Source organism: Bos indicus, chromosome 6 (assembly GCF_029378745.1).
Source record: "Bos indicus isolate NIAB-ARS_2022 breed Sahiwal x Tharparkar chromosome 6, NIAB-ARS_B.indTharparkar_mat_pri_1.0, whole genome shotgun sequence".
NCBI classification, from domain to species: Eukaryota; Metazoa; Chordata; class Mammalia; order Artiodactyla; family Bovidae; genus Bos; species Bos indicus.
Genome location: NC_091765.1, coordinates 85,315,356 through 85,376,303, shown reverse-complemented (window position 1 = coordinate 85,376,303; position 60,948 = coordinate 85,315,356). Strand labels below are relative to the sequence as shown.

The following is a 60,948-nucleotide window of genomic DNA, read 5'->3' as shown; positions in this document are numbered from 1 at the left end:
AGAGAATGAAAATGCTGGCTTAAAACTCAACATTCAAGAAACTAGGATCATGGCATCTGGTCCCATAACTTCATTGCAAACAGATGGGGGAAAAGTGGAAACAGTGTAGATTTTATTTTCTTGGGCTCCCAAATCAATGAAGATGGTGACTTCAGTCATGAAATTAAATGATGCTTGCTCTTTGAGTGTAAAGCTATGACAAACCTAGACAATGTATTAAAAAGTGAAGACATCACTTTGCTGATAAAGGTTCATATAGTCAAAGCTATGGTTGTCCCTGGAGAAGGTGATGGCACCCCACTCCAGTACTCTTGCCTGGAAAATCCCATGGATGGAGAAACCTGATGGGCTACAGTCCATGGGGTCGCTAGGAATCGGACACGACTGAACGACCTCACTTTCACTTTTCACTTTCATGCATTGGAGAAGGAAATGGCAACCCACTCCAGTGTTCTTGCCTGGAGAATCCCAGGGACAGGGGAGCCTGGTGGGCTGCCATCTATGGGGTCGCACAGAGTCAGACACGACTGAAGCGACTTAGCAGCAGCAGCATGGTTGTCCCAGTAGTCATGTATGAATGTGAGATTTGGAACATGAAGAAGGCTGAACACTGAAGAATGAAAGCTTTCTAACTCTAATGCTGGAGAAGACTTTTGAGAGTCTCTTGGACAGCAAAGAGATAAAACCAGTCAAACCTAAAGGAAATCAACCCTGAGTATTCATTGAAATGATTGATGCTGAAGGTGCAACTCCAATACTTTAGCCACTTGATGTGAAGAGTTTACTCTTTGGAAAAGACTGAGGGCAGGAGGAGTAGGGGGTGACAGAGGATGAGATGGTTGATTGACATCAGTGGCTCAGTAGACATGTGTTTGAGCAAAGTCCAGGAGATAGGGAAGGACAGTGAGGCCTAGTGTGCTGCAGTTCATGGGGTTGCAAGGAGTCAGACAGGACTGCTCAACTGAAAACCAGCATCACTTCACACCATTCAGAATGGCTATTATCAGAAAATCTACAAGCAATAAATGCTAGAGAGAGAATGAAGAAAAGGGAGCCCTCTTGCACTGTTGGTTGGAATGTAAGTTGATACGGACACTACGGAGAGCAATATACATATTCCTTAAAATACTAAAAATAGAATTACCATAAGATCAGCAATTCCACATTGATCATATATTCTAAGAAAAGCATATGTGAAAAAGATATATGCACCTCAAATGTCATTGCAGCACTATTTACTAATACAATACCCAGAACATAGAAGCAACCTAAATGCCCATCAGCAGATGAATGGATAAAGAAGGTGTGGTACATATATATAATGGAATATTACTCAACCACAAAAAGACATGTAACTGGATCATTTGTAGAAAGGTGGATTGACCTGGAGTATGTCATTTGGAGTAAAGTAATACAGAGGAAAAATAAATATCATTTATTAATGCATACATGTGGAATCTAAAAAATAAAATGGTACAGATTAATCTATTTGCAGGCCAGGGGTAGAGATGCAGACATAGAGAATAGACACGTGGACTTGGGAGGGGGATGAATTGGGAAATTGGGTTTGATTTATGTACCCTAACATGTGTAAAACAGATAAATAGTGGGAACCTGTTGTATAGTGTAGGGGGTTCAGCTCGGTTCTCTGCAGTCACTTAGATGGTGGGATGGGGGTTCACAAAGAGGTCCAAGAGGGAGGGTACATATGTATAAATATAGCTGGTTCACTTTGTTGTACAACAAAAACTAACACAACAATATAAAGCAACTATACACCAATAAAAATTTTGGAAAAGAAATAAAACTATCACTGTTTATGGAAAACATGATACTATGTATAGAACTCCTAAAGATGCTATGCAAAGCTACTAGATCTTAGGAATGAATTTGTTAAATAAACAAGATACAGAATTAACACATAGAAATTTGTTGTATTTCTATACACCAGCAATGAATAATCAGAAAGAAATTAAAGAAAAAATCCCATTATCATTTCATCAAAAAGAATAAAATATCTAGGAATAATCCTACCAAGGAAGCAAAAGACCTGTGCTCTGAACAGGATAAGACACTGATGAAATAAAGATGACACAATAAGATGGAAAGAATTGGAAGAATCGATATTATAAAAATTACTATAGTACTCAAGGTAATCTACAGATTCAATGCAATCCCTACCAAATTACCAAGCATGTTTTTCATAAACTAGAACAATTTTAAAAAATTATGCATACAGAAAAGTCCCTGAATGATCAAAGCAATTTTGAGAAAGAAAAACAGAGGTGGAGGAATAAGATGACTCCCTGACTTCAGGCTCTACTACAAAGCTACAGAATCAAGACAGTATGGTACTGAGGCATAGACCAATGAAACAGGATGGAAAGTTCAAAAATAACCCAACAGACCTATTGTTAATTAATCTATGACAAAGGAGCAAGACTACAATGGAGAACAGATTGGCTATTCAATAAGTGGCACTGGGAAAACTGGATAAATATATGTAAAGGAATGAAAGAACATTATTTGACATCATACAAAAACATAAACTCAAAATGTATTAAAGACCAATATAAGACTGAACACCAAAACATTCTCTGAATAAATTACAATGATATCTTTTTTTGATCTATTTCCAAGAGTAACGGAAATGAAAACAAAACTAACAAATGGGATCAAATTAAACTCAAAAGCTGTTGCACAGCAAAGCAGAACATAAGCAAAATGGGAAGGCAACCATTAGAGTGGGAGGAAATATTTGCAAATGAAGAAACTGACAAGGGATTAATCTCCAAAATATTGCAGCAGCACAGATAAACCTGGAGGTATCATATTAAGTGAATAAGGAATACAGAGAAAGACAACTATCACATTGTTTTATGTGCAATCTAAAAAAAAAAAAAAATACAAATGAACTTCAGTTCAGTTCAGTTCAGTTCAGTCGCTCAGTCATGTCCGACTCTTTGTGACCCCATGAATTGCAGCACACCAGGCCTCCCTGTCCATCACCAGCTCCCAGAGTTTACCCAAATTCATGGCCATCGAGTCGGTGATGCCATCTCATCCTCTGTTGTCCCTTTCTCCTCCTGCCCCCAATCCCTCCCAGCATCAGAATCTTTTCCAATGAGTCAACTCTTCACATGAGGTGGCCAAAGTATTGGAATTTCAGCTTTAGCATCAGTCCTTCCAAAGAACCCCCAGGACTGATCTCTTTTAGAATGGACTGGTTGGATCTCCTTACAGTCCAAGGGACTCTCATGAGTCTTCTCCAACACCAAAACTTGTTTACAAGCAAAAACAGACTAACATACTATAAAACAAACTTATGGTTAGAAAAGAGGTAAGGTGGGGGGAGCAATAAATTGGGAGTTGGGATTAGCATATACAAGCTACTGTTTAAAATAGATGAACCAACAAGGACTTACTATATGGCACAGGAAATTCTGCTCAATATTCTGTAGCAATGTAAATGCAAAAAGAATTTTAAAAAGAATTTAAAATATGTGTTTTATTTAAAATAGAAATTTTAAAAAGAATAAAAATAAAAAAACCATATATAAAATATATATACATATAACTGAATCACTTTGCTGTACACTTGAAACTAACACATTGCTAATCAACTATAATACAATATAAAATTAAAATTACAAATAAATCTCCCTGCCTTAACATCTCTTAAAGTATGCATATTTCTGGCAGTAAGTGATGATCCCTTCCATACCTACAATATCTGGCAGAGTTATCAGTAAAAGAAACACTACAGAGATCTTCCTGTTCAAATGAACATTCAAATAAAACAAAAAAATTTAAAAACTTTAGCCTTAAGAGAATATGCAATCACATAATGCTGGATTTTCTAGCATTACTTAGAAATTATTATGGATTTGTTTTTAAGCCTGAGTATATATTTCCTAACTCAGTGTATTGAGTTTTTTTTTTTTTTTCCCATCAAAGCAGTTGCTTTTCATTTTAATCCATAATACAAAGTACACACTTCAAAGTTCAGCCCAACCACTATAAATTGATTGGGATTGTTAAGGAGAGATCTTTGGATTGTGTTTCATGCATTTGGTTTAAACCCAGATTTAATTTGATCAAGTGTTAACCATGAAGACTGTGAAAGTCTTCTGCATCCTTTTCATGTTGCATCTATGTCTCCTTGACTCTGGAAGGACAGGCAAAGTTCTTGTATGGCCTGCGGATTTTAGTCACTGGATTAATTTACAAGTTATTCTAGAAGAGCTTCACCTTCGTGGGCATGAGATAACTGTCCTGGTACCTTCACAAAATCTTCTGATTGATCATACCAAGATTCCCTATCATGTGGAGATCCTCCAGCTTTCAGTAACTGAAGAAACTTTCATGGAAGAGCTCAATACCATTCTCTATGAAGCTACGTTTGAACTGTCAAAACTTTCATGGTGGGAAATGCAAATAAAACTGGCAAATATAGGCAGAAGATTTTTATTAACAAACAAAAGAGTGTGTGACAGTGCTATCACAAACAAGGAGTTACTCAGCAGGCTACAGGCAGCTAAGTTCGACGTCTGTATTTCTGACCCTTTAAGTTTTTGTGGGGAATTGGTGGCTGAACTCCTGAATATTCCATTTGTATACACTTTTCGATTTTTCTATGGGAATGTCATTGAAAGACTGTGTGCTGGGCTTCCTATGCCTTCTTCATATGTTCCTGGTGTCACATCAAGACTGACAGACAAGATGACTTTTATACAGAGGCTGGAGAACTGGTTACTGTATACAGTGAGTGACATGATATATTCATATTATATATTTCCAGAATGGGATGAGTATTACAGCAAGGTTTTAGGTAAGAGAAATATGTATATAATAAGTATTCTTATAGCCTATAAAAATGTAAATATTTATCTGACTGTATGAAAACTTACAAAATATATTTTAGAAGAAGATCCAAGCACCTGTGGCTACACTGTTTTGAATTTAAGAAATAATAACACTCTTTTTTTGGTTTTGTGTTATATGATTGAATACAGATAACATTCCCTCCTCCGGGGGATCTTCCCAGCCCAGATATTGAACCCAGGTTTCCTGCACTGCAGACTGATTCTTTAGCATCTGAGCCATCAGGGGAACCCCAAATATATATCCGAGAAGGAATATTCTCTATATTTATGTATGATTTCTTGGAGTGTCTGGAAAATCCAAATCTGACAGTGTGCTTAATTTCCATAAACCTGGACTACTTCTCTGAATTTTGTTTCTCGTCTTTCGCAGCCTGTTTTCTTTCTGATTAACTTGCTCTTCCTAAGACTTTATATTTATGTCCTGTGAAGGAATGGTTAATTGGTGGCCAGGTTTGCAATGAAACTAGAAAATAAATAATTTTCTAGCATGAAACTAGAAAATAAGTAATTTTCTAGCATGAAACTAGAAAATAAATAATGTGGTTTGGTTTCATCTGCTCTTGTCTTCTAAAGTGTAAAAAATTTTTTTTTTTTCCTAAAGGACCATGTTTCCAGATTTTGTAAATCATCTCGGTGTTTTGTTTCTGTTGTTCTATTTAAAATTGCATTAGAGGTGAACTAGTGACTTTTGACCCTGAGCACAAAGTTTTTCTCTACTCTGATTTGATCATACCAATGTTCCCGATAATGTGGAGATCCTCCAGCTTTCAGTAACTAAAAAAACTTTGGTGGAAGAGCTCACGAAAGTCCATTTACCCCTTCTTTCATTCCTTTTGAATAATTTATTTTTTATTATTTTATGTGATTATGTTAAATAAATTTTGCATAAGGTAAATTACTTTTGAGAAAGCAGTACTTTTTTACATCATTTAGTTGGTTTTTTTTAGGTGTTACTAACATGTAACATTGTATTAGTTTCAGTTGGTGACAAAAAATTAATCGAGTCAACTTAAGAAGGAAATGGAAAATTTTATTTGAGCCAATCTGAGGATTGTAACCCTGGAGAAAGTCTGTTAGGAAGATCTGAGGAATGTTCTGCACATTAGAAGTCAAAGCACTGTTATATAAATTTTTGAGGGAAAGGATTAAACATGAAAGAGTCATCCATTAAAGCAATACATTGCCAGTTTATGCAGTCTTAAAAAGTGAGTAGTGGGTCATTGTGACGCCTAAAGGGATTAGGAAAGGAATGTTACCTCCCAAGGAGTTAGTTACCTTGCTGGGGCCAGGAGGAAATTGGTTTTTTGTAGAGTAAACTTTCCTGTGTCTTCTATGGGGATCTAGTTAATACATAATGCAGAAGCACATTGCACACTAAAACGAGGAGTGCTGGGCACTGACTCAAGTGGCAGAGAAATTTTTATGCAAAATATTTCTTTCCCTGCCTTAAAATAATTTTGTTTCATCATATGTATACAACATAATGATAAGATATTTCTACATATTGTGAAATAATCACAATAACTGTAGATAATATCCATCACTACACATAGTTCTAAATGCGTTTTTATCTGAGAACTCAAAAGATCTACTTTCTTAGCACAATACAGTATTAGTAACTATAGTCACCATGCTGTAAATTACTAGATGACTTACTTTAGAACTGGAACTTTGTTCCATCTGACCACCTTCAACTACCTGTTGCGACCATGCTACAACCCTAGCATCTGGCAACCACCAATTTTTTCAATGTCAATAGTTTGTTTTAGTTTTGTTTTCTCTTAGATTCCACATATAAGTGATATATTTCCCTGTCTTACTTCACTTAACATAATATCCTCAAGGTCCATCCATGTTGAGGCAAATGGCAAGTTTTCCTTGTTTCTCATGACTTAATAATGTTCCATTCTATCTGTAATGATATTTTCTTTATCCATTCATGTATTTATAAACACTTAGATAATTTCCATGATTTTGGCTATTGTAAATACTGTAGCAATGAGCTTAAGAGTGCAATGATCTGGTGTTTTTTTTTTTTTTTCCTATTTTCATACCTATAAGTGGAATTTCTGGATCATATGGTAAAATCAAATAAAATCAAGTTAATTTAAAAATTTTAGGAACCTCCATAACATTTCCCTTATTGGCTCTACCAATTTACATTTGCACTAACAGTGTAAATTTGTTCATCTCTTTTCACTACCTCCTCACCAGCATTTGTCTCCTGTCATTTTGATGATAGCCCTCTTAACAGGAATGAGATGTTAATTCTTTGTGGTTTTGCTTTGAATTTTCTTGGTCACTAGTAATGTTGAGCACCATTTCAGATTCTTGTTGACTAACTGAATGTTTCTTCAGTTCCTCAGCTAACTTTCTAAAAGTTAATTATTTGTTTTTGTGCTATTGAATTGTGTGAGTTCCTTCTATATTTTAGGTGGCAGCACCTACACAGGCATATGGTTTGCAAATATTTTCTCTATTTTCATAGGCTCCTTTCTTATTTTGTTGATCATTTCTTTTTCTGTGCAGTGTGCAGAACCTTCTAATTGAACAGTTCCACTTGTTCATTTTTAATTTTTAATTTAATTTTGTTACTTATACTTTAGGTGTTACATTTTAAATTCACTGCCATGATGAGTGTCAAGAATTATTTCCCACTTGTTTTCCTTGAGGAATTTTATGGTTTTAGGTCTTATATTTAAGTCTTTCAACTGGATTGAACTGGTTTACTTCTGGTCCCAGCAGTCTGAAACTCAGTTTAGGGACATCTTTTCTAGTGATAGGGTATTACTCTATCCCTGATTCTTCCATAGTTCTTAGCAACTTAGAATAATCTGAGAAGAAGAATTAAATACTTGGTAAATAGAAGAAATGCATTTCTTTTACTTATATATGTTAAAATGCTACAAGATATAGATGCAATTGGCTATTCAGAATTTAAAATCATCATTATACAATGCATTCCAAGTATGTTTTTCAATTTTAAAAGTATAACTCATAATATATAATTTTTTTCATTAAAATATGTCATAGATATGTTCAAATAATTGATGAATAAACCAGAAAGACAGCATTAATTTCAAAAAATTGAGAAACTATTTATAAACCTCTTGGGGGATAAAGTAATTTTAGAATAAGAGCACTAGGTTAGATACAAAAATGGTCCAAAAAAATGCTGTAGGGCAATAAAATCATAATTTGGGAAATGATATTTTCTACCAGACAAAAATATGCCCGTTAACAATTAATTTCTTTTTTTTTTTTTAACAATTAATTTCAATGTGTTTTAACTCAAAAGTTAGAGAAAATTAAAAAACAAACAACAGCCTAAAGTGTGCACACATTTTCATAAAGATATGTGTTGAGTATGAAACTGGATATTGTAATCACCAGAGTCAAGCCCTTCATTTACTGAGATTTGCCTTGGTCTCTTATGCAGATAGATCTTCCTAGGAGTTCAAAATCCCTTATATGTTTCTGGTAAAAACCTTAGCACACTTAGGACATCAAGGAGAATATTCAACAAGCCATGTAGTAAGAAACAAGATAGCTATGGTTTCCTCCTATTGGTGACACAGAGCACATATTTCAAAAGGACACCAAAATTCTGGATAAGGTTTGGTATACAGCAGTAGATATATAGAATTCAGAGATGAAACTCTGGTTGAAACTAAGGAAGATGATTCAATTCAGGGTCACTAATTTGAGTTCTTATTCTGTAAATATTCACTTGGCTTCCAATTCAGTTCAAAGAAACCCTTTTTGTACTGTTTGTTAACTAAATATGTCAAAATGGCAAATATTTCACCACCAGATTATTGTGCAATACAATATCTTTACCAAAGAGGATGAAATCTTGTAAAATAAGAACTTTCCTTTACTGTAGCAAAGGAAACAATCACTTTAAGAGTTGTACTAAAAGTATTCAGGATGTAATTTTTTGTGACAGCACACTTGAAAACAGTAGGATAAAAAGGATAAAACACAAGTTGATTTTAAACATAGTCAGAGACTTTTTGGGCAATGAGGATGAGATAAATTGGAATTTCAGAAGGTGTGACTCTACTACAGAAGGCTGAGGATCATTGCCTAAGTTTCTTAAACTTACTAGAAGCACAGGCTTAGCTCAAGATGAAAGACTCCATTGACAGAGAGAAAGCAACAGGCTTTTGGTTTTGCTCCATACTTATATCTGTGCTTACTTCTTCATATTCTGACTCTTGTGTCCTCTTCAGGGTAAAAGGCCAATTGATACATAAGCTGGGTTGCAAAGGCTCAGTATTGGTCTTCAAGAATTTACTTAGAAAATTAGGTGGAGAAATATCTTCCATTTACCATATCAGATTGTTTTCCCTCTATTATCCTTCATTTTTATTCAGGAAAACCTACCACACTATGTGAGATTATGGGGAAAGCTGACATGTGGTTGTTTCGAAGTTACTGGGATTTTGAATTTCCTCAGCCCTATTTACCTAATACTGAATTTGTTGGAGGACTGCACTGCAAGCCTGCAAAGCCCCTACCTAAGGTAATTAAACATGCTTATTATTTTCCTATAGGAGTGTTTATCTCTTAAATGATTTCTAGTTAACTATTATTAAGATTTGATCTGCAAACTGAGAATACAGAATAGAATTTAATGGTCATTATTTTCTTTTTTTTTTTTTATTTTCATATTTATTTATTTTTTTTTAATAATTTTTAACATTTTTAAATTTCAGGTATACACATGCTCCCCATTTTCTTAGGCTATACACTACAGTCAAAAGGTGAATACCATTATTTTGGATTATGTATTATTATCTGATTGAAGTAGTGCTCAATATTTTCTTTTCTTGTTCAAAGTCCATTCACTATTCATGAAAATCTATTTTATATACAATTTAAAATATTTTCTAGTATCTCAAGAATACCATGCTATAATTGAAAATAAAGAGAACATTATATTTTAAGTCAAGTCATCTGTAAATATAGTGTAATGGGTAATTTTATGTATTAATTTCCCTGGCTAGGTACTCAGCTGTTTAGACAAACATTTTTCTGGAAGTTACTGAAAGGCTATTTTCAGATGACATTAACTTTTAAATATGTGAACCTTGAGTAAACAAATTACTCTTCATTATGTGGATAAGCCTCATCCTATTAGTTGAAGATGTGAATATAACAAAAGACTGAATTCTGCCAGTAGGTAGCCTTCAGACTTGAATTACAGCAGTGGCTCTTTTCTGAGTCTCCAGCCTAATGGGCTGTTCTGCACATTAAACTTGCCAGCCTCCATAACCATGTGAGAAATCCCTGAAAATAAATCTCTTACCTGGCTTTCCATTTTAAGTCTCACGTATTTTTTCTTGTCTTATTTAATTAACTTAGTTTTGCTAGTATTTAAATATAGGATGAAAAGATTTCTTTTTATTTCAGTATGATTGAATATGCTGTTTTTATTTTTAACTCAAAATTATATATTTCTACTATATTCCTATAATCCTCAGAGTATGTTTTATAGGTATTTCTGCATTACTTGTCTGGTCAGGAGTTACTTGGCTACCTCATTCCTGATTGTGTTTGTGGAAGCTTATATAAAAAACAAATATAACCAAAATAAAAGAAAATTGAAAGTTAGAAAACAGGGAAAATTTAATATACCAAAATCGTGTCATTGTGCTGACCATGATTCAGCAGAAAAATGAAAGATAATCTTATTATCTTCTAAGACTAAATATAAAGTGCAGCACCAGAACTATTTAGCTTAAAGGTAGAAATTTGCTCTGCCACCTACTGTTGTGTAGGCTTGGACAATTACTTAACCTTACTGAGATATGCAAATGTATACATATCTCATAAAATTACCATATATGTAAGCTAAATGATACATGTCAAGAGTTCAGCAAATGGCAGAAGATAACAGGCAGTCAATAATTTGCAAACACAAACATGCAGGCACAGAAACATACATACCTGAAATATGCTTTACTAAATGAGCCTTTAGTAAAAATAATTTTTAATTTGTTTAATAAGAAATTATTTCAGGTCATCTCTTTACAGTCAAATCATTAACATGTGAAAGTACAGAATTGTTCGAATTATTCAGACACATTGAGAAAAAAGTGTGACATCTATTATAACTGTAAGCTTTATATTACAAACACTGTTTTCTTCATAGGAATTAGAAGAGTTTGTTCAAAGCTCTGGAAAAGATGGAGTCGTGGTGTTTACTCTGGGGTCAATGATCAAAAACCTCTCAGAAGAAAAGTCTAATATGATTGCATCAGCCCTTGCCCAGATTCCACAGAAGGTCAGATAATATTTTTTTCAGGGACAGTTGTTTTAAAACTTCTATAAAAGTATAATTTTAAGGCATAGAAAAGGCTATTGATATTGGTAATGTCAATTTAAGTGAACTCTAAAGAAAAAGTATAAATGTTAAAAGGGGATATTTGATTGCTACCTTGCTTTAAAACTGGCATTATTCACAGGAAAATCTATTACAGTATTTTCCTTAAATAACGAGCTAAAACTTAATCATTTGCTATTGTTAAATGATCAGTCAGCTTTGTGTATATGTTTTAAGGCATCCATGTAATCTAACTTTTTTTTGGATGTTCTTATATTTTCTTTAAATCTGAAGCATATAAACAAGTTGCAAATAACATGACAGAGAATAAAGGAAAAGATAATGAAAATAATAGGCTCGATTCACAGAATGTCTTGGGACTATACTTCCTTATGATTTATTTTTTTGAACATGAGTCCTTGTTGAACCTGAAACCAAGAGCTTAGATTCTAAAAATAATCCTAAATATAAATATTCTTCTAATAATCCTAGAAAATTAATCCTAAAAATGATCCTAAATAGCAACCCTAAATAATGATTCTTTTTTAAATTTATTCATTTTTTAATTGAAGGATAATTGCTTTACAGAATTTTGCTGTTTTCTGTCAAACCTCAACATGAATCAGCCATAGGTATACATATGTTTCTTTCCTCTTGAACCTCCCTCCCATCTCCCTCCCCATCCTACTTCTCTGGTTGATACAGAGCCCCATCTTGAGTTCACTGAGACATACAGCAAATTCCCACTGGCTATCTATTTTACAGCCTTCCCTGATAGCTTACCTGGTAAAGAATCTGACTGCAAGACAGGAGACCCCGGCTGGATTCCTGGGTCGGGAATATCCTCTGGAGAAGGGATAGGCTACCCACTCCAGTATTCTTGGGCTTTCCTTGTGGCTCAGCTCGTGAAGAATCCCCCTACAATGCAGCAGAACTGGGTATGATCTCTGGGTTGGGAAGATTCCCTGGAGAAGGGAACAGCCACCCACTCCAATATTCTGGCCTGGAGAATTCCATGGACTATACCCATAGAGTCGCAAAGAGTCAGAAACAACTGAGCAACTTTCACTTCACTTCTTCACTTCATCTATTTTACATATGGTAATGTAAGTTTCCATGTTACTCTCTCCATATATCTCATCCTCTCGTCTCCTCTCCCCATGTCCATAAGTCTGTTTTCTATGTCTGTTTCTCCATTGCTGCCCTGCAAATAAATTCTTTGATACCATCTTTCTAGATTCCATATATATACATTAGTATACAATATTTATCTTTCTCTCTCTGACTTACTTCACTCTGTATAATAGGCTCTAGTTTCATCCACCTCATTAGAACTGACTCAAATGAGTTCCTTTTTTATGGCTGAGTAATATCGTATTATGTATATGTAGCACAATTTATTTATCCATTCATCTGTCAATGGTCATCTAGGTTGCTTCCATGTTCTAGCTATTGTAAATAGTACTGCAATGAATATTTGGATAAATGTGTCTTTTTCAGTTTTGGTTTCTTCAGGGCTCATAGCTCAGTTGATAAATCATCTGCCTGCAATGCAGGAGACTCGAGGTTCGTTTCCTGGGTCAGGAAGATCCCCTAGAGAAGGAAACAGCAACCCACTCCAGTATTCTTGTCTGGAGAATCCCATCGACAGAGGAGCCTGGCAGGCACAGTCCATGGGATTGCAAGAGTTGGACACAATTTAGCAACTTAAAACACAACACATGGTGATTTTATTTCTAGTTTTTAAAAGAATCTCCATACTGTCTTCCATAGTGGCTTTATCAGTTTACATTCCCACCAACAGTACAAAAGGTTTCCTTTTCCTCCACACTCTCTCCAGCATTTATTGTTTGTATACATTTTGACAATGGCCATTCTGACAGATGTGAGGTGATATCTCATTGTAGTTTTGATTTGCATTTCTCTAATAATGAGTGATGTTGAGCATCTTTTCATGTGTTTGTTAGCCATCTATATGTCTTCTTTGGAGAAATGTCAGTTTAGGTCTTTTTCACAATTTTTTATTGAGTTGTTTGTTTTTTGGTTTTGAGTTGTATGAGCTGCTTGTATATTTTGGAAGCTAATCCTCTGTCAGTTGTATCATTTGCTATTATTTTCTCCCATTCTGAGGGCTGTCTTTTCACCTTGTTTATAGCTTCTTTGCTGTGCAAAAGCTTTTAAGCTTAACCAGGTCTCACTTGTCTACTTTTATTTTTATTTCCATTACTCTAGGGGGTGAACCATAGAAGATCTTGCCTTGATTTATGTCTTGAGTGCTCTGTGTATGTTTTCTTCTTAGAGTTTTATAGTTTTTGGTCTTATATTTAGCTCTTTAATACATTTTGAGTTTATCTTTATTTATGGTGTTAGGAATTGTTCTAAATTCATTCTTTTACATGTAGCTGTCCAATTTTCCCAACAACACTTATTGAAAAGACTGTCTTTGCCCCATTGTATATTCTTGCCTCCTTTGTAAAAAATAAGGTACCCATAGGTGCATCGGTTTATTTCTGGGCTTTCTATCTTGTTCCATTGGCCCATATTTCCATTTTTGTGCCAGTACCATACTGTCTTAATGACTGTAACTTAGTAGTATAATCTGAAATCAGGAAGCTTGATTCCTTGAGCTCCATTCTTCTTTCTCAAGACTGCTTTGGGTATTTGGGGTCTTTTGTGTTTCCATATGAATTGTGATTTTTTTTATTCTAGTTCTGTGAAAAATGCCACTGGTGATATGATAAGGATTGCATTGAATCTGTAGATTGCATTTGGTTGTATATTCATTTTCACAATATTGATTCTTCCTATCCAGGAGTATGGACAATCTCTCCATCTGTTTATATCATCTTTGATTTCTTTCATCAGCGTCTTAAAATTTTCTGTGTGTAGCTCTTTTGTCTCCTTCAGTTTAGTTCAGTTGCTCAGTTGTGTCCGACTCTTTGTGACCCCATGAACTGCAGCACACCAGGCCTCCCTGTCCATCACCAACTCCTGGAGTTCACCCAAACTCATGTCCATCGAGTCAGTGATGCCATCCAGCCATCTCATCCTCTGTCGTCCCCTTCTCCTCCTGCCCCCAATCCCTCCCAGCATCAGAATCTTTTCTACTGAGTCAACTCTTCGCATGAGGTGGCCAAAGTATTGGAGTTTCAGCTTCAGCATCAGTCCTTCCAATGAACACCCAGGACTGATCTCCTTTAGAATGGACTGGTTGGATCTCCTTGCAGTCCAAGGTTAGGTAGGTCTATTCCTAGATATTTAATTCTTTTTGTTGCAATGGTGAATGGGGTTGATTCCTTAATTTCTTTTTCTGATTTTTCATTGCTAGTATATAGGGATGTGAGTGTTTTCTGTGTATTGATTTTGTATCCTGAGACTTTGCTAAATTCACTGATAAGTTTTAGTAATTTTCTGATAGTATCTTTAGTAGAGTTTTCTATGTGTACTATCATGTCATCTGCAAACAGTGAGAGCTTTATTTCTTCTTTTCCAATCTGGATTCCTTTTGCTTCTTTTTCTTCTCTGACTGTTGTAGCTAGAACTTCTAAAACTATGTTGAATAATAGTGATGAGAGTGGACACCCTTGTCTTGTTCCTGATCTTAGGGGGAATGCTTTCAGTTTTTCACCATTTTGAATAATGTTTGGTATGGGCTTATCATATATGCCCACTAATCAATAATAATTCTTAAATAGTTAAAACTTTAATAATATAGTAAAAGATTTATAAGTATACTTTATAATATTCCAGCTATATACTTTTTAATTTTTTCCTAGTTTTAGTTAAAACAGGCCTTTACAACAATTATGACAATTCTTATATTTATATCCAAATTACTTTAAAAAAATTGCTTTGTAGGAGTAATACCCATTTAAACATTTAACCTAAAAGGCATCATCATAAAAGTATTGAATTTCCAATTGCATTAAAATACAGTGTTTAAGAGTGGTATCAACGAAGTGTTGGAGGAACCAAAAACTGTCTCTCCAAAACTATGTTGATTAAAAATGGCGAGAGGGAACGTCCTTGTCTTGTTCCTGGTCTTAGAAGAAGTGCTTTCAGTTTTAATCATTGAGAGTAATGTTTGTTATAGGTTTGTCATGAAAGTGAAAGTCATTCAGTCATGTCTAAATCTTTGCAACCCATGGGTATAGTCCATGGAATTCTCTAGGCCAGAACACTGGAGTGGGTAGCCTTTCTCTTCTCCAGGGGATCTTCCCAACCCAGTGATCTAATCCAGGTCTCCTGCATTGCAGGCATATTCTTTATAAGCTGAGCCACAAGGGAAGCCCAAGAATACTGGAGTGGGTAGTCTATCCCTTCTCCAGCAGATCTTCCCAACCCAGGAATGGAACTGGGGTGTCTCCCATCACAGGTGGATTCTTTGCTAACTGAGCTATCAGGGAAGCCCTGGGTTTGTCAAATACGGTCTTTATTAAGCTGAGGTAGCATTCCTCTATGCCCACATTCTAGTTTTTATCATAAATGAGTGTTGAATTTTGTCAAAAGATTTTTCTGCATCAGTTAAGATGATCATATGGTTTTACTCTTCAGTTTGTTAATGTGGTGGTGGTGGTGGTTTAGTCATTAAGTTGTGTCCAACTCCCGTGACCCCATGACTGTAGCTTGCCAGGCTTTTCTGTCCATGGGATTCTCCAGGCAAGAATACTGGAGTGTGTTGCCATTTCTTTCTCCAAGGGATCTTCCTGACCCAGGAATTGAACCTGGGTTTCCTGCATTGCAGGCAGATTCTTTAATGACTGAAAGATTCTTTACCAACTGTTAATGTGGTGTATCACATCAATTGATTTGTGTATACTGAACAATCCTTGCATCTCTGGAATAAATCCCACTTGATTACGGTGTATGATCCTTTTTATGCATTGTTGGATTCAGTTTGCTAGTATTTTGTTAAAGATTTTTGCATCTATGTTCATCAGTGATATTGGCCTGTAATATTCTTTTTTTGTGATATCTCTATTTTTGGTATCAGGGTGATAATGGCCTCATATAGTGAGCTTCACAACATTGCTTCCTCTGCAATTTTTTGAAAGAGTTTCAGGAAAATAGGTGTTGGTTCTTCTCTAAATTTTGACAGAATTTGCCTGTAAAGCTATTGGGTTCTGTTCATTTGTTTGTTGGAACATTTTAAATCACAGTTTCAATCTTGGTACTTGTGATTGGTTTGTTTATATTTTCTGTTTCTTCCCAGTTCAGTTTTGGGAGACTGTACTTTTCTAAGAATTTGTCCATATCTTTCAAGTTGTCTTTTAAAGGAATACAGTTACTTCTAGTAGTCCCTTATGATCCTTTGTATTTCTGTATTGTGCATTGTAACTTCTTTTTTATTTCTCATTTTATTGATTTGAGCCCTTTCCCTTTGTTGCTTTATGAATTTGGCTAAAATTTTATTAATTTTGCTTATTTCTCAAAGAACCAGATTTTAGTTTCATTGATCTTTGCTACTGTTTTCTTTGTCTCTATTTCATTTATTCCTGCTTTGATCATTATGACTTCTTTCATTCTACTAACTTTGGTTTTGTGTATTCCTTCTCTAGCTGCTTCAGGTGGAAGGGTAGGTTATTTATTTTAGTTTTTTCTTATTACTTAAATTAAGATTGTATTATTAAAAACTTCCCTTCTTAGAACTTCTTTTGCTGTGTCCCCTATGTTTTGGATATTGCATTTTTGTTTGTCGTTTGTCTTTAGATTTATTTTTTTAATTTCCTGTTTTATTTCTTCAGTGATATGCTGGTTGTTTAGTCACATTGTTTAGCCTCCATGTGTTTGTGTTATTTTAATTTTTCCCCCTGTTTTCCCCTTGGTTTCTAATCGCATAGTGTTGTGATCAGAAAAAGATGTTTGATACAATTTCAATTTTCTTAAATTTACCAAAATTTGCTTTGTGACCCAACATGTGATTTATCCTGGAGAATGCTCTGTGTGCACTTGAGAAGAAACAGTATTCTGCTGCTTTCAGATGGAATGTCTTATAAATATCAGTTAAATCTATTTGATCTAATATGTCATTTAAGACTTGTGTTTTCTTATTCATTTTCTGTCTGGAAGATCTGCCCATTGGTGTAAGTGTCCCCACTATTATTATGTTACTATCGATTTCCCTTTTTATGGCTGTTAGCATTTACTTTATATAGTGAGGCTCTCCTAGGTTGGGTGAATATACTTTAAAAACTGTTATATCTTCTTCTTAGATTGATCCCTTGATCATTATGTAGTGTCCTTCCTTTTCTCTTGTAGCAATCTTTATCTTAAGTCTATTTTGTGTGATATGAGTACTACTACCTCAATTTTCTTTTACTTTCCATTTTCTTGGAATATCTTTTTCCATCTCTTCACTTTCAATCTGTATATGTCCCTAGGTCTAAACTAGGTTTCTTGTAGACAGCATATATATGAGTCTGGTTTTCTTTATCAATTATCAATCTATGTCTTTTGGTTAGAGCATTTAATCCATTTGCATTTAAGAGAATTATCAATATGTATGCTCCTGTTGCCATTTTCTTAATTGTTTGGGGTTTGTTTCCACAGATTTTTTTCTTCCCTTTCTTTCTTCCCATCTTCTCTTGTGGCTGGATGACCATATTTTGCTTTGTGTTTTGATTGCTGTTTCTCTTTTATGTGTGAATCTACTGCAGATTTTGCTTTGCATTTCCCATAAGATTTTGATATAGCAGTCTATATATATATATACACAAGGGTCTTCCCTGATAGCTCAGTTGGTAAAAGTCTGCCTCCAATGCAGGAGACCCCACTTCTATTCCTGGGACTGAAAGATCCACTGGAGAAGGAATAGGCTACCGGCTCCAGCATTCTTGGCTTCCCTTGTGCCTCAGATGATAAAGAATCCACGTGAGAGACTGGGTTCAATCCAATGGGTTGGAAAGATCCCCTGGAGAAGGGAAAGGTTGCCCACTCCAGTATTCTGGCCTAGAGAATTCCATGGACTTAGAATATACTTGGAATATACCCTTAGGGTCGCAAAGAGTCAGACACGACTGAACGACTTTCACTTTCACATATAAACAAGGTTGTATTAAGTTGTTGATCTTTTACTTTCAAATATCATTTCAAAAATGCATTTCCAGTCTCCTACATCTGTAATCTCCACTTGTCACAGTTGCTGGTTTCAATATCATATTTGTGTGTGGATGTTATCCTGTCTTTACTGTGTGTTTTCCTTACTAGGTACCTTTACCATTTGAGGTTTTCTTATTTCTAGTTGTCACCTCAACTTTTTCTACTATCCAGAGAAGTTCATTTAGGAAGTACTAACCATGGCAGTTAGAGTGAAAAAATAAAAAGGAATTCAAGTTAGAAAAGAAGAAATAAAGCTCTCACTATTTGCAGAAGACATGATACTATACATTGAAATCCTAAATATGCTACCAGAAAACTGCTAGAGCTCAAGAATGAAGTTGGTAAAGTTGCAGGATACAAAATTAATACACAGAAATCTCTTGCATTCCTATGTACTTAACAACAAAGACCAGAAAGAAAAATTAAGAAAACAATCTCATTTACTATCACATCAAAAAGAAAATATACCTATGAGTAAACCTAACAAAGGAGGCAAAGGACCTATACTCAGAAAACTATGAGACATTGATGAAAGAAATCAAAGATAACACAAACAGATGGAGAGATTTACTATATTCCTGGTTTGGAAGAATCAATATTGTGAAAAATGGCTATAATACCCAAAGCAATCTACAGATTTAACACAATCCCTATCAAATTACCAATGGCATTTTTCACAGAATTAGAATAGAAAAAAATATGTACAATTTGTATGGAGACACAAAACCCCCCAAATAGCCAAAGTGATCTTCAGAAAGAAAAATGGAGTAGGAGGAATCAGGCTCCCCAATTTCAGACTGTACTACAAAGCTACAGTAATAAAGACAATATGGTACTGGCACAAAAAAAAAAAAAAAAAAAAACAGAAATATAGATCAATGAAACAGGAAAGAAACTGCAGAAATAAACTTACACATCTATGGCCAAATAATCTATGACAAAGGAGGCAAGAATATACAGTGGAAAAAAAAGTGTCTCCTCATAAGTGGTGCTGGGAAAACTGGATAGCTACATTTAAAGGAATAAAATCAGAATACTCCCTAAGACTATACATAAATTTGAACTCAAAATGGATTAAAGACCTAAATGTAACACCAAATACTATTAAACTCTCAGAGGAAAAAATAGACAGAGTACTCTCTGACATAAAACTCAATCAGATATTTTTGATCCACCACTTAGAGTAATGGAAATACAAACAAAAACAAACAAATGGGACCTAATTAAGCTTAAAAGCTTTTGCAGGCAAAGGAAACCATAAACAAAATGGAGACAACCATCAGAATTGGAAAAAAAAATTACAAATGAAGGAATTAATCTCTAAAATATACAGCCGGGTCATGCAGCTCAGTTAAAACTTTTTAAATGTGGAAGATCTAACTAGATATTTCTCTCAAGGAGACATAAGATGGCCAACAAACACATGAAAATTAGGACAGCATCACTAATTATTAGAGAAATAGAAATCAAAACTGTAATGGGGTATCATCACACACTGAAGAGAGTGACCATCATCAAAAAATCTTCATACAGTAAATGCTGGAGAGGGTGAAGAGAAAGGGGAACACTCTTACAATATTGGTGATAATGTCCCAGAGGGATGGTATGGGGAGGGAGGTGGGAGGGGGGCTCAGGATGGGGAACACGTGTATACCTGTGTATACCATGTTGATGCTTGGCAAAACCAATACAATATTGTAAAGTAATTAACCTCCAATTAAAATAAATAAATGTAAAAAAATATTGATGATAATGTAAATTGGTACAGCCACTATGGTGAGCAGTATGGAGATCCCTTAAAAAACTAAAAATAGGGCTACCTAATGATCCAACAATCCCATTCTTGGGCTTATATCTGGAGAAAACCATAATTCAGAAAGACACATGCACCACAGTGTTCAATAGCAGCACAGTTTACAATAGTCAGGACATGAAATCAACCTAAACGTCCATTGACAAAGAATGGGTGAAGAAGATGTGGTACATATATGCAATGGAATACTCAGTAACAGAAAGGAACAAAATAATGCCATTTGCACGAATGTGAGTATACCTAGAGATTGTCATACTGAATGAAATTAGTCAGACAGTTAAAGACTGAGAGCATTTGATATCACTTATATGTGGAATCTAAAGAAGGGGTACAAATGAAACTTATTTGCAAAACAGAAATAAAGTTATAGATACAGAAAGCAAACTTATGATTACCAGAGGGATAGGGGGGATTAATTGGGAGAATGGAATTGACATGTACACAATGCTTTATATAAAATATATAAAAAGAATTACTGTAGAGCACAGGGAATGCTACTCAATACTCTGTAATGAATTATATAGGGAAAAATCTAATAAAGGTGAATATATGCACATGTATAACTGAATCACCTTGCTGTACATGTGAAACTAACACAATATTTAAAATCAACTATACTCCAATACAAATTTTTTTAAAAAAGAAGCTGTCTGAAGTAACCATATTGGAACTCTGAGTACTTGCAACTTGAAGGGTAAAGCCAGACTGGTAAACTGTGGTTAATTTGGTCATTTCAGCCCTTTAGCACAGTACCAGCTTCAAAACCTCATTATCCAACCTGCTGGCAGTCAGCATGCCTGTGTACCTGGTATAATTTACTGGCATCATGATGGGCAATGAAGGCCTTATTCTTCACATATTGGGGTTCTTTAGCCTATTGATGATTAGTGCCCTTGATCACTGAGTTGTAGTCGCACATATTGGCCACAATTATTTCAAATCCCATTATCAGAAGCTTATATGTTTTAACCTTTATGATACAGTATAATTAGAATAAACATAAATCTAGAGATTAATGCAATGGGTTAGATGTTTGGAAAATTTGACACATTTAAGAAGATTCAGTTATTCAGGTCCACTTATTAGACACCATCCTTCAAATGGTGAATGATTTCTGAAAGTAGAGGCTTAAACTTGTTATAAGTTTGACCATAAGCATAACCATAAGCATAAATATGCTTAATGCATATGCTTAATAACCATAAGCATAAATGGTTATTTTAGATGTTGAGTTCATACATAGGAGGGGACTATTATAATCCATGAAAAATCAGAACAAGTCTATTTAAAAAAAAGAAAAAAAAAAAAAAACAGAACAAATGACAGAATTCAGACTCAAAGGACTTACTTGCTTACTGAGTTAAGATTATGGGCTTAGAGTCATATAGAGCATGTTTCAATCCTGGCTTTGGTACAAGAAAATTAGATAAACTCTAACTTGAAGTTTTCCTCATATATAAAATGTGTAAATAATGCCTCCCTCATAGACTTGTTATGGAGAATAAAAAGAGACAACATATGAATGTACTTACCCCAGTGTCTAACAATCACCAGTCAATAGCTGAGATTATTGTTATTGTAAAAATATCTTCCTGTAAACTTCCCTGGCAGTTTATACCAGGGAGTATGAGTTACATCCCTGGTTGGGAACTAAGATCCTGCGTGCCTCAAGGTATAGCTAAAAAAAAAAAAATTAAAGTCCAACTCATTTGGAGAAAAAAAAAAATCAGTACTATTTTTTAAAATTATGTCCCTTTTTTCCTTCATTTGAGAATCAGACATTAAAGAATTAGGCTATTAAAAAAAAAAAACTCACATACAGTGAAATTTAGAAAGCTTTATTCATATCCAGGGAAAGAATCAGGTTCATAAAAGTCCTGAAAAGACCTTAAAGTCCTAAGGCTTTAACCATAGCCTGATTCCTGGAAAAGATAAATTCTTCAACAATCAAAAAAAAAAAAGAAGAAGAAAATTAGACACTAAGAAGAAGGGTGAATCTGGTTTCTGGAATTAGTACATTATAAAAATCAAAAGTACAGTCTTCAACAAATACGGCAAGATAAAAAATTAGATAAAATATGTTTCAATCAAAGGAACAAAATTAATTGAGAGAAACTATTCCTGAGGAAGCCTGGATTTTGCAATTACTGGAAAAAAGCCTTTAAAACCACTGTCTTAAAGATGCACAGAGAGCCAAAGAAAGAGAACAATAAAGAGAAGGAAATGAAGTAGAAATGAAGTAAAATACTGATAAAGGGGGAAATTGAAAGAACAAAAAAAATTCTGGAGCTAAAAATTACAATAATTAAAATGAAAAATTCACTTCAGTGGTTCCAAATCAGACATGACCATGCAGAAGTATCAGCAAACTTGAAGAAAGGATAATTGAAATTATCAAATTGGAGGACTCAAAAGAAAAACAAATGAAGAAAAATGAACCCTAAAACAACAGTGGGACACCACCCTATGAATGAGCATAAAAATTGTGGGACTTCTAGGAAAAGAGAAATGGGTAGAAAGGATATTAAAGAAATAATGGCATGAAATATTTTAATGAAAGACATCGTGAATCTAAAAATTCAAGAAGTTAGAGAACTACAAGTAGAATAAAATCAAAGACATCTATACAAAAAAAAAAAAGTAAAATCAAGCTGTCAGAAGTCAAAGACAATGAGGAAATCCTGAAAGAAACTAGATGGAAGTGCTGTGCTTAGTCACTCAGTCGTGTCCAACTCTTTGTGACCTCATGAACTGTAGCCTGCTAGGCTCCTCTGTTCCTGTGGATTCTCCAGTCATGTCATGCCTTCCTCCAAGGGATGTTCCCAACCCAGGGATCGAATCCAAGTCTCCCACATTACAGGCAGATTCTTTACCATCTGAGCCAACAGGGAAGCCCAGACAGAAGTAATTCATCCCTAAGATGATCAGCAAATTTCTCATCAGAAACTCTGGAATCCAGAAGGCAGTAGATTGATAAATTCCAACTGCTGAAAGGAAAAAAAAAAAAAAAAAAGCGTTAACTGAGAATTTTATTTGGCAAAATTTCCTTCAAAGGTGAGGTAGAAATTAAGATATTACCAGAAAAACAAAAGTTGGGGTACCTCATTACCACTGCTGCACTTTGCCAATAAAAAAATGCAAACGGGACTCTTTTTGGCTGAAAGGAAAAGATGCTGGAAAGTAACACAAACCACATGAATAAATAAATAGCTTCAGTAAAGGTAAAAACAAAGGTAATTTTAAATGCTGGTATCATTCTAATTTTGGTTGTGAGTGAAAGTCACTCAGTTGTGTCCGACTCTCAGCGACCCCATAGACTATCCATGGAACTCTTCAGACCACAATACTTGAGTGGGTAGCACTTCTCCAGGGGATCTTCCCAACTCAGGAATCAAACCCAGGTCTCCCACACTGCAGGCGGATTCTTTACCAGCTGAGCCACAAGGGAAGCCCTCTCACCTGCCACATGGTGGTCAAAAAAAGTATTAAAAGAAAAAGGCAAACAGGACAAAGCAAACGTCATTGTTTTTCCTGCACTTTTGGTTGTAAGTCCAATTTTTTAAAATGTTCTCAATACTTTTTAAAAATACATTAAAATGATTATTAATTTATATAATTAGGAACACTGATTAAATATGTAATTTATGACATCAATTACAGAAAGGCTTGGATGGAGATGTTAAGGAGCAGAGTTTTTGTATGTTTTGAAGTTAAGAATAAATAGGTCAAAGAATAAATCCCAAGAACAATTAAAAATAGTTTTTAAATTAATGAAACAGAAGAGATTGAAACAAGAGATGCAGAGGAAGCAGGGATCAGAGGGAAATTTATAGGTAAACGTGCTTACGTTTAGGATGAAGAAGGACCTAAAATCAATAACCTAATATTATATCTTAAAGAACTACAAAAAGAAGTCAAACTATATTCAAAGTTGGTAGAAGGAAATAACGAAGATTAGTGCAGAGATAAAAAAAGTTAAAAGAAATAGTAAATCAATAAAACTGAAAGCTAGTTCATTGAAATGATCAGCAAAATTATCAAAACATTAGCTAAACTGGAAAAAGGGGAAAAAAAGAATAAATGAAAATAATTAAAGTCAGAAATGAACCTAGAGAGATTACTAATGGTTTTATAGATATGAAAAGGATTATAAGAAACTATGAGAGAAGTGCAGCCAGGATGGCAGAGTAGGAAGACCCGGAGCTCACTTCTTCCCTCTGGCATACCAAAGAGCAATAATTTATTGCTCTCATTAACTATTAATGAGGATAACCAGAAGACTAGCAGAGAAGACCTTGAATCCACATGCAAAGGAAGCAAACTGAATGGTCACCTTATGACATACACAAAAAATCAAGTCAAAAATCTATCAGAGACTTTAGAAGTAAAATGACAGCACTTTTACAAGAAAATCCTAAGGGAAAATTTCACCACAGTGGATTCTGCTTTCATAGGTAAGACACCAAATGCAAAAGCAGAAAGAAAAAATATATAAATTAGACTTCTTTGAATTAAGAACTTTGTGCATCAAAAGATACTATGAAGAAAGTGAGATAAAATATGCAGATTGTGAGAAAATCTTTTCAAATTATGTATCTGATAAAGAATGAAGGTGCACAATACATAAAACACTGCTACAACTCAATAGCAATGACAATAACAACAAAAATCTAGCTGAAATATGAAAAAGTACTTGAGTAGACTTCTACAAAGAAGATACAAATAGTCAAAAGTATATGAAAAGAAGCTCATTTATCATTATGGAAATGCAAATCAAAGGCACATAGAAATAACACTTCACTCTTTAAGATAGCTATTATCAGAAAAGAAAAATAAAAGGAAAATAACAAGTGTTGATGAGAAGTGGTAACAAGTTGGTAAGTTGGTAACAAGTGTTGGTGAGAAGAAAGTAACAAGTGTTGGTTCTCTACCAACAAGTGTTCGTAGAGAAATGGAACTTGGTGTACTGCTACTAGGAGTGAAAAATGATGCATCTGTCGTGGAAAATATTCCTATGATTTCTTGCAAATTTAAACATAGGATCATATGACTTAGAAATTTTAATTTTGGCCCATATATTGAAAGGAATTGAAACCAGGGATTAAAACAGATATTTGCACATCAATAATCATACCCATTTTAATGTAAAGTTCCAAAGAATAACAAGGAGAGATAAGAAAGTCTGCCTCAGTGATCAATACAAAGAAATAGAGGAAAACAATAGAATGGGAAAGTCTAGAGATCACTTCAAGAAAATTAGAGATACCAAGAAAACATTTCACGCTAAGATGGGTACAATAAAAGACAGAAATGGCATGGACCTAACAGAAGCAGAAGATATTAAGAAGAGGTGGCAAATACACAGAAAAACTGTACGAAAAAGATATTCATGACCCAGATAATCGTGAGGTGTGATCACCAACCTAGAGCCAGACATTCTGGAATGTGAAGTCAAGTGGGCCTTAGGAAACATCACTACAAACAAAGCTACTGGCAGCTATGGAATTCTGGTTGAGCTATTTAAATCCTAAAAGATGATGCTGTGAAAGTGCTGCACTCAATATGCCAGAAAATTTGGAAAACACAGCAGAGGCAACAGGACTGGAAAAGGTCAGTTTTCATTCCAATCCCAAAGAAAGGCAATGCCAAAGAATGCTCAAACTACCGCACAATTGCACTCATCTTACACGCTGAGAGTAATGCTCAAAATTCTCCAAGCCAGACTTCAACAGTATGTGAACTGTGAACTTCCAGATGTTCAAGCTGGTTTTAGAAAAGGCAGAGGAACCAGAGATGAAATTGCCAACATCCTTTGGATCACTGAAAAAGCAAGAGAATTCCAGAAAAACATTTATTTCTGCTTTTTGACTATGCCAAAGCCTTTGATTGTGTTTAGTTCAGTTCAGTCGCTCAGTAGTGTCCAACTCTTTGTGACCCCATGGACCACAGCACACCAGGCCTCCCTGTCCAGCACCAACTCTCAGAGTCCACCCAAACCCATGTCCATCGAGTTGGTGATGCCATCCAACATTCTCTTCCTCTGTCATTCCCTTCTCCTTCTGCCCTCAATCTTTCCCAGCATCAGGGTCTTTTCAAATGAGTCAGCTCTTCTCATCAGGTGGCCAAAGTATTGGCGTTTCAGTTTCAACATCAGTCCTTCCAATAAATACCCAGGACTGATCTCCTTTAGGATGGATGGGTTGGATCTCCTTGCAGTCCAAGGGACTCTCAAGAGTCTTCTCCAACACCGCAGTTTATTGTGATCCACACAGTCAAAGGCTTTGGCATAGTCAATAAAGCAGAAATAGATGTTTTTTTCAGGAACTCTCTTGGTTGTGTGGATCACCACAAACTCTGGAAAACACTTAGATGGGAATACCAAACCACCTGACTGACCTCCTGAGAGTGTGTATGCAGGTCAGGAAGCAACGGTTAGAATTGGACATGAAACAACAGACTTCTTCCAAAAAAGAAAAGGAATACATCAAGGCTGTATATTGTCACCCTACTTATTTAACTTATATGCAGAGTACATCATGAGAAATGGTGGGCTGGAGGAAGCACAAGCTGGAATCAAGATTGCTGGGAGAAATATCAATAATCCCAGATATGCAGATAATACCATCCTTAAGGCAGAAAGTGAAGAACTAAAGAGCCTCTTGATGAAAGTGAAAAGCAGAATGAAAAAGTTGACATAAAACTCAACATTCAGAAAGCTAAGATCATGGCATCTGGTCCCATCACTTCATGGCAAATAGATGTTTCCACTTCATGGATACAGTGGAAACAGTGGCAGATATTATTTTCTTGGGCTCCAAAATCACTGCACATGTTGACTGCAGCCATATTAAAAGACACTTGCCCCTTGAAAGAAAAGCTATGACCAACCTAGACAGCATATTAAAAAGCAAGAGACATTACTTTGCCAACAAAGGTCTGTCTAATCAAAGCTATGATTTTTCCAGTAGTCATGTATGGATGTGGGATCTTGACTATAAAGAAAGCTGAGCACTGAAGAATTTATGCTTTTGAACTGTGGTGTTGGAAAAGACTCTTGTGAGTCCCTTGGACTGCAAGGAAATCCAACCAGTCCTTTCTAAAGGAAATCAGTCCTGAATATTCATTGGAAGGACTGATGCTGAAGCTGAAATTCCAATCCTTTGGCCACCTGATGCAAAGAACTGACTCATTTGAAAAAACCCTGATGCTGGGAAAGATTGAGGGCAGGAGGAGAAGGCAATTACAGAGGATAAGATGGTTGGATGGCATCACTGACTCAGTGGACATGAGTTTGAGTAAACTGTAGGAGTTGGTGATGGACAGGGAGGCCTGGCCTGCTGCAGTCCATGTGGTCACACAGAATCAGACAAGACGGAATGACTTAACTGAACTGAATTGAATCATAGCAAGAATATTCATGATAGCAAAATGAATGGATAAATAACTTTTTTTTTTTTTTAATGGGAGTATAGTTGCTTTACAATGCTGTATTAGTTTCTACTGTACAGCAAAGTGAATTAGCTATAGGTATATATATATCCCATCTTTAGTGGATTTCATTCACATTTAGGTCACCACAGAGCATTGAGTAGAGTTCCCTATGCTTTATAATAGGTTCTCCTTAGTTATCTATTTTATACATAGTATCACTAGTGTATATATGTCAATCCCTATCTCTCAATTTATCCCACTTGATTTCCCCCTTGGTATCCATACGTTTGTTTTCTACACCTGTGTCTCTATTTCTGCTTTGCAATATATATATATATATATATATATATATATATATATATATATATAGGCTTCCCTGGAGGTCAGACTGTAAAGAATCCACATTCAATGCAGGAGACCTAGGTTTAATCCCTAAGTTGGGATGATACCTTGGAGGAGGGCATGGCAACCCACCCCAGTATTATTGCCTGGAGAATCCCCATGGACAGAGCAGCCTAGTGGGCTACAGTCAGTAGGGCCTCAAAGAGGTGGACATGACTTAGAGACTAAGAACTCATTTATATATATATATATATATATATATATATATATATATATATAATGAAACATTCAGTTCATTTCAGTTCAGTCGCTCAGTCATGTCCGACTTTTTGTGACTGCATGAATCGCAGGACGCCAGGCCTCCCTGTCCATCACCAACTCCTGGAGTTCACTCAGACTCACGTCCATCGACTCAGTGATGCCATCCAGCCATCTCATCCTCTGTCGTCCCCTTCTCCTCCTGCCCCCAATCCCTCCCAGCATCAGAGTCTTTTCCAATGAGTCAACTCTTTGCACGAGGTGGCCAAAATACGGGAGTTTCAGCCTTAGCATCATTCCTTCCAAAGAAATCCCAGGGCTGATCTCCTTCAGAATGGACTGGTTGGAACTCCTTGCAGTCCAAGGGACTCTCAAGAGTCTTCTCCAACACAACAGTTCAAAAGCATCAATTCTTCAGTGCTCAGCTTTCTTCACAGTCCAGCTCTCACATTCATACATGACCAATGGAAAAAACATAGCCTTGACTAGATGGACCCTTGTTGGCAAAGTAATGTCTCTGCTTTTGAATATGCTGTCTAGGTTGGTCTTAACTTTTCTTCCAAAGAGTAAGCGTCTTTTAATTTCATGGCTGCAATCTCCATCTGCAGTGATTTTGGAGCCAACCAAAATAAAGTCTGACACTGCTTCCACTGTTTCCCCATCTATTTCCCATGAAGTGATGGGACCAGATGCCATGATCTTCATTTTCTGAATGTTGAGCTTTAAGCCAACTTTTACACTCTCCTCTTTCACTTTCACCAAGAGGCTTTTTAGTTCCTCTTCACTTTCTGCCATAAGCACGGTGTCATCTGCACATCTGAGATTATTGATATTTCTCCCGGCAATGTTGGATTCCAGCTTGTGCTTCTTCCAGCCCAGCGTTTCTCATGATGTACTCTGCATATAAGTTAAATAAGCAGGGTGACAATATACAGCCTTGACATACTCCTTTTCCTATTTGGAACCAGTCTGTTGTTCCATGTCCCATTCTAACTACTGCTTCCTGACCTGCATACAGATTTCTCAAGAGGCAGGTCAGGTGGTCTGGTATTCCCATCTTTTTCAGAATTTTCCACAGTTTTTGTGATCCACACAGTCAAAGGCTTTGGCATAGTCAATAAAGCAGAAATAGATGTTTTTCTGGAATTTTCTTGCTTTTTCCATGATCCATCAGATGTTGGCAATTTGATCTCTGGTTCCTCTCCCTTTTCTAAAACCAGCTTGAACATCTGGAAGTTTATAGTTCACGTATTGCTGAAGCCTGGCTTGGAGAATTTTGAGCATTACTTTACTAGTGTGTGAGATGAGTGCAATTGTGCAGTAGTCTGAGCATTCTTTGGCATTGCCTTTCTTTGGGATTGGAATGAAAACTGACCTTTTCCAGTCCTGTGGCCACTGCTGAGTTTTCCAAATTTGCTGACATATTGAGTGCAGCACTTTCACAGCAACATCTTTTAGGATTTGAAATAGCTCAACTGAAATTCCATCACGTCCACTAGTTTTGTTGGTAGTGATGCTTTCTAAGACCCACTTGACTTCACATTCCAGGATGTCTGGCTCTAGGTGAGTGATCACACCATCGTGATTGTCTTGCTCGTGAAGATCTTTTTTGTATAGTTCTTCTGTGTGTTCTTGCCACCTCTTCTTAACATCTTCTGCTTTGTTAGGTCCATACCATTTCCTTCCTTTATTGAGCCCATTTTTGCATGAAATGTTTCCTTGGTCTCTCTAGTTTTCTTGAAGAGATCTCTAGTGTTTCCCATTCTGTTTTTTTCCTCTATTTCTTTGCATTGATTGCTGAGGAAGGCTTTCTTATCTCTCCTTGCTATTCTTTGGAACTCTGCATTCAGATGCTTATATCTTTCCTTTTCTCCTTTGTTTTTCGCTTCTCTTCTTTTCACAGCTATTTGTAAGGCCTCCCCAGACAGCCATTTTGCTTTTTTGCATTTCTTTTCCATGGTGATGATCTTCATCCCTGTCTCCTGTACAATGCCACGAACCTCATTCCATATAGTTCATCAGGCACTCTATCTATCAGATTTAGGCCCTTAAATCTATTTCTCATTTCTACTGTATAATCATAAGGGATTTGATTTAGGTCATACCTGGATGCTCTAGTGGTTTTCCCTACTTTCTTCAATTTAAGTCTGAGTTTGGCAATAAGGAGTTCATGATTTGAGCCACAGTCAGCTCCTGGGCTTGTTTTTGTTGACTCTATAGAGCTTCTCCATCTTTGGCTGCAAAGAATATAATCAATCTGATTTTGGTGTTGACCATATGGTGATGTCCATGTGCAGAGTCTTCTCTTGTCTTGTTGGAAGAGGGTTTTTGCTATGACCAGTGCATTTTTTGGCAAAACTCTATTAGTCTTTGCCCTGCTTCATTCCGTATTCCAAGGCCAAATTTGCCTGTTACTCCAGGTGTTTCTTGATTTCCTACTTTTGCATTCCAGTCCCCTATAATGAAAAGGATATCTTTTTTGGGTGTTAGTTCTAAAAGGTCTTGTAGGTCTTCATAGAACCATTCAACTTCAGCTTCTTCAGCGTTACTGGTTGGGGCATAGACTTGGATTACTGTGATATTGAATGGTTTGCCTTGGAAACGAACAGAGATCATTCTGTTGTTTTTGAGATTGCATCCAAGTACTGCATTTCGGACTCTTTTGTTGGCCATGATGGCTACTCCATTTTTTCTGAGGGATTTGTGCCCGCAGTAATAGATATAATGGTCATCTGAGTTAAATTCACCCATTCCAGTCCATTTTAGTTCACTGATTCCAAGAATGTCGACGTTCACTCTTGCCATCTCCTGTTTGACCACTTCCAATTTGCCTTGATTCATGGACCTGACATTCCAGGTTCCTATGCAATATTGCTCTTTACAGCATCGGACCTTGCTTCTATCACCAGTCACATCCAAAACTGGGTATTGTTTTTGCTTTGGTTCCATCCCTTCGTTCTTTCTGGAGTTATTTCTCCACTGATCTCCAGTAGCATATTGGGCACCTACTGACCTGGGGAGTTCCTTTTTCAGTATCCTATCATTTTGCCTTTTCATACTGTTCATAGGATTCTCAAAGCAAGAATACTGAAGTGGTTTGCCATTCCCTTCTCCAGTGGACCATATTCTGTCAGACCTCTCCCTCATGACCACCTGTCTTTGGTGGCCCCATGGGTATGGCTTAGTTTCATTGAGTTAGACAAGGCTGTAGTCCTAGTGTGATTAGATTTACTAGCTTTCTGTGATTATGGTTTCAGTGTGTCTGCTCCCTGACACCCTCTTGCAACACCTACTGTCTTACTTGTATCTCTCTTACCTTGGACGTGGGGTATCTCTTCACAGCTGCTCCAGTAAAGCACAGCCACTGCTCCTTAACTTGGACGAGGGGTATCTCCTCACTACCGCACCTCCTGACCTTGAATGTTGAATAGCTCCTCTAGGCCCTCCTGCACCCTTGCAGCCACTGATCTTTGGAGGTGGGGTTGCTCCTCCCAGCCTACACCCCTGACCTCGGACGTGGGTTAGCTCCTCTCGGCCACACTCTGTGTGCTGTCACTATGGCCTGTGCTCCCCCACCGGGGAAGCCAATGAAACATTATTCAACTTTAAAAAAGAAAGGAAATTCTGATATGTTGCAAAATGAATGAACCCTGAAATAAAATAATGCTAAGTCAGTGGAAGAAAAATATTGCATGGTTCCACTTGTACTTGTTACCAAAGTAATCAAATTTATAGAGACAGAAAGTGGAACAGAAGTTATCAGGGGCTAGGGAATGAGAGGAATAGGGAGTTATTTAATGATACAGAACTGACATGAAGGATGATGAAAATATTCAGTGTGCAGTTAGAGTTGATGGTTACACACCACTGTGGATGTTTTTAATGCCACCAGACTCAATAATTCAGTTCAGCCGCTCAGTGGGTCCGACTCTTTGTGGCCCCATGAATTGCAGCATGCCAGGCCTCCCTGTCCATCACCAACTCCCGGAGTTCACTCAGACTCACGTCCATCGAGTCAGTGATGCCATCCGGCCATCTCATCCTCTGTCGCCCCCTTCTCCTCCTGCCCCCAATCTCTCCCAGCATCAGAGTCTTTTCCAATGAGTCGACTCTTCACATGAGGTGGCCAAAGTACTGGACTTTCAGCTTCAGCATCATTCCTTCCAAAGAAATCCCAGGGCTGATCTCCTTCAGAATGGACTGGTTGGATCTCCTTGCAGTCCAAGGGACTCTCAAGAGTCTTCTCCAACACCACAGTTCAAAAGCATCAATTCTTCGGTGCTCAGCCTTCTTCACAGTCCAACTCTCACATCCATACATGACCACAGGAAAAACCATAGCCTTGACTAGACAGACCTTTGTTGGCAAAGTAATGTCTCTGCTTTGGAATATGCTATCTAGGTTGATCATATAGTTACAATACTTTAAAATGAAAAATATCATTACCAGTATTTTACTATATGAGTTTCTGTTACTGGTAACTATATTAAAAAAAGATCAAAAGAGGTAAATAATATCCCTCCCCTTTGCCTCTGAAAATTTTGTTTCAAAAATCCCCTTTACCAGAGTAGCCTAGTAATACCAGTATGTTGTTGTTTCAGATACAGATTGTCATTTTTCTTCATCTACAAGTTACATTTAATCCAAGGATGATAACCTAATGACCACATTGTTTCAAGCCTTAGAAAATATGGTTGTAGTGTCAATGGCTTAAAAACACTCATTACCTAATCACTTAGGGCCTCAGTTTGCTTGTTTATCACCTAGAGGCATCAGACCTGATTAATCCTAGGTTAACCGCTTTCTTTTGACAGGTTGTGATTCTTAAAATCTTCTAATAAAGACATTTATCTTAATAGGTTCTGTGGAGATACACAGGAAAAAAACCAGAAACATTAGGAGCCAATACCCGACTATATAAATGGATTCCACAGAATGATCTTCTTGGTAAGACCAAAGAAAGAAAAATAAACATAGCTGAATGAGGGATAATGTGACTGATTGCTCAATAACAGATAAATCCAACAAATTTGTATTTAAAATAACAGCAACCAAAAAAAAAAAGCTTTAATGTTTTCTTCACATTTCTTCTGGAGTTTGTAAAAGAAAAGATTATTCCTGACACTTTTTAAAGACTAAGGCAAACTTTTTTCAAAACCATCATGATAAGTATAGTTATTAGTGCAATGGACTTTTATAATATGACAGAGAGCCTGGATTCAACGCTGCATGCAGAAAGGAAAATAGGAGAATTTATCACAAAAGAGCATAGTGAGTGGAAGTTCATTGTATGGAAAATTAGAAAGAGCAAATGTCAGGTGCAAAGGAACAGTCTAGCAAAACTAACCTAATTAGATTCTTACTGAAGGCATGCTAAGGTCATCACATATCACTTGGGGGATAGTGAGAGAAGAGGTGGCAGCTATAAAAGATGATCAGACATCAACACTGATCTGTTAAACTGACTTAGTAGAGTGCTTGCTAAAATTGGGCAATGCAGAGATAAAGTAGAACCAAAATAAAATTCTAGTGGAGAAGATTTCAGGGAAGTCTGACTAGACTTTGGTCAAGGATCTTTGTCAAACTGTAACACAAATATCAAATTTATAATTCTCTCACTTATGATATAGTCTCTCCCTCCTGAGAATCAAAGTCAAATAAAGTATCTTTATATCAGGCTCCCATTAACTTTTGTATAGAATATTGCAGAAACCTCCTGATTCTCTTCATCCATTTTATCCCACTTCTATTCTCTTTTGCCTACTACAACCATATGGGGGAAAAAATCTGGCAAACCATTTCACCATCTATAATACAAATGGCTCTCTATTACTATAGAGTTAAATGCTTAAACAGAGTACACATGTAATTGCTGTAGCCTTTTTGTATGATAAACTCAATATGCCAGCAAATTTGGAAAATGCAGTAGTGGCCACAGGACTGGGAAAGGTCAGTTTTCATTCCAATCCCAAAGAAAGGCAATGCCAAAGAATGCTCAAACTATCACACAATTGCACTCATCTCAAATGTTAGTAAAATAATGCTCAAAATTCTCCAAGCCTTCTATAAGCCAGGCTTCAACAATACATGAACTGTGAACTTCCAGATATTCAAACTGGTTAAAGAAAAGGCAGAGAAACCAAAGATCGAATTGCCAACATCTGTTGGATCATCAAAAAAGCAAGAGAGTTCCAGAAAAACATCTATTTTTGCTTTATTGACTATGCCAAAGCCTTTGACTGTGCGGATCACAATAAACTGTGGAAAATTCTGAAAAAGATGGGAATACCAGACCACCTGACCTACCTCTTGAGAAATCTGCATACAGGTCAGGAAGCAACAGTTAGAACTGGACATGGAACAACAGACTGCTTCCCAATATGGAAAGGAGTACGTTTAGGCTGTATGTTGTCACCATGCTTATTTAACTTATATGCAGAATACATCATGAGAAATGCTGGAATGAATGAAGCACAAGCTGGAATCAAGATTGCTGGGGGAAATATCAATAATCTCAGATATGCAGATGACACCACCCTTATGGCAGAAAGTGAAGAAGAACTAAAAAGCCTTTTGATGAAAGTGAAAGAAGAGAGTGAAAAAGTTGACCTAAAACTCAACATTCAGAAAACTAAGATCATGGCATCTGGTCCCATCACTTCATGGGAAATAGATGGGGCAACAGTGGAAACAATGTCAGACTTTATTTTTGGGGTCTCCAAAATCACTGCAGTTGGTGATTGCAACCATGAAATTAAAAGATGCTTACTCCTTGAAAGAAAAGTTATGACCAACCTAGACAGCCTATAAAAAGCAGAGACATTACTTTGGCGACAAAGGTCCATCTAGTCAAGGCTATGGTTTTTCCAGTAGTCATGTATAGATGTGAGAGCTTGACTATAAAGAAAGCTGAGCACTGAAGAATTGATGCTTTTGAATTGTGGTGTTGGAGAAGACTCTTGTGAGTCCCTTGGACTGCAAAGATATCCAACCAGTCCATCCTAAAGGCAGTCAGTCCTGAATATTCATTGGAAGGACTGTTGCTGAAGCTGAAACTCTAATACTTTGGCCACCTGATGTGAAGAACTGACTCATTTGAAAAGACCCTGATGCTTGGAAAGATTGAAGGCAGTAGGAAAAGGGGATGATAGAGGATGATGTTTGGATGGCATCACCGACTCAATGGACATGAGTTTGAGTAAACTCCAGGAGTTGGTGATGGACAGGAAAGCCTGGTGAGCTGAAGTCCATGGATTCACCAAGAGTCGGACACAACTGAGCACCTGAACTGAACTGAACTGATGCTAACATTCTGGTATGGAAACCCTGCACATCTCACCACCCCTTTCCCATCAACAAAAGTATTTTCCCACTAACAAAAATATTTGGTTTCTTCAGTCCTTCCATTCTTTTTTGTTGATGTATTCTCCCTCCAATAACTTGTCAAATGACAAGTACTCTTCATCGTTTATTCTGCAGGAAAATTCTCAGTTGTCTGTAGAATGACTTACTTGCTGGAATCACTAATTATACTTAGCTGGAGTAATTAATTGCTGATTTCTTTGGAGCCTATAAGAATTTATATGAGGCCTCATGGCATAGAATTATATAGAAGATGTCACTTAATAGAATTAATGATTTATGAAGGTATCATGATTTTCTGTTTCTGACACTCTTACAACAGAATAATAATTTTTTTTTAAATTTTAATTTTTAGGTCATCCAAAAACCAGAGCTTTTATCACTCACTGTGGAACCAATGGGATCTATGAAGCTATTTACCATGGAGTCCCTATGGTTGGAATTCCTATGTTTGGTGATCAGTATGATAATGTTGCTCGTATGAAAGCCAAAGGGGCAGCCGTTGATGTAGACTTGGAAAGAATGACAAGTGAAAATCTGCTTAATGCTTTGAAAGCAGTTATTAACAACCCTTTGTGAGTAGAGAATATATTCTTTTCTAAGAAGAAACATCTTGTTTCTTGAAGAATAGTTTCATAAATTTTTAAATTGACAACTTTTACATGATCACCAACACATACCTAATAGCAAATTAGATTATTTTATGTTTCCTAAATTTTGTGAAAGTACTTTGTCACCTACCACTAATGAATGATAGACTACAATCTTGAAGAAATACTACATTTATTTAAAGAAAGTGAGCTATTGTTGAAAAGATACAAATTTTTATTAATAACAGTACTTTTATTTCTTAAAAATTGCAGATATTATCACTATAAAGAGTTTAGGCAATATGACAAAAACAAAGGTAAATAAAAATAAAAACTCACTCAACTCTCCTCATGTAGCTATAATGAATGACAGTTTAGAAACTTCCACTATTTCCTTGTGCTAATTTATAAATAGAAATTAATAGTGTTAATTTATAAATAGAAAATAATATAAATAATTTTGTTTAAAAATAGGACTATACTTGTTAGTTAAAATTTTCTTATATTGGTATATTTTAAATGAAAAACAGAAAAAGTGAATGAAGAAAAATTGAGAGATCCAAGGAAGTAGAGAAGACCCCAGCCTCTTCATTCCCTGGCAAAGAACAACAATTAGACACTATTTATGAACAAAATCATCTCTGGGAGTGCCCTAAAGGCCATGTAAGAAATTTTAGCAACACAGTAGAACAAAAAAACTGAGATAAATCACACAAGAACAGAATGATGACAGTTTTATTTTACCAGCATCATCCCCAAGCCAGCATTACTCATCACCAAGAGAGAACTTTCAGCTAGAAAGAATTCCTTGGCAGAAAATGAAGAATGGGTTGAGTGACCAATTTCTAAGGCCTTCTGGGGCACAGACATAGAAAAAACAAATTCTAAATTTGTATGAAACCACAAGAGATCACAACCAGAGCAATCCCAAGAAATAACGAAGTTGGAGGCATCCCACTTCTTATTTCAAACTGTACTACAAAGCTATAGTAATTTTTTTTTAAATGTCATTGGAATAAAAATAGGCATACATACCAATGGAAAGGATTAGGAGCCCTGAAACGAACCCTCATATGTAAAGTTGAAAAATATTTGAAAAAAAAAAAGTGAAGAATACTCTATAGGAAAAGTGTTATCTATTCAATAAGTAGTACTGGGGAAACTAAATAATTATATGCAGGAAAATGAAATTTGGACCCCCATATTACATTACCTACAAAAATTGACTAGAAATAGACTAAAGACTTAAGCAAAAGACCTGAAACCATAAAGCTGCTATCTTAAAACAGGAGGAAAAGTTACTTGACAAGGGTCTTAGAAACAAATTTTGGGATATAACACCAAAAATACAAGGAACCAATGCAAAGCTCAATAGGTGGGGCTATATCAAGTTCAAAAACTTCTGCACAGAAAAATAAATGATGTGTAAAATGAAAGGGAATCTACAAAATTGGAGAACATTTTGAAAAGTATACATCTGATAAGAGATTAATATACAAATGATATAAGGAACTCATTGCTGCTGCTGCTCTAATTCGCTTCAATCGTGTCCAACTCTGCGACCCCAGAGACGGCAGCCCACCAGGCTCCCCCATCCCTGGGATTCTCCAGGCGAGAACACTGGAGTGGGTTGCCATTTGCTTCTCCAATGCATGAAAGTGTAAAGTGAAAGTGAAGTCGCTCAGTCATGTCCGACTCTTCCCGACCCCATGGACTGCAGCCTACCAGGCTCCTCCACCCATGAGATTTTCCAGGCAAGAGTACTGGAGTGGGTTGCCATTGCCTTCTCTGAAGGAACTCATTACTCAATAGCAAAAAAAAAAACAAATTTTTTTTTTAAATGAGCAGAGGTACTAAATAGATATTTTGTTAAAGAAGACATGCAAATGACCAACAGATACATGAAAAAGGGCTTCATGTCACTAAGCATCAGGAAATACAAATCAAAATCCCACCTCATACCTGTTACAATTGTTGTTGATGCTGTTCATTCACTAAGTTGTGTCCAACTCTGTGAGCCTATGGACTGCGGCATGCCAGGCTCCTCTGTCCTCCACTATCTCCCAAAGTTTGCTCAAATTCATGTCCATTGAGTTGGTGATGCTATCTAACCATCTCATCCTCTGCCGCCCCCTTCTCCTTTTGCCTTCAATCTATGCCAGTATCAGGGTTTCTTCTAATGAGTCGGCTCGTTGCATCAGGTGGCCACAGTATTGAGCTTCAGCTTCAGCTTCAGCATCAGCCCTTCCACTCAATATTCATAGTTGATTTCCTTAAGATTGACTGGTTTGATCTCCTTGTGGTCCAAGGGACTCTCAAGAGTCTTCTCCAGCACCACGATTAAAAGCATCAAATCTTTGTTGCTCAGCCTTCTTTATGGTCCAGTGGTAAAGAATCCATGTGTCAATGCAGGTGCCACAGGAGATGCAGTTTCAATCCCTGAGTTGAGAAGATTCCTTGGAGTAGAAAATGGCAATCCACTCCAGTATTCTTGCTTGGAAAATTCCTTGGACAAAGGAGCCTGAAGGGCTACGGCCCATGGAGTCTCAAAGAGCCAGACTTGACTGAGCACACATGCACAAAATAACATTCATACATGACTACTGGAAAAATCATAGCTTTGACAATGTGGACCTTTGTTGGCAAAGTGATGTCTCTGCTTTTTAATACACTGCCTAGGTTTATCATAGTTTTCCTTCCAAGGAGCAAGCTTCTTTTAATTTCATGGCTGCAGTCACTGTCTGCAGTGATTTTGGAGCCCCAAAAAAATAAATCTACCACTGCTTCCAATTGTTCCCCTTCTATTTGACACAAAGTGATAGAACTGGATGCCATGATCTTAGTTTTTCAAATATTGAGTTTCAGATCAGCTTGAAACTGTTAGAATGGCCATCATCAAAATACAAGGTCTAAGAGGTATTGGTGAGGATGTTGTAAAAGAGGAACCCCAGTGCACTCCAGGTGAGAATGTAATTTAATACAGCCCTTATGGAAATTAATATGGGAACTCCTCAAAAGATTAGCAATAGAACTACTAGACAATCCACTGGAGAAGGGATAGGCTACCCACTCCAGTATTCTTGGGCTTCCCCTGTGGCACAGCTAGTAAAGAAACTGCCTACAATGTGGCAGAGCTGGATCCAAACCCTGGGTTGAGAAAATCCCCTGGAGAAGGGAAAGACTACCCACTCCATTATTCTGGCCTGGAGAATTCCATGGACTGTATAGACCATGAGGTAGCAAAGAGTTGGACACGACTGAATGACTTTCAGCGACTTTCACTCACTGAGACTGAGTAATCTCACTTCTGGATATATATCTAAGGAAATGAAAACAGAATGTGGAAGAGATATCTTCACCCCAGTGCTAATTGCAGCTTGATTCACAGTAATGAAGATATGACTAAAACCTAAGTGTTTGTCAGTGGATGAATAAAGAAGATGTGGTACATGTATGTAAAGGAACATTATTCAGAAATAGGACAAAGGAAATACTGTCATTTGTGAAACCATGGCATTGGCCAAGTTAAGTAAGTCAGACAGTGAATGACAAATATTATTCAATGTCACTTATACATGCAATCTAGAAATTCAAACAGAGAGCAGAGTGGTGTTTTCAGGACCTAGGACTTGGGAGACTGGTGAGACAAGCTTTGAATAATAAGGCACAGGTATGAGTAATAAATAAATAAACTTTTTACAACATGATGATTAGCTGTGATCATAAATAAATTCTCAATAATGAAAGATTAAATTTATTATGTAATTCTATTTCATATAAATAAAACAAATATATTCTTTGGAGAAAGAAACTATATAAAATTAAAAGAATTGCCAGGCTTGGATAAATACTTCTTTAATATCAGATAAATTCTTAGTAAAATTTTGACATAAATCTATAAATAAGCATTGACATTAAAGATTAAAATAATTTTTAAAATATTTCATTTTCTTCAGTATTGAATGACTTTTCACTATGAAGTCACTTAACTTCCTATCAGTATCTCTCATTTTGGTTTAACTTATTTATAACTGGAGAATAATTGCTTTACAATGTCATATTGGTTAGTACTGTACAACAATGTGAATCATCCTTAAGTATACATATATTCCCTCCCTCTTGAGTCTCCCTTTGACCCCCATCCCATCCCATCTCTGTGTCTGTGTGTGTCGCTCAGTCATGTCCGAGTCTTTGTGACCTCATGGACTACAGCCCGTTAGGCTCCTCTGTCCATGGAAATCTCAAGGCAAGATTACTGGAGTGGGTTGCCATTTCCTTTTCCAGAGGATCTTCTGACCCAGGGATCAAACCTCAGTCTCCTGCATCTCCTGCATTGGCAGGCAAATTTTTTTTTTTTTTTTAAACACTGAGCCACCTAGGAAGCCCCAGAGCACCAGGCTGAGCTCCCTGTGTTATACAGCAACTTCTAACTGGCTTTATCTAATTTACACATGGTGTGTATATACGTCAGTGCTACTCTTTCGTTTCATCCCATCCCCTCCTACCCTGGCTGTATTCACAAGTGTGTTCTCTATATCTGCATTTCTATTCCTATTGTACAAGTGGGATTATCAGTACAATTTTTTCTAGGTTCCAATATTAATACATGATATTTGTTTTTCTCTTTCTGACTTACATCACTCTGTAATACAGGCCCCAGGTTCCATCAGCGTGCTTTAAACATCACATCTTAGATTTGTTTGCTATATTATCAATGTAATGTTATCAAAGTTGATAACATGTACATCTTGTCCATGACCACAATTTCCAATATCATTTAGCATTAATTTCAGATTTATATTGATTTAATGATGCAATTTGTGTTTTATCATAGTTTTTCAATTCATTTTATTAACTTTTATCTGATAAATATTTTGTTACCATGTCTGTCTTGGAACTTCTGTTGATACTGTTTGTTTTCCTGAGATGTATTCAGAGGTACTTATTCCTTATATTCTTGTATATTTAAAAAGACATGCCTGGTTTTTTAAAACCAAAGGGGAAAAGGGATTTGTTTAAGTTTTTCTGGTTTATAGTTCTCTTCCTCAGAACTTTTTACATGCTGTTCCACCATTTTCTGCAAGGCAATGTTCTGTATTTTCTATCAATGATGACTGCCCTTCAGCGTGGGTGAATAATCCCCTTCATTCACAAACCCAATGAAATCTTGCTTCTAAGTCAGCCATTCAAAGCCTTAAATCAAAACCCTGGTCTGTTCCTTGACAGAAGTTAGAAGGATTAGTGTTCTAACAATTGCCATCCTTCCATCTCACCACTGCCTATGCAGCCCTCGGTAGCCTGAAGCAAAAATTGCAGCATCTATTCAGTCTCAAGCCCTACTTCTTGCCCAGAGGGTCACATGAAGCTTTTTGTTTGCATCTGGAATGTCAGGACCATGAAGATCACCAACCAAAACCATTTCCTATTACTGTTGAAGTCTTATTAACACTGATACTCCAGATCGAACCTGGGGAAGAGTGAAGGGGTGAGAAAAGGATCTCTTTTCCATAAATCTGCCCTCAATGCTGCTTCCTGACACTATCATGTTCCCAGTGCCGCACTCAGCAAGTGAGATCAAAATTCTATATTCTCAAGCTACATATTAATCCATTCCTATTTCTGTACTTTCAGAATGCTTTTTCCAACTGGCAATTATTTTCTCTCCTACCTCCAATAATTACTGAGACTATAAAGCATCCATCACATTCCAACTGATAGGCCATCATATCTAGAAATATATCATATCATATCATATCAAGAGGAAACAAATTGTCATGTGCTTTCTGTAGTCTCAGTGATCTCATTTATCACACATATCATATAATTATGCAATATACTTTTAATAATATACAACAGTTTTAGGTATATGGTGTCCTTAATAAACTTTTCAAGTTGTTATTTATATATTCAATTTTAGCTATAAAGAGAATGCGATGAAGTTATCAAGAATTCACCATGATCAGCCTGTGAAACCCCTGGACCGAGCAGTCTTCTGGGTTGAGTTTGTCATGCGCCACAAAGGAGCCAAGCACCTTCGACCAGCATTCTATGACCTCACCTGGTTCCAGCACCACTCTTTGGATGTGATTGGCTTCCTGCTAGCCTGTGTGGCAACTGTTACATTCCTGGTCACTAAATGTTGCCTGTTTTTTTGCTGGAAGTTTAGTAAAACTGAAAAGAAGAAAAAGAGAGAGTAGTAGTATTTTTGTTTGTTTTTTTAGCGGTTGGCCTGGAATCCTTGGAATGGTTCACGGAAGTAACCAGCCATTGATTAGTAGAGACTCCTCTCCTACTCCACTGGATTCTTGTCCATTCCTCAGTTTATCAAGCCAAAGATCAAAGACTTACTCCCAAAATATGCCACATGATTCAGAAATAAGTTTTAAAATAATCTATTCTTGAAATAGAGAATATAAACAATTAAACAAATGGTAGTTACTACCATTAAAGTCTCAGTGTTTTATTTATCAATTTCAGTTTAACCAGTTGAGCTGCTGTTTGAGGTCTTAGGAATGTAATGATTAATTCTATTTTCAGTACTGAACATATTGAATATTTCCTGAAAATCAAACATGATTTTGGTTTCAGTATGTACTCATTATTACTCATTCTCTAAAGAAACTGGACAAGGAGTAGTGTAGAGTACACTTTAGCCAGAGCTTTCCTTCCAGTCAGGAAGATCAGGAGACTCAGAGTTTCTACTCTGCTGTACAGCACATTTTGCTACCTGCTGCCTAAGTCACTTCAATTGTGTCCAACTTTTTGCAACACCCTGGACTGTAGCCTGCCTGGCTCCATTGTACATGGGATAGTACTGGAGTGGGTTGTCATTCCCTTCTCCAAGGGATCCTTTCAACCCAAGGATGAAGCCTGCATCTCTTACGTCTCCTGAATCCACAGGCAAGTTCTTTACCACTAGTGCCACCTGGGGAGCCCTAAAGCACATTTTACACCATCAATTTTCTTCCAGATGACACATCAGACTTTTTCCCATTTGTAAACACTATTTTCCATCTTTCATTTCAAGATTCCCCTTCATTTGGGTGTTAATAGTGATAATACTTCATTTGTATTGTATTAATAACCCTTCCTGGCTTCAGAGAAATAGCTGATTATCAGATGTTAGCAAGGTTGATGGTACAATGGAGCAAAAGTAAATGATTAGAATTTAATACCTATCCTTTTAAATTAAAAATCTATTTAATTCTTTCCTACATTAATTTTACTTACAAAGTACATATGTGAAAAATAAGAAGCAAACCACTAAAAAGCTATATTGCAAATACTTTTGGAGGAATATGTGTTTCTCAAAAATGCTGTTTGCTATGTGGTTAGTTTCTCCAATAAACAGAAACCCAGGAGTCTGCCCATTTCTTCTTCTTCCTTTGTCTCATCACTTTTCCTGGTCCTCTCATGAACTGTACTGTGATCACTAAACTAAGCATAAGTACCTAGACGTCTTATTAACTAGTGCCAGCCAGAAATCTGAAGTAACATGAGGATACAAGTTGATTTTTAATAAAAATAAAGATGTCTTTCCCTTTCTTTTCTAAAAAATCTATTTTCCAGGATGTTGCCCTTGAGGTCTATCCTCCAGTATGTTTTGACCTTGAGATCAAAAAATTGTTTGGTCTTACTGTGATAGCATTACACAATAGTAATCAAGTTCATTAAATAATCTACCACAGATTTTGATATTTATAACCCAAGCTTGTGTCTGTATCTTAGAATAATTATAAATCACTTGGGCAGTTATCTGCTTTTTACAGCAACAGTGGCACAAATAAGAACAAGGTAAAGATAAATTTATTTTTAGATGTGGAATTAACTATAAAGAGATTTTCTCAATTTTATGAGGTTTTGAATAATTAATTATAATGATTTAAGGCATATAGTTTAAAAAGTGTAAACATAATGCTGTCTTGCTTATGATAAAATTAATGTAACCAAACCTATAATTTACCACAGTGCTATATTCTGGCAATAAGATAATGTTCTTTCCTCAATTATTCTTTAAAATCATAATTTAATCTTTTGTTACTTTCTACCAACGTCAAGATATACCTTCACTTTTTTGTTATTACCAAATGAGGTAGCATAAAGGAGTTTAATTAAACTCACAAAATGGATGCCCTGAACAATTTCTGAGCTTATACAAAACAACTACCATAGCAAATAAATGAATAAACTCTATCTTGTAGAGACCAACGTTTTTCTTAACCACAAGTTTCACCTCTTTAAATATTTATACATTATTATATTAAATATATTAACAACATGGTAATAATTTTAGGTATGCACAAGCTAAACCTTTGTAACATGTCATATATTTCCAGTTTAAGTTTGATAAAATATTTTTCAGGAGTTTGATGATCTCTGACTTTTCTTGTCAATTAAAATAGCATGCTTTAATATACTTTATTTTTTAAATATTTATACTTAATATGTGACTATTTTATGAAATCCTGCTCAAGTTTCTCAGTCATGACAAAAAATCTTCATTTTTTGAATGTTGAGTTTTAAGTCAACTTTTTCACTCTCCATTTTCACTTTCATGAAGAGGCTCTTTAGTTCTTCTTCACTTTCTGCCATAAGGGTGGTGTCATCTGCATATCTGAGGTTATTGATATTTCCCCCAGCAATCTTGATTCCAGCTTGTGCTTCCTCCAGCCCAGCATTTCTCATGATGTACTCTGCATATAAGTTAAATAAGCAGGGTGACAATATACAGCCTTGATGTACTCCTTTTCCTATTTGGAACCAGTCTGTTGTTCCAACCTGTCCAGTTCTAACTGTTGCTTCTTGATCTGCATACAGATTTCTCAAGAAGCAGATCAGGTGGTCTGGTATTCCATATCTTTCAGAATTTTCCACAGTTTATTGTGATCCACACAGTCAAAGGCTTTGGTGTAGCATGTAAGATGAGTGCAATTGTGTGATAGTTTGCTATCAAAGCAGTGCTCATAATTCTCCAAGCAGGGCTTCAATACTATGAGAACCAAGAACTTTTAGGTATTCAAACTGGATTTTAAAAAGGCAGAGGAACCAGAGATCAAATTTCCAACCACTTTTGGATTGTCAAAAAAGAAAGAGAGTTCCAGAAAAACATCTATTTCTGCTTCATGACTATGCTAAAGCCTTTGACTCTGTGGGTCACTACAAAGTGAAAATTCTTCAATAGATGAATTGAGGCACCTTACCTGCCTCCTGAGAAATCTGTATGTAGATTAAGAAGCAAGAGTTACAACTGGACATGGAACATACACTGGTTCCAAATTAGGAAATGAGTATGTACAGGCTGTATATTGTTACCTTGCTTATTTAGCTTATATGCAGAGTACCTCATGTGGAATGCTTGGTTGGATGGAGCATAAGCTGGAAACAAGATTTCCAGGATAAATATCAATAACCTCAGATAAGCAGATGATACCACCCTTATGGCAGAAAGTGAAGAGGAACTAAAGAGCCTCTTGGTGAAAGTGAAAGAGGAGAGTGAAAAAGCTGGCTTAAAACTCAACATTCAAAAAATGAAGATCATGGCAGCATTCCACCACTTCTTGGTAAATAGATGGGGAAACAAGGGATACCACCACAGACTTTATTTTGGGGGGGTCCCAAAATCACTGCAGATGATGACTGCAGCCATGAAATTAAAAGACGCTTACTCTTTGGAAGAAAAGCTATGACCGACCTAGACAGCATATTAAAAAGCAGAGACATTATCTTGCTGACAAAGGTTGTCTATGGTAAATAGATGGGGAAACAATGGAAACAGTGACAGACTTTATTTTCTTGGACTCCAAAATCACTGTAGATGGTGACTGCAGCCATGAAATAAAAAGACACTTGCTCCTTGAAAGTAAAGCTATGACAAACCCAACAGTGTGTTTAAACGCAGAAACATTACTTTGCTAACAAAGATCCATATAGTGAAAGCTATGGTGTTTCCAGTAGTCATGTATGCATGTGAGAGTTGCATAATAAAGAAGCCTGAACACAAAAGGATTGATGCATTTGAGCTGTGGTGTTGGGGAAGACTCTTAAGAACCATTTGGACTGTAAGAAGTTTAAACTAGCCAATCCTAAAGGAAATCAATCCTGAATATTCATAGGAAGGACTCATGCTGAAGTGAAGCTCCAATACTTTGGCCACCTAATGAAAAGAGTGGAATCATTAGAAATATTGAAGGCAGGAGGAGAAGGGGTCAACAGAGACTGAGATGTTTAGATGGCATCACTGACTTAAGAGAAATGAGTTTGCGCAAGCTCCAGGAGTTGGTGAAGGTCAGGGAAGCCTGGTGTGCTGCAGTCCATGAGGTCGCATAGAGTTGGATATGACTGAGTGACTGAACAATAAAGTGTATATACACACATATGTGAACACAAAGTCACATTCTATACATTATTAAGAATGACTCATATTTTCTGTTTTTAATTTCAAACTTCCTTGCTTTTTAAAATGAGGAAAGCATTTTTTTCTGTCATGTTTTATCTATTTTACCAAAAATAATGATTTTCTGTTTCAGATTTATCACACTCCTTACATTTATGAGATTATCTACTGTATTTTAAATGGTAATATAATTGGTACTTAGAAAGGTCTGCTGCTTGTAAAATAGAGAACGATTAGGTCGGCAGTGCACATTGAATTACTACCAACCTTCTGCTTCTCAATTTTACTTCCTCCCCAAGTTCTTTACTTCTGAATCCACTCTAATTCCACCAAGGTTCTGGTTTCTGACTCCAAACTTAACCAAGGAGACTGAGATCCTAATATCTCATTCTCAGTTCTTTCCCCACAGAAACAGCCTTTAATAGTCTCAGATAAAATTGCATATGATATCAGTAACCCATATGGCAACATGAAATGAAAGCACCTTTCAGCCTTAAAGGATCTGTCAGACAATAAAATTATGATTTTTGTATCAAAGGAAGCCACCCCACTATCCTAGAGAGCCTTTACCACAATTAATACGCTTCAGTTTAGTTCTTGTCTCCTTTCCAGGCAACCTCCTTCAAAAGGACTTATGCCCTCACTGCTGTTTTCAATGGCCCTGACCTCACAGCAGGACACTGTCCACCCATGCCTCCGCCAGAGACTCCTGGACACTCAGAGGCAAGTCTAGGTCAGTCTCTTGTGGGGTCACTGCTCCTTTCTCCTGGGTCCTGGTGTGCACAAGGTTTTTTTGTGCCCTCCAAGAGTCTGTTTCCCCAGTCCTGTGGAAGTGCTGTAGTCATGCCCCACTGGCCTCCAAAGTCAAATTCCCCGGGGGTTCTCAGTCCCTTTGCCAAGTTCCCAGGTTGGGAAATCTGTTGTGCGTCCTAGAACTTTCTTAGCAGTGTGAGAATTTCTTTGGAATAATTATCCTGCAGTCTGTGGGTCGTCTGCTTGGTGGCTGTGTTGGTGGGGCTAATGGCAACCTCCTCCAAGAGGGTTTATGCCACACATTGCGTGTCCCAGATCTGCTGCAGCCAGAGTGCCTGTCCCCAAGGCAGGCCACTGCTGACCCATGACTCCACAGGAGACACTCAAACACTCAAAGGAAGGTCTGGTTCAGTCTCTGTGAGGCCTCTGATAGCTTGATGCATATGAATGAAATGATTTCAGGAAGCCCAGAGGCTTACAACTTCCATTACATAGATGATCGCTAAATCTTTTCATGTTAGAAATTTAGCTTTTAACAGTAGTCTTTTAATATTCAGATTACCTGTCCCTCTTTGCAAAACTTGTTATAGAGTCAGCTTTCTCCATGGTCGCCAAAGATGCTTCCTCTCAACTCAAGTCTTAATATTCCCACCAAATAAAACCTAACTCTCAGCTTTCAGGTTGTGCATATTTTTTTTTCCAGTCAACATTGTAAAAGGAGGTAAAATTTCAAAATGCATGTGTAATCAAGTATCTTTTGGGCTTCCCTGGTAGCTCAGCTGGTAAAGAAACTGCCTGAATGCGGGAGACCTGGGTTCGATCCCTGGGTTGGGAAGATCCCCTGGAGAAGGGAAGGGCTACCCACTCCAGTATTCTGGCCTGGAGAATTCCATGGGCTGTATAGTCGATATAGTTGCAAAGACTCAGACACTACTGAGTGACTTTCACTTTCAGTCTTTGCAGTCAGTTCCATATTTTTATAAAATCGTCTTAGTTTTGCAAATTTTGCTTTGTGTTCAGAAAATTATATGAATATAAATTAAGAAGGAGATTTTAGTCTTATGACCAGGAACAAAAGAATGCTTAGACTCATCCATCAACCAGACTTCATCCCAATGTGCTGTATGCTATGTCTCTTAAAAAGTGTTCGACTTTTTGCTACTCAGTGGACTGTAGCCTGATGGGCTCCTCTGTCCATGGGATTCTCCACTCAAGAATACTGGGGTGGGTTGCCATGCCCTCCTCCAGGAGATCTTCCTGACCCAGAGATCAAACCCATGTCTCTTATGTCACCTGCATTGTCAGGTGGGTTCTTTACCACTAGTGGCACCTAGGAAACCCATTTATTTCAATGATTTCTAATAAAATGTGAAGCCTGAAAGCAGCACCAGAGGGAGTCCTGCTCTCATTCCAACAAATCCTGCGCTTGTTACTCAGTGCAGAGTTTGGTAAAAGGCTGAGTCAACAAGCTCTGATTCCAGGTTCAAAATGATTTTCAACTCTGCCCCTGCTCATATTCCCTTTTTCCGTACCATGTAAAGTGGGGAATAGCATACTTGGTGTGTCACCTAAGACAGATGGCATAGGCCACTACAAATCCTTTTAAATTGTGAAATAGAGATTAGAGACCAAAAGTCAGTCTAAACATGGACAGTTCCTCTCTGGTTTTAAGTGGGAAGAGTCAAGAGAAATGTTAAGCCATAGGTTCTGGAATTTATTTACTGTCTTTTCACTTGCCCATTCATTTACTAATTTATTTATTTGACCATGCAGTCTCAGTAGCAACATTCAGGATTTTTTTTTTTTTTTTTTTAGGTTGTGACACGCAGGGTCTTTAGTTGTAGCATATGAACTCTTCAGTTGCTGCAGCATGTGAGATCTAACTCCCTTACCACAGATCAAGCCCAAGCCCTCTGCTTTGGGAGTATGGAGTCTTAGCCACTGGACCACCTCACCTGCTCAGACAGAATGTGACTTAATCAATTTAATTTCTTCTGAGTAATCAGATAAACAATTCTAACTTTCTCAGCTAGGATTGAATGTATAAACTTGGGGGAAAAGTGGCAGAGTCAGGTCTATCCTAGAAAAAAATTAAATAAGCCCCTTTCTTTAAAATCTTCTTTAAAATTGTAAGATCAGTTTGAGTTTTCTCAATTTTATTTATTTATTTATTTTTTGAACTAGAGGCTAGGTTCTTTCTTGTTCTGAATTCTTTCCAAACCACCTACAGAGTGTTATTTTAAAACTGGTCTTGCATGTACTTCATAGAAATTTGTCCTTAATATATATATGTATTCCAGTGATTTCAGATTCTCTGGGATTTTACTCGATTGATTTGGTTACATAATCAGGCTTTAGTTAGATTTATGATATTTTACAGATGGTTTTAGATGTTTATAGATGTTTATGATGTTTTATAGATGTAAATATATCACCTGAGAGAAGATCCTGATAATTTTCACATTTTCTCTAATAATGATAAACTGACTATAATATGGGTGATCATTCTTGTGGCTATGTGAATAACAACATTATTATTTCTGTCATTCCTATGGGCTTTTTAATATCTGTTAGGTAGTTAGAATAGGAAAAAGGAGTCCAGAATGGTGGTGGCTAAAAGATAAGGAAGGGAAAAGCCCGCGAAAATAGAACAAAGAAAGGTCCGAGGACTGGAGTGAGGACCTCAGGTAAAACAAGCAGCACTCCTGGCTAGCCCAATTTACATAGGGCAGGCCCAGCGGGAGGAGAAAAAAAAAAAAAAAAAAACGTATAAAAAGATAAAAAGAGGAGCCAAAATTGGGCTGGGGGCCTCTCTTCCCTTCGTGTCTTTTGGATCGGCATGCCGTCATGCCTGGAGGATGTATTTTCCTTTACTTTCTAAATAAAACTGAGCTGTACACGGAGCTACAGCTGGTTCATCTGAGGGCTGTAATGCTGATCCACCCATTGCTTCAAATTTTTGTTGTGACGAGACAGAACCAAGGGAATTACAAACTCCCCTGATACTTCTATATTAAAACTACTGAGTAGGCCCTCAGTGACAACACACATTAGATGCAGGTCCATGATTTCTGTCTATGATATTCTAGGAAATGGGTTTTCCCACTACTATATAATAAAAAATTAGTTATATTGCCTCTCTAAGAAGAATAAATTTTATTCATACACCCACATCAATGGTGATAGTATTATTCAGTACATAATATAGAAATATATAAATTTCCTGAGAAATATCCTATGGGTAGGAAACATAAGCAAGTCACTACATATATACTCCAAAAACAAATAACGATCATAGTAAAAATAAATGAATAAATAAAATGACTTAGAGAATACCTAAATCAAAAAAAGTAAACTGTTTACATAAATATTGACATTAAATTTGCTGCCAGTGAGTGCTCAAAAGGAAATGAAAAGCATTTGATTGGAAACTGAAGGAAAGGTAAATCTTTTATCAGAAAGCTTAAAGTATTTATCAGAAAGCTTAAAGAAATTGTGTCCTATGCCTACATGAAATGAAGGATTTGTAAGTGACATGCTTGTACATCTAGCTGAGATTTGCAAGAAAAGCTTCAAGATACTGACTGGTTTCTTCTGCTGCTTATAGTAAAATATGACAGGAGAGATGGTAAAGTGATGAAAGAACTATTAAAAAGTAACCTGGACTTGATGGCTTGTGAAATTCAATCTGTCCGGATTGCAAAGGAAACTAGTATTAAGAGATTCACTGTAAAACAAAACAAAAATGCTCTGGAGAAACAGCCAAGTGTGTGGTTATCAAATCTTTTGCTAATACTTCAGAAAGATCCGGAGAAGGCAATGGCACCCCACTCCAGTACTCTTGCCTGGAAAATCCCATGGATGGAGGAACCTGATAGGCTGCAGTCCATGAGGTCACTAAGAGTCGGACACGACTGAGCGACTTCACTTTCACTTTTCACTTTCATGCATTGGAGAAGCAAATGGCAACCCACTCCAGTGTTCTTGCCTGGAGAATCCCAGGGATGGCAGAGCCTGGTGGGCTGCCATCTATGGGGTCACACAGAGTCGGACACGACTGAAGCGACTTAACAGCAACAGCAGCAGAAAGATCAAAAGATAAAGGTATTCAGTCACACAAAAGACTCTTTGGAGACACTGAAGGTGTGCATCATTCAAACCAGAGGGAGTGGTGGAAGTTACACTTTATCCTAATTTCCTCCTCCTTTGAAACATGGTGTCTATAGTGTTATGCTAGATCTGTCATCATTATATTTGGGGAGCAGATAACTTGTTCCTTAGACTCAAAGGAGAGGGCTTATGCTCCATAATGGATCATATCCAGAGCTTCTCCAGTACCTGATTGAGATGATATAAAGAATGAGATTTAGGATCTTGACATCATGTTGTAATGTGTTGAGACTTTTAGAAACCTAAAGATGAGGTGTATATATTTTGCGTGTGTGATGAACATGAAACTCAGGCCCAGAGGATAGACTGCTGTTAGCAGAATAATCACTGACAAAGACATCTAAGCCCTATTACCCAGACACTGTGAAATGCCAACACACGTGGTGAATTTTAGTGAACTTTGCAGATGTTGTAATTAAAAACTTTGAAGTGAAGAGAATATCTTGCATTATCCAGGTCTAGCCCATCTAATCACATCCAAATTTTCTTAAAAGTAGAGAACTTTACCTAGGATCAGAGAACCAGAAACATACCAAGATGAGAAGAAATCAATCTGCTGATGCTGAGTTTGGAATGGAGGAAGGAGTTGGAAAGCAGAAACTAGGGGAGAAATGCACCAGGGAATGCAGGCAGCCTCCTGAATCTGAGAAAGAAAAAGAAACAGATTCTTCCCCTAAGCCTCCAGAAAGACATGCTTAGCTGTGCCAGCACCTGGAGTTTAGTCCATCAGACTTCTGATCTAAGAAGTAAATTCATAAAGTTTAAAGTTCTGAGTGTGTAGTAAGTTGTTACACCAGCAATTTTAAAAAAGAACTAATAAACTAATACAAAATTAAATTCAATGATTCTGTCCTTCCCATCATAGAAGGAAAATATTTCTTTGTATTAACAGCTTCTACAGAGACATGGTGATAAGAAACAGAACATCTTAAGACCCAATACTCATTTTGTAAATGGATCACTGGAATGATCTTATTGTTATAGCTCATAGACACAAATACTGAAAGCTAAAATAAAATCAATCTGAGAAATAATAATTCAACAAGAAACCATTTGATTTGCAACTCAAACATTGACTCCAAGCAGGGTTCAATCCCTGGGTCAGGAAGATTCCCTGGAGGAGGGAATGGCAAGCCACTCCAGTACTCTTGCCTGGAGAATTCCATGGACAGAGGAGCCTGGAGGGCCACAGTCCATGGGGTCACAGAGAGTTGGACATGGCTGAGTAACTAGCACTTTCACTTTCATGCTCTTTGAAGTGCTAATTACCTCTCCTCTGGAATTAGCCCCCAGATTAGCCCCAGATTAATCATCCAGATTAGTTCCCTTTTTGTGGGGTTCTTTCATGTCATATCTACATTCTCATAACCTGCCATAAGAAAATTTTCAAAAATGAAATAAGGAAATATCTCTAAAGGGCTTGAAGCTTTCCAAGGCTCCTCACAGCTTACAGAGCAAATATTTATATAACCACAGTAAATTTCTCCTTATACTCGGAGGAAACTGTGTTCTTTCAGGCTTCCATGCATTTTTACATTGCTCTCTAAATCTAAATTCCCCCCACATAAATTTTATACTTGACAAAACACTAGTCAGTACTCACTCTCTGCACAAACATCACTTTGTGAACATCATTCTTTACTCTCCCAGGGAGACTTGGTCTGTGTTCTAAAGGGACTTACAAGGGGCTTCATAACCAAAATAGTCATAACTAAAAGTAATGCCTCCATCATAGGCATGCACTATCCATTTCCCTTTCCTTTTCTATATCTTCACATCTATGTTTTCCCTTTAATTCTTTCCTCAGTGTCCAGGAAATCAAAGCTTATTTCACTGGCAGAATGAATGTTTTGCTTAGAATCTATATTCAAATCCTTCTTAAGAGAGATTCTCCTCTCATTTCAAGTCAGTTGATTATTGATATCATGAAAACAAATCTATCCCATTACATGCATCTTCCCCTTCCTGTTTCTAATTTGATGTGAATTCCTGGTAAGATTTTTAATATAGCATACCTCAATTACAAAAATAGGATACAAAATGAAGTTCAGAAGAAGGTACTTAGAGGATAAATTCTTTCGAAGAGTAAGTTTAGAGAAAGTATTGAAGAAGTGAGAGGAATAGAAAAAAGGTTACAAATGTTCAGAAAAGGAAATGATCATAATTCAGAAGCAATATTCTCAAAGGAAAGTGACTAAAGCTATACTAAACTGATTAAAGTTATATTCAAAAGATGCTCATGTTCATATAAAGAGGAAAAACTTCAGTCAAAGAACTGAAGGAATAACTTCAGTCAAAAGAACAAAGGTGAGCTAAATGAAATAGAGCTAATAAAATAGGTGTTAAAATATGCAGAAAGAAATGCTTGGAATGCTCAAACAAATCAGAATGTATCTCTGTTGACACATGCTGCTTCCTTATCTGAAAATTCTCTACATCCTAGGCAATTTCCTCTTACCCTACAGCCAGGGATTTATTGTACACAAAATCACAAAATCCTCTGTGCTTTTATCTATTTGCTTTCCAAAGCCTCTAAACTGGAGATTAGCTTGCAGAGAAATTGCCTAGGCAGACTCTTGGAAACAGTCTTTAGCTCATAGTCATTGTGACCTTACCAAGTGGCAGTTATATTTTAACTACTTAATTGATTCTGTCCCGGATATAACAGAGAGCTACCTCTGAAATTAAGGAAGCTTATGAAGGTTTGGATTTTATCAAGATGTCTAAGAGATGGGCTTTTCTTCTTGTGCTTTCTTTTTATTTCAGCTGTGACTTCTGTGAAAAGGTGCTGGTGTGTCCAATGGAATAGAATCACTGGATCAATTTCAAGACAGTTTTGGATGAACTTGCTCAGAGGGATCGTGAAGTGACTGTGCTAGCATCTTCAGCTTCCATCCTGGTGGATCCCAGTAAACCATCTACCCTTAAATTTGAGGCTTATCCTATATCCTTCACTAAGAATGAGCCTGATTTGCATTTTATGAAATAGATCAAGATATGGGCATATGAATTACCAAAGAGTACATTATGGGCATATGATTCAAAGATGCAAAAAAACATATCACAAATATTCTGATACTGTTCAAAAGCTCTATGCGGATGCAGTTTTAAACAAAAAAAAACTTATGAAAGAAACTGAGAGAGTCCAGATGTGATGTTGTTCTTAGAGATGCAATTTCTCCTTGTGTTGAGCTGCTGGTTAAACTGCTTACCCTACCTTTGGTCTACAGTCTTAAATTTACCACAGGCAATACATATGAAAAACTCTGTGGAGGGCTTATATGACCTCCTTCCTACATACCTATTATAATATTTGAACTAAGTGACAAAATGATATTTATGGAGAAAGTGACAAATATGGTGTATGACCTATATTTTGACTTTGCATGAGACTTTTAACAAGAAGTGGGATAAATTTTACAGTGAAGTATTAGGTAAGTCTGGTTTATTACATTTTCCCTCCAGTAGATGAAAAGAAATCTTATCTTCTTTGTGTGGGTTAGAGTGGTATAATTTGTATTTTCTTATGTTTAGTGTCAAAATGGAAATATAACAACTTCTTAGTCAAAAGGTATCAACTATTCAGGAGAATGTGCAAAGTAGTCTAGAACTCTGTGACACTGGAGATGTTCCTGTGACAATAATAACCCAATATGTTAATATTCTTGAGGCTTATTTGTTTTGAAAGCTACATATGCACTGCACTTTTCATAAATTATAATGTCTGTTATTTATTGCTGTAAAATAAGCTATCCTAAAACTCATGGTTTAAAAGAGAAACCATACTGTTTGCACATGACCCTATGAATCAGAAAAATGGGCTGGGCATAAGAAAATGTCTCTTCAGTGGGTTTTGCCTGGGCTTAATCTTTATGCTACTGTTAGTTACCAGGTTTGACAGAAGTGGAACAGTCCAAGAAAGTGTCACTCACATGGCTGGGGTTTGGCAGATTAGCAGGATACTTTGATGTCTCCTCCAGGTGACCTCTCCAACAGAAAACCTTGGACCTTTTTAGATGATAGCAGAATTCTAGAATAGGTTGCATGAAAGTTTTAGACTAGATTTGGAAGTCACACAAAATCACTTCTGTCACCTTCTATTGGTAAACCAGGTCAGGAGGAAAGCCCAAATTCAAAGGGTGAAGAAATAGCCTCCACCTCTTAATAGGAGGAATTACAAAGAGTATTAGCCATTTTTGATATGCTATAGTAAGAAATTTCATTAACTATATTTAAAAATCAAATGAAGTTTAGTCATGAGGAAATATCCTTCTAAACCTGGATCAGTAAAAAAAAAAATCTATGTCCAAAGCAATCTGATATTTTGTATAAACTTTGTGTTTACTTGTCTTTAAAATTAAACATTTCTATGAACTCATAGCTGAGGCTCTGTTTAGCTTTCAGAATCAAAGTTCCTGACTTCTCCATCTAGATTCAGTTCTTCTATTATTTTAATCTCTCTAACATCTCCATTATCTAGTATCTCTATTGAGAAGAAAAATTGCTTAGTTGTGAATGAGTTTCTCTGGAAACTATCTAGTATTACTCTTTCCCTCTCAATGGATTAAATGTCATTTACTAAGTAAACCTCTAGTCTTTTCCATTTTAATGCTTTCTCTATTTCTTGGGATTGATCACTTAGGAAGGTTTTCTTATCTCTCCTTGCTCTTCTTTGGAACTCTGCATTCAAATGGATATATCTTGCCTTTTCTCCTTTGCCTTTAGCTTCTATTCTTTTCTCAGCTATTTGTAAGGCTTCCTCAGACAACCATTTTGCTGTTTTGCATTTCTTTTTGAGAGAATGGTTTTGATCACTGCCTCCTGTACAATGTTGTGAACCTCTGTTCAAGGTTCTTCATGCACTTTTTCTATCAGATCTAATCCCTTGAATCTATTTGTCACTGCTAATACTATGCTAAGTCACTTCAGTCGTGTCCGACTCTGTGTGACCCCATAGATGGCAGCCCACCAGGCTCCCCCATCCCTGGGATTCTCCAGGCAAGAATACTGGAGTGCGTTGCCATTTCCTTCTCCAATGCATGAAAGAGAAAAGTGAAAGTGAAGTCGCTCAGTCGTGTCCGACTCTTAGCGACCCCATGGACTGCAGCCTACCAGGCTCCTCTGTCCATGGATTTTCCAAGCAAGAGTACTGGAGTGGGGTGCCATTGCCACTGTATAATCGTAAGGGATTTGATTTAGGTCATACCTGAATGGTCTAGTGGTTTTCCCTACTTTCTTCAAGTCTGAATTTGGTAATACGGAGTTCATGATCTGAGCCACAGTCAGCTCCCATCTTTTCTTTGCCGACGGTATAGAGCTTCTTCCACTTTGGCTGCAAAAAATATAATCAATCAGATTTTGGTATTGACCATCATCTGGTGATGTCCAATGTAGAATCTTCTCTGGTTATAACTAGAGTGTTCTCTTGGCAAAACTCTGTTAGTCTTTGCCCCACTTCATTTTTGTACTCCAAAGCCATATTTGCCTGTTACTCCAGGTATCTCTTGACTTCCTACTTTTGCATTTCAGCCCCCTATGATGAAAAAGAAATATGTTTTGATGTTAGTTCTAGAAGGTCTTGTAGGTCTTCAGAGAACCATTCAAATTCAGCTTCTTTGGCCTTAGTGATTGGGGCATATACTTGGATTACTATGGTATTGAATAGTTTGCTTTGGAATCGAACAGAGATCCTTCTGTCATTTTTGAAATTGCATCCAAGTATTGCATTTCAGACTCTTTTCTTGACTATGAAGGCTTTTCCATTTCTTAAAAGGGATTCTTGTCCACAGTAGATATAATGGTCATCTGAATTGTATTTACTCATTCTGCTCCATTTTAGTACACTGATTCCTAAAATGTCAATGTTCACTCTTACTATCTCTCCTGTTTCAGTTCAGTTCAGTTCAATCGCTCAGTCATGCCCGACTCTTTGTAACCCCATGGACTGCAGCACACCAGGCCTCCCTGTCCATCTCCAACTCCCAGAGTTTACTCAAACTCATGTCCATTGAGTTGGAGGTGCCATCCAACCATCTCATCTTCTGTTGTTCCCTTCTCCTCCTGCCTTCAATCTTTCCCAGCATTAGGGTTTTTTTTTTTTCAAATGAGTCAGTTCTTCACATCAGGTGGCCAAAGTATTTGAGTTTTAGCTTCAACATTAGTACCTCCAATGAACACCCAAGACTGATCTCCTTTAGGATGGACTGGTTGGATCTCCTTGCAGTCCAAGGGACTCTCAAGATTCTTCTCCAACACCATAAGTCAAAAGTATCAATTATTTGGTGCTCAGCTTTCTTTAGAGTCCAACTCTCAAATCCATACATGACTACTGGAAAAACCATAGCTTTGACTAGATGGACCTTTGTCAGCAAAGTAATGTCTCTGCTTTTTAATAAGCTGTCTAGATTGGTCATAACTTTTTGTATTGTCATGACTTTGAGAATTTACTCAACTAAGCAATTTTTCAAAGTCTCCTGTTTGGTCAATTGCAAATTACCTTGATTCATGGACCTAACATTTCAGTTTCCTAGGCAATACTGTTCTTTACAGCATCAGACTTGACTTCCATCAGCAGTCACATCCACAACTGGACATTGTTTTCACTTTGGCTCAGCCTCTTCATTCTTTCTGGAGTTATTTCTCCATTCCACTCTTCTCCATCAGCATATTGGGCACCTACCAACCTAGGGAGTTCATCTCTCAGTGTCTTAACATTTTGTCTTTTCATACTGTTACTGGGGTTCTCAAGGCAAGGATACTGAAGTGGTTTGTCGTTTCCTTCTCCAGGCTTTATTTTCTTGGGCTCCAAAATCATTGCAGACGGTGACTGCTCCATGAAATTAAAAGACACATGCTCCTTGGAAGACAAGCTATTACAAACCTAGACAGCATATTAAAATAAGCCTAGACATGTTAAAAAACAAAGACATTACTTTATTGACAATGGTCAATGTAGTCACAGCTATGTTTTTTTCCAGTAGACATGTATGAATAAGAGAGTTGGAGCATAATGATGGTTGAGCACAGAAGAATTGATGGTTTTGAACTATGGTGTTGGAGAAGACTCTTGAGAGTTCCTTGAACAGCAAGGAGATCAAACTAGTCAATCCTAAAGAAAATCAGTCCTGAATATTCATTGGAAGAACTGATGCTGAAGCTGAAACTCTACTTTGACCACCTAATATGAAAAACTTACTCTTTGGAAAAGACCCTGATACTAGAAAAGATTGAAGGCAGGAGTAGACAAAGATGATCGAGGATGAAATGATTGGATGACATTGGAAATTATTGTAAAAATTTTGGAAACCATCCTTGGCAGAAATTCCTTATTGCTCTCAATGGCTAAGAAGATTTGCAAGGTTAATTTAAGATTATATATATATCACATACGCAATATTCAAGATTAAGATTATGTATATATTGTATGAGGTTATAGGAGGTAGAGGCCTGAAAAATAGAACCAAGACCAAAGTCTAGGAACAAATCTGCTAAAAATTAACCAAGAATCACAGGTCATAGAAAATAAATTCTTAGGCGAGGTTCCATAGCAGGGTCATGCGAGTTGATGTGAAGTGATAAAGGGCATCACATGCCAAACAGTCAGTGTAGAAAGCTGGTTGGTGAATGAACTGGAGGATGATTAGGCCTATCTAAAATAAAAGACTAAGCAAATAATCCAAAGACCAACGTTTCTAAAATAAATAATTCAGAGATTAAAGTTTCTAAGATAAAAGTTCATCAGGAATCATAGGTCATAGAAAAGCAGCTTGTAAGTGAGGTAACATAATAAGCACATGCACAGCAAAGTGAAGAAAGACATGGCAAAAAATAGCAAAAAGTCACAATAGGATGCTGGGCTGTGAATGGAGTGTATGTGTGAATATATACTAAGCAAATAATCCAAAGCCATAAAAAAGCTTAGAGAAATTTTAGGTAAGTACGGGGACAGAAGTGCAAGTGACTGGTGCAAATAGACTTTTGCAACCAAGGCAGGTTTTCTAACCTGGCTTTCCAGAATTTTTATGTCATTCCTTGAACAAGGAGCCTTCACAGCATTGCTGATTTATTCTAAGAATAGAAATTAACAAAGGAGATCCTTTAACCAAGTTATAAATACTAAAAAGGAAGATTTTTGTCAGTCTTTAGTAGGTGAATCTCCCTTATCACTCATTCTGATGTGCTTTTTAATATTTATTTTTAGTTTTTCCAATATTTATACTTTTTCTGGAGACCAAAGACACAAACTTAGACAGAGGAACACACTTGACAGACTGAATCATAAGATAGTTCCTTAGCTGCCCATCCTTTTTTCCTTTTTAGGCAGTTATCAAGCAGCCTTCCATTGCCATTAGATTGTAGTAATCGATATAGTCAGAATGTTTCAAATTTCCTAGGAGAGAAAAAATAAATAACATAAAGATGGATGTGAAAGCCATCATTTCATTTAGTGCATCTCGATCATCATACACTTTGTTGATCACAGATGTTTCAAAAATTTAGTCCCACAATAAGCTTTATTCTTCAAAATGTACAGAAAAAAAGTTGAGACTTTAGCTATGGAAGGGAAGGCTATTGATTCCTGGCGAGATCTGCATCATTAGGGAGGCTTCTTAAACCACTGGAGGGTCTCTTCTTACCTTTATCTATCCTCTGAAAAGTTCTCATGAGTAACCAGGATCCTCTGGTGGCTGACTAGGTGACCTGAAGACCAGACTGAAACAAGTGTGAGAAGTGCAAATTCTTCATGCTGTTGGTCCATATTTAATGTGGAAAGTCATTAATAATCTTTAGAAAACAATACCTATGTGAGTGAGATCAAGCTGGTGAAGTAGAAAGACCCTAGACTTATCTTTTCCCATGGACACACCAAAATACAACTACTCACAAAGCAATTATCTTTGAGAACGACCTGAAGACTAGCAGAAAAGACTTTCCACAACTATAGATATAAAGAAGGAGCCACAACAAGACAAGTAGGAGGAGCAGAGATACAGTCTAACTGGGACCCGTAACCTGAGGTTGGCCACCTACAAACAGGAGGAATATCACAAGCATAGAAGTCCTCCTCCAGGAGACAGGGGTTTCGGCCCCCACATCAAGGTCTCTATTTTGGTAAGACATACCCCAGAATGTCTGGCTTTGAAAACAAGTGTGGCTTCCATTCGAGAAAACAGGAGACTCTGTAAACAGAGAATCTGCTCTCAAAGGGTATACACAAAATCTCACTTAGTCTGAGTTCCAGCAGACTCAGTAGTTTGAAAGACACCTGGGCAAGAACCACTTGCTGATCTTGGAGCATCTCCTGGAGAGGCATTGTGCAGCTGGGACTACACCTGGGGATATGGCTCTGGTGGTAGCCATTTTTGGAATCTCGTTCCACCATTCTGACACCAACCCTGGCAAGCACCATTTTAGAATCCTCCCTCTAACCTATTAGCACCAGAAGCTTCCCCTGCCAATGGGTGCATGGCAATCACACAATGCTGGGTTCTCCCTGGAAGATGGGATCCTCAGTTAGTTTA

The 60,948-nt window shown here is 36.8% G+C and overlaps 1 protein-coding gene and 1 pseudogene across 1 annotated transcript; both read left to right on the top strand.

Moving 5' to 3' along the window:
• Nucleotides 1-4,034: 4,034 nt before the first annotated feature.
• Nucleotides 4,035-42,560, top strand: LOC109560534 (UDP-glucuronosyltransferase 2C1-like). The gene is made up of 6 exons (XM_070791550.1): nucleotides 4,035-4,831; nucleotides 9,266-9,414; nucleotides 11,047-11,178; nucleotides 33,019-33,106; nucleotides 35,877-36,096; nucleotides 42,029-42,560. Exons 1-6 carry the CDS (start codon nucleotides 4,111-4,113, stop codon nucleotides 42,306-42,308), a joined length of 1,590 nt encoding a protein of 529 aa, XP_070647651.1. The 5' UTR covers nucleotides 4,035-4,110; the 3' UTR covers nucleotides 42,309-42,560.
• A 10,010-nt stretch (nucleotides 42,561-52,570) lies between these two features.
• LOC109560533 (UDP-glucuronosyltransferase 2B17-like) overlaps nucleotides 52,571-60,948 on the top strand; it is a 26,632-nt pseudogene continuing 18,254 nt past the window's right edge.

What these genes read in the sequence shown, in the direction of transcription:
- LOC109560534 (XM_070791550.1), top strand. Translation starts at nt 4,111, where the DNA reads ATGAAGACTGTGAAAGTCTTCTGCATCCTTTTCATGTTGCATCTATGT. An exon ending in GTATTACAGCAAGGTTTTAG is followed by an intron (nt 4,832 to 9,265) that starts GTAAGAGAAATA and finishes ATTTTTATTCAG; the next exon opens with GAAAACCTACCACACTATGT. An exon ending in CTGCAAAGCCCCTACCTAAG is followed by an intron (nt 9,415 to 11,046) that starts GTAATTAAACAT and finishes TTTTCTTCATAG; the next exon opens with GAATTAGAAGAGTTTGTTCA.